Source organism: Microcebus murinus, chromosome 14 (genome assembly GCF_040939455.1).
Source record: "Microcebus murinus isolate Inina chromosome 14, M.murinus_Inina_mat1.0, whole genome shotgun sequence".
NCBI lineage: Eukaryota > Metazoa > Chordata > Mammalia > Primates > Cheirogaleidae > Microcebus > Microcebus murinus.
In genome coordinates this window covers 12,189,637-12,259,919 of record NC_134117.1, presented here as the reverse complement: position 1 = coordinate 12,259,919, position 70,283 = coordinate 12,189,637, and the positions used below count along the sequence as shown (strand labels likewise).

The following is a 70,283-nucleotide window of genomic DNA, read 5'->3' as shown; positions in this document are numbered from 1 at the left end:
ATACTCAGCATTTGCATATGTCAGGGTAGGGGCGGCTCCCAGGCAGATACTGCTGGGGAATCTGAGTCTACTAACCCAGAACAATCCCAGCCAGCTGGTCAACCGAGTTTCTGCGACGATGACTACAAGAGCTAGCATGTATTGAGCACTTCCTGTGTGCCAGGCGTGTGCTGTGTAGGTGACCTGCAAATATTTCATTACTTCGTACAGCGACTCTCTGAAGTCCACACTCTTTTCTTCCCTGTCTCACAGATGACAGGAGAGACGTTGGCACTCACCCGAGGACCCAGCCAGGTGACTGGAGCTCACCCTTGACCCCTGGGAAGCAGGAATTTGCTGCAGCACACCATGGATCCTGACAGCCCTCAGAGAACATCTGGACCAGCCCCTTCTATTGACAGATGGGGAAACTGAGGCCCAGAGAGGGGAAGGGACTGGCCCAAGTGCAGGAAGAATGCTCCTGGGCCTCAACATTCCCAGCTAGTGCTGGGGGGCCAAATCGCAGCCTTTTATTTCGCTTTCCCCAGATGCCAGCCTGCCTCAGCCCTGGCCAGCACTAACACTTCCGAATGAGATCCTGCACAAATGACACTTCTCTTGTTTTAGGAGTTTTGTCAACCAATATAGACTGTCCGGCTGGAATCACTGGCCTCTCATCGTGTGAACTCTGGCTTCTGCAGCTATTGGCTGCTGTCTTTGGTCAAGCCACTCACCTCTTGGCTGATTTCTCATCATTAAAAATGGAGATAACAATATTTATGAAAGACTATGTTACATTCTAGGCCGGTGTTGTCCAATATAACGGGAGCCACAGGTGCAAGCCACATATGTCATTTTAAATTTTCTAGTAGCGACATCCATAAAAGGTAAAGGGAACAGGTGGACTGAAGCATTTGGCATGCAGGCACCATCATTAATTTCCATAATTTGTTTCACTTAATGAAATATCCTCAAAATAGTATCATTTCAATATCTAGTCAATATACAATTGTCAGTGAGGTACTTTAAGTTTTATTTTCATAGAAGCCTTCAAACTCTGGCGTGTATTTCGCACTTATAGCACCTGTCCATTTGGACTGGGCACGTTTCAGATGCTCAGAAGCCACACATGGCGAGTGGCTTCTGTGGGGGACAGAAGTGTCCAGGCCTCGATGACATATTGGGCATATGGCTCCCTGCTCGTGGGTCTTTCTATCTGCACCGTGTGTGGGGCAGATGACAGTCAGCTAGAACCTGACCAGGCAGAGGTGGCCTTTGTCCTGGCAGCAGGACGAAGTAAGTCCCCGGCCCTCCCCTGCTCTCAGCAGGCCACCAAGCTGCCTTTGAAAACCTTCCCTCTCCAGATCGATTCCCTCCGGCGTCACGAACAGGACTTCCCCATTCTCTGCAAATATTCCTGTCCATTCTGTCCTTGGCGCAGTGGCAGGACAGACTGAGCTGTAGTGAGGGAGCGGAGTAGAGAGGAGGGCGGGGTGCCAGGAGAGCTCCCCTCCCTGAGGACGGGCTTGGCCCTGGGGCATCCCTGTCACCGTGGGACCTGGGCGCTATCTCTGTTCATCAGCTTAGAACCTCACCTCACCGCACCCAGCTCAACCCTGTGGGCTGAACTGAAACGCCCTCCTTATGGGAGAGCCCCGCGCCGTGGCCATCACTTACGTTTGCTGATGAGCAGCTGTACGGGCGCGAGTGTGCGTGGGCCGCGCTGAGAAACATACAAAGGCTCAAGTCCGACTTCACCCTCAGGGCTCGAGGACGGAAGATCGGAGCCAGTGTCTGCCTGGGGTCCCCAGGACAGCAGTGGTCACTGGGGCTTGTGGAGAGGGCTGAGGCCCGGGGGCAGGGGAGCTGGCAGCTACAGAGGACCAAGGAGGACAAGCAGGGACCCTGTGAGCCCAGGCTGGGACGGAGTGGGACGTGCAGGTGGGATGGCTCAGGCACAGGGGCCTGGGGTAGCAGAGGGCTGCCTGCTCACCCTTCCCTGGTGGACACAGGCTTCTCCCCTTCTCTCTGCAGGGCAGTGGTGAGGGCCAGAGCTCTGCGTTCCGACTGCCTGGCTTCCAGTTCCAGCCCTGCCACTCTCTGTGTGACTTTGGCCAGTTATCCACCCTCTCTCGGCATCCGTGTCCTCATCTATGAGTGGGGTGGAGACTCCTTCCTGGGGTTCTCTCAGTTATAACTGAGGCAATAAATGCGAGGCTGAGCATCGTGCCCGGCTACTGTTATTATATTTTACTGGGGAAAGAGCTGGTTCCCTGGTACTCTGGCTTGTCCAGAATAGAGGCATCTTGTTATTTTTCTCAGTTAATTAATTTTATGGATAAAAGTACAGCATTAATGGAATCTATGCTGAAAGAGAACAGTTTCTGAGATGTATGGTTAAGTGGAAAAAACAAAGCATGTGAGCCAGTGTGGAACATACATGCACGGCCTGTATTTGGGATGGCACAAGAAGTACAGGTGAGGGGTGACTGGAGAGGGGAACTGGGGACATCGGTGTGAGAGAGGTTGGCTTTTCATTATCTAGCCCCTTGTAACAGTCCCATTTTGCCAGGAACATACATTACTGCTTTTTGCTTTTTTAACATGCATCACTTTCTCAATTAAAAAATAATTAAAATATCCTCCCCTCACCAATTATAAATGGTCATTGTAGAAAATTTCCAAATTCTGAAAGAAGAGCATAAAAATGCTGTACCATTTCATTGCTGGGTGTTTGAGGACCCAGGGTCCCTGCCTAGGAAGATGGTTTGTTCCTTAATTCATTTTCCATGTATCCCCATTTAAGCATCTGCAGGGATTTAACTGGGGCGAGAGGAAAACAACAGGGGGGCTATTTGTGCATGCAACATACACCCGACAAACAAAGCGCTTCACACACGTGCACACAACATGCACCTGTCAGCAACCAAACCACTTCACACCCACATACAACAACCCACTTCACTCACCCATATCCCAACAACTAAGCACTTCACACACCCAACAACCAAAGCTCCTTGTACACATGCACCCCACAACCAAAGTACTTATACACATGCACACCCTAGCAATCAAAAGAGCTTCACACTCCTACCCATTAATCAAAGCACTTAAGATGCACACACCAGTAACCGAAAACCTTCACACACACACACACCAACAACCAAAGTGTTCACACACCCACTCACACATTCTCCAACAACCAAAGCACTTTACACACACCCCACAGAGCTTTACTCCCCCAATCAAAGTGCTTCATACACAGCCCCCTGAGAACCAAAATATTTTACCCATGCACCCCGATAACCGAAGCTCTCTGTACAGACTCCCCCCGCCAAAAACCCCTAAGCATCTCAATTTGTTTGATGCAGCAGCAGATACTTGAACGTCAAGACATGAGACTGCGACTTTCTTTTCAGATTAATGAGCAAAAGACTGGAGGAGGAGAGGGGGCGAGGATGGCGGGAGAGAGCAATTATACCCAAATCTTTTCTCTGTTGATTAGGGATTCCTTCTCCAGCCTGCTTTGGCTCCGGCTAAATCTTTTTCTAATGAGATGTGGCTTATCCAGATCAGGGCGCTGAGAAAAAAGTTGCAATTAACTTTAAGAAGAAAAGGAGTGAGTGAGAAAGGGAGGGAAGAGTGGAGGGGGAGGGGGCCTGCAGGGGGAGGGACAGGCCTTGGGGGCAGGTGCGGAAGAGACAGAGAAGATGGAGCAGCTCTCTGCAGGTGGAGGGGCGCAGGCCTGGGCTGCAGTCACTGCTCCTCCTCGGGTTTGGAGCTTAGAGAACGTCCCTGGGGCACCTCTGCCTGCCTGCATCAGGCTCAAGTCAAGGGCTGGAGAGTTGAGGGTCCCTTTGGGTCCGGGGCTTTGCCAGCTCTGCACACCCACCCTCTAGGTGCATGTCCCTCTTCTGCCTCCTCCACTCTCGGGGACACAGCCCCCAGCCACCTGTCTGGAGCCTCGGTGACCCCAGGTGTCAGCTCAGCACTCACTCTGCTCTTGGGAGCCACAGAGCCCCCGTGTGGCACAGGCCTCAGCACTGACCCTGGGTGGGGCCTCCCTGACCTGCCTCATCTTCCCTTCTGGGAGGGGGGCCTCGAGTTATTTTCATGTGAGCCACTTAGAAGGGAGTACAGGGACTAGGATTGATGGAGAGACTTCATAGTGTGGCAAAAATGCCTCAAGCTCCCAGAACTGCCACCGATCTGTCTTCACGTGCCTCTCTCTGGGCAGAATCAAGCTTGACCAAGCTACAGCCATGGGACAGTCAATCCCTCCCTCCCTCCCTCCGAGGCTCAGTTTCTCCATCTGTTAAGGGAACTAACCAGCGACCCGCAGATCTCCAGGTCTCTGCCGTCCTGACCCCCAGAGACCCCGGGAAAGGTCCCTCAACTCCGCACACCCGATGTCAGGAGTGGCACCTCCCGCCCGGCCGGACTCTGCTCTGTGAATCCGCGGGACACTTACACCTTCCTGCGGGGTCTCATCCACTCAGAGACGGGCTTTTGCCCTATTTGGCAAGAAATAGCCAGCGATGCCTGAGGGCAGCTTTCACAAATCTCGAGGTCTCTAACCCGGTGCTCCTGGTGGGGTCTCAGATAATAAGGCAACATCTGTGTGCCAGCTGAGCCGGGGACCCCGAGCCGGATCAGAGGGAGTCGGGCCGGGAGGGTGGATGCAGGGCAGATGTGGGCTGTGGTCTCCCTTCTCTGGTCCCATGCGGACACACACAGGCCGAAGGGGTCCTGGCAGATCGTCCAAAGCTGGGCTCCTTTTTCTCCTGTCCATTCCCTGGACCTCCCTGTGCAAATTTTTGGGGATATTTATCACATTGCTGGTGAATTGTGGGGAAAAAATGAATCTCGAGACTTCGAATTGTGCCCCATCTGACTAGCTTGCTTGGTTCCCAAAGAAGAAGAGCCCCGGTGTGTTGGTGGCCACCCACAGACACGTGGATCCTTCGCTGGGATATTTGGATGACCCCTTATCAAGTAAGCCATGGAGACGACCCCAGGCCGAAGGACAGATGTGCTGGGCTTGTCTTTCCTGTGTCTAAGTTCCAGAGAGGTCACTCGAGTCCCCGCCTTGGAGCCTGGTGCCCGGGTCCCCGGGCAGCCCTCCCTTCTGTCCCTGCCTTCCACCGTGTTAGCTGCTGGGGCCAATCTGCGCTTTCTCCTGTCTTTCTCTGGCTGTCGCCAATCTAATAAGCATATGTGCTAGAAATCCTAGCTGGAGTGCTAAGTTAGAAATTCATCTTAAACATATAGCAAGGTCAGATGAAGGGGAAAAAAAATAGAAAACAAAACACAAAACCCTGAAACAGAAATTGGACACAGAAGGGCAGATGCAGACAGAACAGGAAGTGCTGGCCCTAGGCTAAATGAAACAGCTGTCACCATTGTTCTGCACTGAAAACTGCCTTTGCAAACTCCATGCGGTCCGGGCTCAGAAAGCAGATGTTAATAATTACAGCACATGAAACGAAGGGCACAGGATTAGGCAAGTGACGAAAAAGAAATGGTACCAGTAGATTTATAACTCGCTCAGGCAAATCTGCTTGGGCTGGTGTGGGGGGTGGGCTGGGCGGCCTCGCTGCAGATGCTCCCGCCCAATCCCTTTCCTAGGTATGGCATTTCGGCTTCCGGGATTGTCTCAGAATATGGGGATTGTTTAGATTGTTTTATGGTGGGGGGCCGTGGAGGCCCATTCTAGCCGCCTTCCCAGGGACCCCACGCCTGCGGGGCCACAGCCAATTGCCTCTGACCTGCAGGAAAAAGACAACATCCCCAGTGCTCAGTCCAAATACAAAGAGATAAATAGTCAGAGGGTTCACTGTAAACAGGGACTCATGGACACAAAGCCAGGCAGCCATCCTTGGAGCTCTTGCTTTTACCAAAGGGTTCATGTCTAAAATCCAGGAGCTCAAGTTCTTTGCAGCTGAAATTGATTCACACTGTAAAGTCAGCCAGCGCTCGCACCTCGGCAAAGGGGCTCTGGGAGAATGTTGGGACAGTTGGAGAAAGTCAGCGGGCAAGTTTCCTGGGCTAATCGCATCAGTAGAAAAGGCAGAGTCTTCACATGCTTTCTGAACGTCCATCGGCGCTCTTCCACGTGAGCCAGAGTTGCAAAAGCAAAACAAAACAACACACTCAACGTCTAAAAAAAAAAAAAAAATCCTCCCATCCCATCACCCCTTGGAAAGGTTAGAAAGAAGGTAAAGCATGTGTTTGGCATCTTTCAGCCTGATATGGAAACCATATGCTTAAATACACTAGCAAACATACTTAATATAACACTCTCTTTTATTAAATGTGGTTTTATAAACGCTCTCCGCAGCCAGGGCACCTTCGCCGCGCTGGAGGCTGGGGCTTGGCAAAACAATCTTCCCGCTGTTACATCTATTGATACACATTTTTTGAAAATGAGTCTCGGACCCTTGGAAAATAGACTGGTTCTGATTATTACTGCGAGAGGGAAGGGGCACACGAGGGCATCTTTTTTCCTCTGATAAATTAAAAGAACTGTAACGGGTGCTTTCTGCAACCTGTAAAGGGGCAGAGCCATCTGTGATTCATTTAGCAGCTCCTTACAGAAGATTTATTTGATTAATTTGGTCAGAAGAGAGAGAATATGGATTTTCCCCTTCCCTGAAAGGCGCGCGCACACCCGCGCACGCACACACGCACCCACCCATGGGCAGACATCTCAGGAATGAAAAATGACTAATCGTGTTATTGGAACTGGCGAACTCGGGGCCTCGGCGGTGAGACAGCGAGCTCCCGCCCCGCCGGGGCTGGTTTCAGAACAGAGTTCAGATCCTCAGGCCCAGCGCCACCAGAGAGTGCGCCTGGAGAAGGTGCCCGGAGGGAGAGCAGGACCGTGAGCCGCTGGATCGCTGCGATTAGGCATCGATTACAGTGCCAGGCACTGTGCTGAGCTCTGTGTGTGCACGGCTCACTGCGTCGCCATGACAACCCGGGGTGGGGGGGGGGTACTGCTATCATCTCTGCTTCATAGACACGGAGACCACTCCACGCCCAGCAGGCCTCGGCTCAAAATTCTTTTTTTCAGATGCTATTTTGCTTTCTCAGTTTTCTATGCCTAAGCCAGGTGAACGGAGGCTGCATCTTGCATTTCATCCACGTAGGCTGTGCTTCCCCCTTTCCGTTCTGTTGTTGACCCTAGAAAAACTCCTTTGGGCTTATTTCTGGTCTCAAGGAGAGCTCTGGTCTCCTCTGGCCTTGGTTGTCTCGAACTTACATGGCCTGGCCCTCCAAGCGATTACCCGTAAGCCACTGCCAATTCCTGGTGGGTGGGAACAGCCTCTGAAATAGGTCCTCAGGGAAGGCAAAGAAAACAGCACGGGTGAGAGGAAATCAAAAAGTCATACAAGATCTGAGCCAAAGAGGATATCGGTGGCAGCAGCGGCAAAACATGCCAAGTAAATGTGCCACTGTTCTCTTTCCCGTGCTCATGGCAGACATTGCTAATTGATCCCAGCTCTCTCTCCTGCTCACCCTGAAAATCCTCACCACGAGGTCAGAATTAGCAAATGAGTGGAAAGCAGTTTGCAGTCCCTTCCTGTGGAATCTTTCATTTTGGGGAGGGAGAAACAGGGGCTCGGATAGGACAAGTCAGCTACAAGACCAGTCAGGAGGTCAGTGCCCAGCCACAGATCAATGGCTTTCCCTGCCTGATAGATTTTGCTCTCACACCTGTGGGGCCGCTTGAAGCCAGGGTGCAGTGGGTCACGAACCCCTGTATTTTGCTCTGTCTCTGCTCTCACCCACTCCCTGCGAGAGAATGTCACTGAAGCTTCTCTGCAGACAGGATAAAAGGCACCCATCCTCTGGAAGGCTGGAGACGACTGAAATCTTACTTTAAAATAATTAAGCCCCAAACCGGGATGGGGTGGGGCAGCCTGAGCCCTCAATCTGTTACAATCTGGGGCCTAAGATTCTAGAAAGAAGTGGAAGCTGTCACTCTGGAAATGCTGGGACTGGTGGACACTCCCCACTCTCTCGCTTGCCACAGGAAATGCCTAGATCAAAGGCGGCCAGGACTGAATAGGCTTAAGGTATCGAGGGCTGGTCTGGCTGCAGGGCTGTCACCCTGTTCACCCGGGGCCCCAGACTTTTCAGCTGGGCGGAATTTCTCTGTGGAAAGAATAACAGGATTTTGTGGAAGGAGGAAGGAGGCTCCAAGTTCAGAAGTTCCCTCCAGAGCCCCTGTCCTGCGGGTCCCTTGCTGGGACCTAATCTTCACTGTTTCTCAGGCTGCTGTGGCGCCAGGCTGATTTTGAGGCTCACTGCCTCGTTTTGCTGAATATCTGATTGGCGGGAAAAAAGCTTTTCCATAGAAAAATGAAACTGAGTACTCGGACTTTGGCTCAGAGAATCAGAGGGTGAGTCTGAAATGCAAAAGATTTTGAAGGGAGGCGGTCATGGTCCCTTTGGGTAGTAAGAGTGTTTTCACTATCCCATTTAGCAAGGTCGCCTGCTGGGTCACCGGGGGACCTACTTAAAGACCAGACAGGAATTGGGCGCCCCTGCATCTCAGCGGCTGGGTGCTCCTGGGAGCTTCTGCTATTTTGAGGAGCCCTAAACACACTTTGTTTAAACATGGCTGTTTAATCCTGTTTATACCACGAATCTCCACTACCTAAGAAGAAAAGGTTGCTGACCGAATCCCACTCTAGCCCAGCACAGCCTCTTGGAAAGATCGCAAATATTGAACTAGTGAGGTCCGAATAATGAGGATTTTATAGGGCCCATGTAACACCCCTTGAAGGGGTTTGTTGACCAATCATCATTTGTTGAATGAAAGTGCTTACACTGCAGAAGGGGTTTTCTGGAATGTGCCTGACTGAGGGGGTGACTGGACAGTGCAGAGAAGGAGCCAAGCTGGAGGGTGGTAATAAAGCCAGCAGGTCCTTTGTGTGCCATTCTGGACTCCGCTTAGGGATAAATAAGCGGGCTGGGATGGGTATGAGTTGTCCCTGAAGACACTTATACAAAGAGGATTGTGTGCCACTGGGAATTACAAACAAACTCAGTGGCCAAGCAGATATCACTAGCTGTGAGCTGTGTGACCTTGGGTTAGATAACATCTCTGTGCTTCAGTTTTCTTCTCTGTAAAATAGGGGTAACTATAGTGCCTACCTCATAAGGTTCTTGTTAGGATTAAATGAGATAAAGCACTTGGAACAGGGACTGGCACATGGTATCAAGAAAGCACTATATCCCAGGCCTGATGCAGTGGCTCATGCCTGTAATCTTAGCACTTCGGAAGGCCAAGGTGGGAGGATTGTTTGAGGCCAGGAGTTCGAGACTAGCCCAGGCAATATAGTGAGATCCTGTCTCTACAAAAAAAAAGAAGAAAAGAAAAAAGAAGTCATTATCTTCCAAAATGTCCATCAACTGACAAATGGATAAATAAAGTTTGGTCTATCCATACAATGGAATATTATTCACCAATAAAAAGGAGTAAAATCCTGATACACACTATAATTTGGGTGAACCTGGTACACAGGTTGAATGAAAGAAGCTAGGCACAAAAGGCCACATATATGGTTTCATTTACATGAAATGTCTAGAATAAGCAAATCTGTAGAGATGAAAAGTAGAGTAGTGGCTGCTTTGGGCTGTTGGGGGTGGTGGGAGATGGGGTTTCTTTTTGAGATGACAGAAATGTTCTAGAATGGACTGTGGTTATGGTTATACTCATCTGTGAATATACCCAAAACCACTGAATTATACATTTTAAATGTATGACTTATATGGTATATGAATTATATCTCAATAAACTGTAAAAAAAGAAAACATCTCATTTTTTTTTAAGTGAGTGTGGTTATGATAACGGCATGATGGAACCATTGACAACTGGAGAATGCTCACTCCACCTACAGACACTCAGATTAAAAAAAAAACCAAAACATGTCTGGATCCAAATTTGGCCTCAGTTTCTCCATCTGCTAGAAGAGATAGAAGCTTCACCTTCAAGGGCTGGGCGAGGTGGCTCATGACTGTAATTCCAGCCCTTTGGGAAGCTGAGGCAGGAGGATCGGTTGAGTCCAGGAGTTCAAGACCAGCCTGCGCAACATCATGAGACCCAATCTGTGCAAAAAAAAAAAAAAAAAAAAAAAAAAATAGCTGGATGCGGTGGTGGGCATTTGTAGTCTCAGCTACTTGGGAGGCTGAGGCAGGAAGTTGCTTGAGCCCAGGAATTGGAGGTTACAGTGAGCTATGATTGAGCCACTGTACTCCAGTCTGGGCAACAGAGAAAGACCCTGTCTTAAAAAAAAGAATTAATATTTAAGATAGATGATCAAGTATGAAGGGTACAGGGTAGGGTCAAGAGGCTGGCCACTCACCAACTGTGCAACTTAAGGAAAATAATTTCCTTGGACTACAGCGTTTTCATCTATGAGATGAGAAAATGGTAGGTGCGACCTCTGAATGTCCTTTAAGCAAAAACCTTCAGAGTGCACGATAATGGCCCAAATCTCATCGTTGGCAGGGTAAGCCAGACTGGACCATTCTAAGGCCATCTCCCACAGACTGGAACTTGTCCTTTCTATTCCAAGGGTCTTCAGTTCTAGAATCCCAAGCTCAAGCTCACAGCACAATGGCTGGAGAAGGACCTCACCGTCACCTCCATTCTTGTCCCCCTCAGACTGAAGCATCGACATAGCTCCTTCCTCTCTCTGGGGCTGGAGACACTTGGTCGAATAGCACTGCCCCCAAATTCACGTTCACTGGAGCCTGTGGATGGGCCCTTACTAGGAAATATGGTCTTTGGAGATGTAATCAAGTTAAGATGAGGTTGTACTGGATTAGGGTGGCCTCGAATCTAATGATTAGGGTTCTTCTAGGAAGAGGGAAATTTGGAAGCAGAGACACAGACAGGAGAATGCCATGGGAAAATGGAAGTGGAGACTGAGGTCAAGCTGCCACAAGACAAAGGACACCAAGGATTGCCAGCAACCACCAGTAGCTAGGAGAGAGGCATGGAGCAGATTCTCCTCTAGAAGGAACCTACCCTGATGACAGCTTGATCTTGGGCTTCTAGCCTGAGCTGAGGTCTATCACCTCCCATCTTTCCTCACATGCGTCCATCTCTTCCTCCACCTCTGGGCCTGGGAAAGGTCATTCGGTCAGTCAAGGACACTCCTAGGCCTGGCTCTCTGTGGCCATAGGAGTGTGGAGAGGGAGAAAGTGGCCTCTTGGACTTCCATAGTGGGAAGGGGGCCCTGCTTCCCCTTCATGGCAACTTGCAATGGGAGAAAGGCTGTGCCTTGTAAGGTCACCTGGGGTCATGAGGATAGGCGCTGGGACATTGTGCAGGCTGAACAGTGATAAATGTCCTCAACCAACCTTCATGCATGTATTGGCCATTTTCTTCTTTTGTGAGTTGATGGATCATGCCCTTGGCCCATTTGTCTCTCAGGTTGTCTGCCTTCTGTCTTTTGATTTGGAGATACCTTTCGTGATCATGCATGCTCCCTCCCCAGATTCCTCTGCCATTAGGGCAGCTGAATTTCTGAAGGCACAGTTAGATCACTCTTGCTGTCTCTTTCTGCCCAGACAAGCTCAGCCTTCCCAAATATGAGTGGTTTTCTTAGAGTTGCTGTACATCAGAAAAAGAGGCCTCTTCCATAAGACATGTTACTTCTGCTTGTTGGAAAATAGTTATAATATACTGATTTTATTAGAAGAGATCCTTTATTGCAATCTGGAGACATGTAATAAATATACAAATCGATGACGTCCAAGATGCAATTGGCACCCCTTTGGCTGGGGTGCCCTGGTGCAGTGCACAACCTGCTCAACTATACGGAGTTGCTCTGCTCCTAATTTCTGGACAGGCCCTCGGTGAAACATAGCCCTTGTCTGCAGCCTCTAGCTGAAGCCTTGTGTGCGTAACTAGGCTCCAGTCCCGGCCTCTTCACCCCACCTTGCAGGCTGACCTTGAACACGTCATGCCATCTTTCTTGGCCTCCGTGGTATCTGCTCTTTCTTCCTCCTGAAGAAGGAGGACAGTACCTCCCAAGACGATGCTGCCTGTGGGAAGCCTTCGGAGAGAGCAAAGGGACCGCGCGGAGGTGTTACTAACACTACGGAAACACATTGACGTGGACGTGATCTAACAGCATTCACCAGACTTTCTTTACAGGCTGGCGGTCCTGTGCTCGTTCAGCCAGCTGCCTGGAAGCGCGCTGTGACCGGGCTGTGGCTGGCGCTGGCACCTCTGGCGGGGGTGAGTGAGGAGGCACCAGTCCAGGGGTCCCGGGGCTCCAGGTTGGCTGATTGTTCTGTGGGTTCCTGAGCATGTTTGCAATTCCTAAGAGTCTAATGGAAGGGTGCAGTTACTCCCAAGGGCACGTGGGCTGGCCGACGTGCCGCCTTCCTTTGCAGGGATCTGGAATGGTGTCAGCTGGACGTGGTGCCGCTAATTCTCTCGTGGTGGTCAGAAGCTGCTCGAATGACAGGACTGCAGAATTAACCTTTGAAAATAGGAGAGCAATTAGAACATTATAAGTGCTTTTGCTTGGTAGACAAACAACTTTTAAAATGTCGAACCGTAGGGAAGAACAACGCTCCTCAAGGAGAGGCAAGCCCTTTGCTTTATTCAGTTTAATAAATTTATCTAATATATACCTTTGAACAGAACCTGTGTGCCAGGCCCTGTGCTTGGCACTGGGGACAGTGACATACAGGACAGAGACGGTCCCGGTTCCCGTGGAGCCGTCATGCTTACCGTGGGAGACAGCAAAATAGGGAAACAAGAGCCACCCTCTTAGGCACTTAATACATGATAGTTACCCATGGAAACAATGAAAATGTTCCACAGTGCAGACTGGCTTAATATATTTAGAGGCACTCACACGTTGGATAGACTATTACGAAACCGTTATAGCCACGATTATTGTAGAATGTCTAACAGCACAGAAAAGTGCTCACGGGTCATTCATTCATTCGATGCATGTCGGTTGAGCACCTCCTGTTACAGGCACCCTCCTGGGCTCTGAGACAGAGCAAGGAGCAGCAGAGGCGAGCTCAGGCAGACTCCCTCCTGTTCTGGACCTTACACCCTATCCAGGGGGACAGCTAATAAGAAAGTGAGGAAATACCCAAACAGGAAAAGGTCAGATGGAAAGGACAAACAGGGTGACATGGTAGAGACTGCCCAGGAGATGGCAGGGGGCTGCTATAGCAGGAGGTCAGGGAAGGCTTCCCGGAGGAGGTGACCCAAAGCTAAAGCCTGACCAAGAGAGGGTCAGCAGGCAAAGATGAGGAATCCCAGCGTTTGATCACCTTTCAAGGGGCAAGGTGAAGGATGAGGAAGTGTGATTTATGCCTACACTTGGCAGGTCAGAGCTCTGTGGGAACTTGGGATCCGGTAGCCTTTCTTTAGGGCCATAAATGGGTGAAATGAGGTGATGAGGTCTGTCTTGGGGTGCTCAGGAAGTCAGTGGCAAAGCCAGGCTAGCACTCTGGGTCTGGGCTCCCTGGACAGTGCCCTTCCCACGCTGTGTGCCATCCTGCCTGTGGGGGAATGTGCCCCGAGTGCTTTCGTGGACCTAGGGCCGCACAAAGGACGTGTCTCTTCATTAGGAGGGTCTCAAAGATTTCTGGAAATTCTACAACGTGCGTGGTGCTACCCCTGAGCCATGAAGAGTGTAAGTAAGCAAGCCACGTGCGTCCATACTCACGTGGGAAAGGAAGGCAGCAATGCCAGAGAGTGGGGATGTGGACACGGGGCCCAAAGATGCTGCCAAGAGGAAGGGGTTCCTGGGGGGAGAGGCCACAGCAGCGGGACTGGGAGACTAAACTCTCGTTTAGACACAGGCAACTTCTCAACTCCCCTTCTGTTGGCCCCTAGCCCCTGGCATGGGAACCCCAGGAGAGGAAGGGGTCCTGGCATGGCTGGGGTCCGGGGCCTCTGCCTTGCACCCTGGGTTGGAGTGTCCTAGACCTTCAAAGAGGCCCCAGCCCATCGACACAGCTGCAGGAATGATACGGGACCAGCCTTGTCCCTGCTCACTTCTGTTCCTTGTTGCTGTGCCACCCCCCGCTGGCTTTGATGTTAGTCCCACTCGGCTTGGCCCAGCTTTGAGGTCTCCTGCTGTGACGCCCCAGGATGGGTCTCCAGCGTGCAGGGCCTCGTGCGCTCTCTCTATCGGAACCTGGATCTGGCCTCCTGCGTGCTGGGCTGTCGCAGGGGGGATCCCTCTGCGGCACAGGGGGAGGTAGTGAAGGGAAAAGGTAACTTTGGGCCAGACTGGGGAGGTTTTGCAGGCCAGGGGCTAGGCAAAGGCACTTTGGTGCACATTGGGGAGCTCCCCTCTCCCTGGCCACCTGGGTGGCTTGTAAGCCCTAACGTGGGCAGGTGTAGGTAGGGGTCAGGAGTTCAGGCTCTGGGTGGGAACACTTGCTCACATCTCAGTTGAAACCATTTCCTTCCTGGGTAACCATTGTTAAGTTCCTTAGCTACTCTGCACCTCAGTTTGCTCATCTGTAAGATGGAGAGAATAAGAACAGCCACTTTATAGTTATGGGGCCTAAACGAAGAAGCACCTGGCTCATTGGAATCACTGGAAACTGGAGCTGTCATTGATGCGAAAGTCTCAGCTGGCTTTGGGAGGAATTAGCTCTTTGGACGCACAGCTGCAATGGTTCTTGGAGCCTCTTCCTGCCTCCTGCATGACAGGAGCCTGACTCCCCTCCCTTGCACTCATGTTCTCCTCCCCTGTTCTCTGGCCCCTGGCCCAGTCTGGCTGGAATGACCTTTGAGGGTCTACCATAGTGCCTTCTTTCATCTTCCTGACCTCCAGCCCCTTTCTGCTCACAGCTGCCTAATGGATCTTCCAGCCCTGCCCCAAATCCTCCACGATCCCAGTGACTGCAGAGGAAATAGCCACCTCCTCAGTCTTTATTTAAGACCCTCTGCAATCTAATCTTTGCCTTAACTTCTCAGCCTTGTGTGGACCTGGGAAGTCTGAGTCTGGAGTTTGAATCTGGGTTCCACTGCGTCTGAGCTGCGAAGCCTTGGGAAACGCACACAACCTCTGTGCACCTTGGTCATCTTATTTGTAACATGGAAATAATTACACCCGCCTCGTTGACTGCACGAGGGTGTTTGAGGGGCAGATGAGCGGGGATGTGTCTGCTGTTCGTAACCTGGAAAGCAACAGGCTATTCTTGGACCACACGGTGGTTTCCTTTCTCTGGGCCTTTGTTCAGGCCATTCCTCCACCTGCAGTGTCCTGCCTGTCACCCTTAGTGACCATTGTCCCAATGGGTGTGCCATTCAGAGCCCGGGCAAAGCCGTGTGGTCTGCGAAGCTGACCAGTCTGCCTGCAGTGACCTCTCCCGCCCACAGTTGCCGGCTCATGTTGCTCCTGCCCCTCGAGAACTCGCTTCCTGTGTCTGCCGTCTCCCTCTCCCGCCCCTGGGCGCTTCTGGAGGGCAGAGAGACACCTAAAACAGCTCGCTTTTCCCACAGCACCGCATACTCCACACGCAAGGGGTGCTCGATGAGTGCTTGGTGAGGGGATGGGGGGTATGTGGGTGAATGAACCAGTTTGGGGAGAAGGTGTATGAAAGTCAAAGGGATGGGCCGATCCCCTCTGGGGCCTGTTTTACGCTGAGATGATGATGATGTGCTTAATGGGCAGCCATTTCCCACAGTGGCCCAAATTTTCACAAATAGGATGGATCCCCCAGTGCCTGTGTAAGAAAGATTTGGGGACACAAATCGGCTTGAAAGTTGGGGAGGGAGCTTGTCTGGAAATTGCATTACCCAGACTAGCACACGCTTTAAAAACATCTCATATATACACAAACCCCTTCACTGTGGATGTGGCAGGGGTTGGCGGGGGACACATCACACAGTCGGGCCAGGGAGTGGGGATGAGTCAGCGCGACACCTCACTCCGACTGAGCAGAGTCTCGGAAGGTGCCTTCCCGGGGCAGGGTGCTGGGGTGGGGGAGGCCTGGGGCTCCCAGGGAGCTGAGGACACGACTCATGGTGACCTGAATTATGTTCCATACTCAGGAGCACCTGATTTATTATCAGGAACTGAAACACACAAAAGAACAAAGGGCCCTGGGGACATTTGTGACCCATCTGCTCCCTCTCCATATTGAGCCAAGGCGCTGCACTCTCAGCAGTTCCCAGAGTGTCTGAGCCCCTCCTCACCCCCCCCCCCGCCCCGCCCCGCCACTTATATTCTAGGGCCACACATTCCTCAGGCAATGCTGAATCCTAAGTATTTTAATGCCTGATAGCTATCTCCGTATGGATTTTTGTTTTATCATGAGGCCACTGGAAAGTTTTTTTGATATCTCTTTGAAACAGATGTCAGCAAAAGCTTCCAGCACAGATCAAGGGCAGGTTAAGGCCTTTGAGATGGGTCTGAATGTCCCTTTAACATCATTCAATCTAATACCCAAATACACCTCAAGTCATTACCCTGTTTTTATAAGAAGCTCTGAACCATATGTTGGGGAACTAATTAAGCATACAAATCAAGCCCTGGGATCAGGTGGCGCTCTGTTTAAATATCTTAACCTTTTATGATTATCTTAATTTAGAGAAAATTCAAAACACATTCAGAAGTCTTAGAAAATGAACTAACGTGGAATTTACTGGCCGGCTTCTTTTCTTGATGTTGGGATCGTTTCTTTACGAGCCCAGCCTGGATTCCTGGGGAAGTCCTCCGAGCTCACTCACGACTTCCCCGGAAATGTAAATGTTTGCCGGCCTGGGAGGCTAAGAAGGGGCCACACCTGACCTTCCCTTCCCCTAGCAGCTTCTCCCGGGCCCAGGTGTCTCCTGTGTGCCGGAAAGAAGCGGAGGAAAAGAGTGGACTCTGCTTGGAAGTTTTATCTTCCTTTTCAATAAAACAAAGTATGCCAAGAGTTGGTGGGAAATGTTCTTGCAGCCTATGTTGTTATGGGGCAGGGGCTGAGATGTAAATTGCACAGACCTGGCTCCTTAGTGGCTGCAGGTGGCTGAAGCCAGCCTCCTTTTGGATTCCAGGTTTATTCTGGGATTGGGGAGAGGGGGCTGGGGTAGTGGGTGGGATCTGTCTTTTCACCTACCTCAGGTAAGGGGGATGCTTGATCTGGAAGGTGCGTCTACACTGTATACACCTACCAAATCCAACTGACTTATGACAAGGTCTCACTGTCTTTTCACTGCTCATTCAATACATCTTTGTTGAGCACCTACTATAGCCAGGTCTGTTCTAGGCACAGTCTTGACAAGGACAGTAAACTGCTTCTGACACACGTGCTCAGTTTAGTGGACAAAGACTGGACTGGGTCTCAAAAAACACTCTTTCTTCAAACTCCTGACCTTCAGCGATCCTCCCGCTTCGGCCTCCCAGAGTGCTAGGATTACAGGTGTGAGCCACTGTGCCCAGCCAAAAAAAAAAAACAAAAAAAAAACACACTCTTTCTTAATGTTCTTAGGATCATTTAACCTTTAGAATAGGGTTTCCAGATACACTAAAGGATGCCCAGTTAAATTTACATTGCAGATAAACAACAAATCCTTGTTTACTATTAGTATGTTCCAAATATTGCATGGGACACATCCTAAATAATGATTCATGGTTTACCTGAAGTTCACTTTTAACTGGGTGTCCTGTATATTTGTTAAATCTTGCAGTTTGACTTTAGAAACAGATATAAATCTATATGGGTGCTGTCTCAATCTTGGATGTTAAATGCTGATTCGGGGTGAAGGCAACTAGAAAACACCCTTGCACCAGGCTTCTTTACCTATGTTATTTCAGGTAGGCCTCAGAACTAGGTTCTGTTATTGTCCCCATTTTGCTTATGGGTGAACTGAAGCTCAGAGAGGTTGAGTGACTTACCCAAGGTCACCAGTGGACCTCGAGCCCAGCTCTGCTGGACTTCGAAGTCTGGACTCTTTCCATGCCACCCCAGGGCCAATCTGATGCCTATCTTCCCAGAGTTCTTATTTTCCTGGCTTGCCCTGGCTTCTCTCAACTTCTTCCCCTTTTTTCCACAAACGTTCAAGGAGAGATTCACTCCCGTCAGATCAATGTCAATGCCCTAATGAAAACCACCACCCAGGCCCGGGAAGGAGGAGATCTGTGGAACCCTAATGAGAATGGTTCCGATTATGCAAAAAGCAACCTCATGGTTATTCTAATGTTACAAGTAAATATAAAACATTTAGAAATATTTGGCTTGGGCTTTTTTTCAAGTACAGATGTCTGACTCCCTGCCAGTTTGTTATTAAAAATGCTACGGTGGTTTGGGTACAAAGATTGTTGTAAAAATAAAAGCTGATGCACTCGGAGCACTCGTTTTGACTTTGCGGGGAAGTCGGCAACGGGAAGGCCGGAGCAGATGGCGGCTAGTGGCGGCTCTAAAACGGGTACCCCAACACTCATAGCCCAGTCACTGCCCTGCTTAAAACCCTGCAGGGGCTTCCCTTTGCCCCTCAAATTCCCACTTGGCTCCTGCCCCGTCTGTCCTCATCCCCCGTGGCTTTGTGGCTTCTTCCAGATCACCACGCGTTGGCACTTGCTGTGTGCTCTGCTTGCTGGGCTTCGCCCCAGCTCTGCATCTCACTGGCTCCTTCTCCTCCCTGGTCTTCAGACCCCCTCTGACCACCTTCTCTGTGTGGCCTTCCTGCCTCCAGTTGCCCTCTGTCGTGTCTCTCTGCTTATTTCCTTTATTTTCCTTATAACTCTCTGAAATTATCTTGCTCACCTTTTGTGTTTCCCACCAGAAAGTCAACTCCATGAAAGCGGGGACCCTGCCTGTCTTGTTTACACACGTCATCCCCAACACTTAGAGCAGTATTGGGCACCTAGTAGTTGCTCAATAAATACTTGTTGAGCAAAAGAGTGATGCTACTACCAACGCACCCAAAGTCCTTCATTGCTTAGTCCCCACTGGGGCACGGGCCAGAGGGAAAGTGGCAGCTTCTATAAATTTTAACCAACTCATGGAAAACAATAAAACTTGGGAGAATCCTAAACCTCTGCGAGTGATGGTTTTGAGCCCAGCAGGAATTTCCAAGAGCACGCTCCAAACTGTGGCAATGGAAAACGCTTAATTACTATAGCATTTGCTTATGTGTAGAAATATAAAACAGATAGAAAACTGAAGGAGTTTGAATGCAGCAACATAAATATTGTCCCCCTAATAATCTTCTTATTGCAGGCAAATAAATGTGTTGATGTGACCGGAACAATTTGGGAGGCATGGGAGGGGGAGCACTCCTTAGAGGCTTTTCTCCTTGGCTTGGCATTCAAGGCTCCATGCACACTTTCTTGGACCTCCCTACCCTGATTTCTTCTCCTGCCTCTCTTTATGCAGCCTGCCTTCCACTGGGCCTGAAGTGTCTGTCACGCCCCCTCCCCTGTGTGCTTTCCCATGTCCGCCCCTCCAGCCCGCTCTGTAGAATGCCCTGCCCCACCTGCATGCATCCAAAACCTAGTCCCAGGGGTCTGGTTCAAAGGTCATCTTCTCCTAAATCTCTATCATATCCAGCCCTACCTGGCAGCCACCTCTCCCTGCTCTGATCTGTCTGGGCACTTCTTTTCTTTTCTCCATCACCTTCTATTTGATATCAAACCTGACTTCAAGCTGCTTCAGGGCAGGAACTGTGCCTCATTTCTGTGTCCCCCACTGCCCCTGGCACAGTCATTTTTGTTGAGAATGAGTTAATGACGTTTCTTGGGACACACAGCCTCCAGTCATTAGCTCCAGGCAATAATGATGCAGTGTCAGGAAGCTATAGCCAATCGCCCAAGACATGAAGGACAAGCGATGTGGTTTGCAGAGTGGGCAATCCACGCCAGTGTTGACATGACCCCACATGTCCAGATGAAAGTCCAGCAGACCAAAGATCCAGAAAACAAAATGAACTTTCCCTCTTCCATTCAGATGTTTTCCTATTGGGTGGCCCAAAGCCTGAAACATCTGAATTCCTGGGTGCTCTACAAACCTCTCCTATTCCCAACTTTCCCAAAGGTTTTATTCCAAAACTCTGTCCAAACAAACAAAGAAATCCCTAAAGGAACTCAAGTGCTAACACTGAACATATGAGTCCAAGAACCAGAGATCCAAGTAGAAACAAATACCCTGTTTTTGCCAGGTAAATGTTGTCAGATACATGGACATGCAAATATATTTATCTCAAGTGGGTTATAAACAGAGCAAGCATCTCACAGAGGGTCCAAAGCCACTTGCAAAAGATGGTAATCGGTTCTGGAGAATCTCACACATATTGAGCCAAGGATCCTCCCTTTCTGCACGATCTAGGAGATTTGGAAGTGTTCTGCAAGCAATGTGGTTTTAAAAGGAAGCCCAGTGCAGGCTTTTGATCTATATAGGATAGTATGTATTCATGTGCAACACTGCTGGATCGACAGGCCACATTTAAACACTCCCCTCACGTACACAATCTGGATTTATTATTTTTGTTCGGGGGCACATACATCTTTTGAGTTTCTACATATATGGCACATGGAGAGGTGAGATAGGAACCCTTGGTGATCTTTCTAAGTGTGACGTTGGCTGCTTCAGGACTATTGTCATATTTTTGACGAGTGCTCGCTGTTAGAGCTAGTAAAAACGTCTCCCTGAACTCATTGTGGATTGCAACAGGAGGAAACACTCCATCACTGAAAAGTGACACTAATGCATTCTATTAGATTTGCTTATCATGTTAAAGAGCATATTAAAAGGAAATGTTTGGGAAAGGGATGCCATAACTTGGTATGATGGATTGAGAATTCCTAATTTGGAAAAAATGTGCTAAGACAACGTGATTGATGTGAGTGACCTACTTTATTTCATAAGAAAGTATGAGTCGCCTCGGGCCCATTGGTACACATATTTGGAAAAAGTTGTTTTTTTTCCACATTAAGTTTTTATTAACATTTTCAAAAGAGCGAAAATACCGTAGAAGGATATAAGTTGCAACTTGTCAATGCAGATGTGTTTGTAGTCCTGTGCTGCTTAGAAAAACCCATCCCCTTGCTGGAAGGGTTTCTGAATTAGGTGAGTTCCTTGCGAGGTGAACACCTCATGGAGAGAAACATGACACTCCTTTCCCTGATACAGAATGACAGAAAAGAGGCATTTTTATTTAAAGCACAAATGAATCTTCTGCTACTTGTAGGTAGTGATCTCTTAGAATGACTAACACTTCTTGGAGCCCCACTGCCACCTTTCCAAGCACAGGTGGCAAAGGATTGAGGCTGAGTTAACCATTTCAGTTCCGCCTTGGAAGATGAGCCCCAGACTGAGTTTCCTTGGGCTGGAAGGCAGGAACTCTTAGGTTTATCCCAGGCAACAGAAGGGACTGCTGGGAGTTGGTGGCTGGCAAAACACTCCGTTACCGTTAAAGCAATGTTGCCACTGAGTTTAAGAACTTACAAAATGCGTATGAGATAATGTTTACTGAAGAAAGTAGGATGTAAAGTAAAAATATATATTAATAAGTGGAGGTGGGAGAATAGGTTGGCACATGATTTCTGAAGGGCAATTTTGTTCATTTGTCACTAAAGCCTTAGGTTGTTGTATGCCTTTGGACCTAAAACTTCCAGTTCTAGAAATTTCTCCTAAAGAAATAATTATTCATATTCACAAAGATGTAGCTAATCAGATGTTCACCACTGAATTATTTCTGATATTAAGAGACTCAACCTAAATGAGCTTAGGAGATTGTGTAAATAAATTCATATATTTAATGTAGCCATTAAAATGATAACATATGAGAATGTGGAAAGGGTTTATAAGTAGGAAACATGGATTATAAAACATTATGCATACTATGTTGCTGTTTGCAAAGCTATACATATATATATGTCTACTTAATTCTTAGACATCAAAATAGGTATACTTTAGTATATGTATAATATATATGTTATATATATTAAGATACTATTATTAACTGTATACATATATATTTGAGGAACATTTATTAAAATGTTAAAAGTGATTATTTTTGAAGAGTAGGTTTTACAGGTACTTTCTGTCTTGTTCCTTGTGTATGTTTCCATTTTCTATACTAGCCATGCTTTACTTTGATAATAAGTAAAGCAGTTATTAAATGGAAAATCCAAGAGACTCAACTGATTACTTAATAGAAACAATAAGTGAGTTCACAAGGATTCCCAGACCCAAACTAAACAGTTTTCTCATAATAATAATAACAAGTAAAAAATATAAAATGAAAAATTATTCCATTCACTACAGCAAAACAAAACAAAACAAAGCATAAATCATCCACAAAACTAAAACACACTAAGTAATTCATGTAAGAAATATCTGAGACCTGTTTAGAAGCAAATAATGAAGTACATCAAAGAAAATCTAAATAGATTACTGTGTTTCTGGTTGGGATGACTAAATATTGTGAAGATTTCATTTCTTTCTCAAATTAGTTTGTAAATTTTACACAATTCCAATAAAATTTCTGACTAAATTAACTGGCAAGTTGATTCTACATATTATTAGGAGAATAGATACATGGGAACAGACAATTTTCCTAAAAGATTAAGGATGAGAGGAGGCTTGCCCTATTGGATTTTAAAAGATATTACAAAGTCAGAGTAATTAAGCAATATGACAATGTTGTAGGACTATGAAATATGCTAACAAATAAAATAGAATGCAGAACAGACTAAAGGGAAGGAAAGAGGTTAATGGACTAAAATATAGGAATCTGGTATGTGATAAAGATTGTATTTCTTGTTAGTGGAGCAAAGCTAGATTGTTCCATAAATGGTGTGGAATAATTGGTTATCCATTTGAAGGAAGAAAAAAGTGAGTTTTCACCCCATACTACATTCACAGAAAAAAAGATTACAAATGTGTTAAAGATGTACACATTTTTAAAAAAATTATAAAAGTTATAAAAGAGAGTAAAGAATATTAATTCCATAATCTTGAGAATGAGAAAGTCCTTTCTTAAAAAGAGATAAATCTCAGAATCCACAAAGGAAAAAACAAACAATTTTGCCTGCATAAATATTTAAGTCTTTAGGATGAGAAGCACACACTGTAAACAAATGACAAAGTAGGAAAAAGAATGCAACTTTTATGAAAGCAATAGATTTAAGAGCTTTACTATATAAAGTGCTATTTTAAGATAAGAGAAAGACTATCATTTCAATAGAAAAACTGGGAGCAAGCTTTTTATAGAGAAGACAATACAAATAACCACTAAACATATAAAAAGATGCTCAACCTTACTACTAATCAAACAACTTAAAATGAGAACAATAAAATATTATCGTCACTCACTATTCTCAAAGTTCTAAATGGGAATGATGACATTCAACACATTGAGGATATGGAAAAATACTTTGATCCAGTGATTTCATCTCAGGAAATTTACCCTGTGTAAAATCCAGGAAGTGGTCCAAAGAGGCTGGAATACTTGTGGTTGACTGAACAAATGAAGCAGACACATTGTCGGAAGGAAAGCCCAAGGTGTATCAACAAGAGAAGAGAGCAAGCAGGAGAACAATACATCTTTGTGACCCCCAATTTCTGTCTAAGAAGCATATATCACTATCTGTATATTTAAAAGAATTTTTATAGCGGACCGTCAATGGTGGGTAGGGCGTGGGGCACCTTCCTTTTGACTCTTTCCTTTTCTGTCATATTTAAGGGGATTTTTTTGATCATGTATCAGTTTTATAATAAAAACAATGCATATCTAACAAACCTGCCCAGAGAGGTGGGGGGACTTGCCTAAGGTTAACAGCACATGAAGGCCACAAGGAGCTGAGTGTCCTGATACTCAGGCTCTTGGTGCCCCAAAGAGTCTCTTCTTCCTACTGAGGAGCCTGCAGGACCACGGCACAGCCTCTCCCCGAAAAGGAGCCTACAAATGCCCTGAAAATGCCACTTGCAGCCACCTGTGGGGCTGCAGATCACCGCATGCCCTGGGCACTCATGCTTGGGAGCCGCCCACATACAAGGCACTGGTGTAGTGGGTTTCAGCGTGGCACCTGCACCCTCAGCAGTGACGGGCTGCTCAGCCCATGGCAGTGGCAGCTCAGCGGCTCACCTTGCACGGGACTCTGGGTGGATCCCTTCAGCCCCAAGTGCTGAGCGGGCAGGGATTCCTCCCCCCACCTCAACCCCCACACTGCTCCTGCACTCACTACGCTGGGAATCCTCACACCGCTGACCTGCCAAGGGGTCTTCTTGGGGCAAGGGGTGGAATGCAGGAAGATGCATTGCTTCAAAGTGTACAGCAGCATCAGCTTGTATCTTAAACTGCTTTATAATTCACTTTTCCACTCGTGATCTTGTGTGATCTTCAGAGTCATCCTCCAAGAAAAGAAGAAGAAGTATAATTGTTATTATTCCCATTTTATAGAAGAAGAAACTGAGGCTCGAGAGGTTGAGTCCTTTACCTGGTCGCACAGCAAGGAAGTGTGGAGAGAGAAGAGGAGATGGGCCAACTTGGCATGAATTCTCTGCTCCTGCCATGTGGCCTCTGCTCTTCTGGGTAAATACCCATCCACAGCCCATGGAAGCAAGTTCCCCTTGCTTGAGCTTGGCCTTGACTTTGGGCACTGTGGAGCTTCCTACCACAGTATAGTTTGACTTCTGACCCTCAGTTCCTGACTCAGTGTCTGGGGCATCTGGGCCTCCTCCAGCAGCTTCCTGCTACTTGGGGACCAAGACTGGTTGGGCTGATTATTCTCTGGGGCCTCCAGAGAAGAGCACAGATCTGAGGGTTCTCTAACCGAGGGCATTGTCCTGCCTAGGAAGTTTCTGCTCACTAATGCCCTGGTCTGTAAGCTCTATGGTTAATTGATTCGCACCTGTGCTCCTACCATCTAGCAAGGTGCCTGGCAGGCAGTAGGTGCTCAATCAAAGTTTGCCAAATGAGTGGACTGGCCAGAAGACCCCCAAGTCCCATCTCTAGTCCTCCTGGAACTTCTGTGACCTTAGGCCATCACTGGCCTCATGCTGAAGCTCTTTTATCCCTACCCTAACATGGGTGTAAGTTAGTATCTAGGCCACCCAGCATGGCTAAAGGCTCTACCAGCTTTATGTTCAGAGCTAAGGGGCTGGAAGAAGGCTGATTTTACTCAAAAGATCTACAGGCAGAGACTGCAGAGAAGCGGAGGAGGATCCCCCACACTTCTGTTTTGAGTCTAGTTCTGAGAAACTGGCAGAATTTCCAGAAGATTCACCAGCTTCGATATCCCCAATAATCTGACTCTACCACGAACAGCTCCTTAACACTGGGGACCTTGTCTCCTTGCTGCTCTGTCCCCAGCACATAGCAGGTGCATGTGAATGAATGCATGGAAGGTGGTCTCCTGTAACAACTTACCACAATAGTGATCAGAAGTTTAGGACTGGAAATGACATTCTAGGCTATACAGTCCAATTCCCTGCATTGGGGACCCAAGACTTGCCAAGGTCACAGAGAGAGACAACAGAAGAGATTTGGATGGGATACATTCAGCAGGTTTTCAGAGATCAGCCAGAGCTAAGGTCAGCGTGCTTGGCTTGGTTTGGAAGCCAGGAGGACCCCGTTGGGAGCCACTCCTCACACACCAGAACCCCACATTGGCTCCAGCCAAAGCTCAATTGCTGCCGGAAGAGGCCTGATGCTGTCATAAATGAAGTCATATCTATCACAAAGATCCTTGAGGCGACTTAACCGTGAAATAATTACATGTCCCTCAGAACTGGGAGATCAAGGATTTCTAGCCAACATCCCATGATGCTCTTAAAAAATGTTTCATTGTAAACTGCAGGTAGGGTGGGGAGAGGCAAGGTTTCCATGCCAGGTTACCATGGTTTAATTCTACCTTTTCTGTTTTGGCATCATCCCATCTATGCATATATATATCTTCACAGACATATTAAAACAACATTAAAGGAGATTAAAAGAGTAACAGTTGTCGTCCATAATCATATTGCAATAACTAAATTGTACCCACATGCTTGTTTAATTACAGAAGCAATACATGAATGCATTCTCATTGTCAGAAATTAAACAATCAAGTATACATGGCAGTTAGTAAAAGTGGTAAACGTGCCCAGCTCACACAATTCCCCACTGGTTTCCTCTCCTCTCCTGAAGCAACACGGTTGTCAGCTTGATATCTTTCCAGAACTTTTCTCTGGGTTTACATCTAAGTGAACACATGTAACCATATATTACTGTGTGAATACACATACACACACAAATAGAAACAAGCGGTGTTTATTTTAAACATTAATGGGATCATATTATGTATTGTTCTGGAACTTGCTTTTTTCTTCCTTTAATAGGTCTTGGAGATACTACCGAGAGAGAGCTACTTCCATCTTTGCAATAGCTAGAAGGTTTCTGTAGTATGGAAACATCATAATTTTCTTTTTACCAGTCCCCATTAAAGGACATTTAGGTTGTTTCCAATTTTTCAACATCCCATATAGTGGATATATATAGATTCGTTCAGCCTTAAGCTCGCTGCTTCTCTCACGTGGCTGATCAATCTTTCCCTTCATGCCAGCAGACTGCCCTGCTGGGGAATGTCAGCTCCAGGAGGGTAAAGATTTTGTCTGCTTTTTCCCCTGCTGTATCCTCAGTGCTCAGAACAGAGCCTGGCTTACCACGTGTGCACAAGAAATATTTTTGAATGAATAACTGACCAGAAAGGGGAGGGCATAACTGCAAACCATTTTAACAATTAATGCTTGTCTGATGCCTGCACTTTACAAAGGCATTTTGACTCCCTAATCTCATTCTATTTTCAGAACAACTGTGTGAGATCAGTACTTTGCATTGTTATTGACCCCTGATGAGTTGAGGCTTGAAGTCCTCGCTTGGAAATCAGACAGACAAAAACATTTGAATCTTTGCTGTGTCACATTCTGTGTATGTCTCTGGAGAATTTCCTTAACCTCTGTGAGCTCCAATGTTTTAATCTGCAAAAGAGGGATACAGATACCTCCCCCAGAAGGGTATAATGGAAATTCAGTGTGATAGTATAATTAACTACCTAACACACAGTAAGCACTTAATAAATAGTTGTTCACTTTTTGTCTCCTGTTCACTATATTCTTTCTAGTGGCCTGGGGTCAATCACCCATCCCCCTCCTCGCTAAGTCTGGTAAGTCTTACTGCTTACCAGTTACTGAAATATCTTACTGTTTTCCCTAAAGAATCTCCTGGGATATTAGTCTTCCTCCAACCACAGGAGTTTCTTGGGAAGAAATACTGGAAATATTTCCTTGTCTCATGTCATTTGAATATAATGTCAGCATTTTTTTCCTGAATATTTTATGTTTGGGCACTTATCATATTAAATAATAACTAGCTGTCTAGTTTCCCAACTAGTTCTTAAGGGTAAGCACCATGACTGAATCCATTTTCTAACCCTGTTAATTACAGGTCAATTGCAGATTTCCTTATAAATGGGAAATGCTCAATATTGGTAGAATGAAAAAGTGATCTGAAAGTACTATAAATACCTGATTTTAAGTGGTCCCATACTTCCCTACTTCTGAGGGCACAGGGGCTCCTAAGCCACTGTGTTCTCACGATAGACAGCACCTAAGCCACCTGAGCCAGCTTCACCGTCCGGTGGCTGGTGTGGGGAACTTGGCCTTTCCTTTCTTCTCCAGTGTTGGAGTTTTTGCTTTTTCCTCCCCTCACTACTCAGTCAATCCACCTCTGGCAATCCTCCTAAGTTTACATACCTTTTAAATGTTCTTTTCTATCCCCTTTGGGATTGCAAGTTTTGCCCACTTCTATTCGATTTAAATAATTTGAAAGTCAAGAGCAAGCAACCCACCTCAATAGAGACTGAGGAGTTAAACTGGGATGCTGTCACAGAAAATGAATGACATATATTTGGAAGTAGAAGCACCTTCAGGGTCATTGTCTTTCAAAGTGCCCATGACCCCTTAGCCTCCCTCTGAAGGTCTTCATCTAATTCCTCACCCCATCACCCTCCCTGCTCAGACATTTGTTTTCCCTTGCCAACCAACATTCTCTTCTATTTGTCTGTTATGTTTACTATAACGACCTCTATCGCAATACCTATAAGATTTTACTGCACTTATATATTTACAAGGTGGTCTTCCTCCACTAAACCATGATTTTCTTGAGGGATTTTGAATCTCAAATGCCAACACAGTGCCTGGCAGGTAGGTATATATTTGGAAAAAAAATGGATATTGTTTTCCTCTCTCATTTTTTTCGTGGCACACAACCACTGTCACTCAATACACTAAAGTTCACATGAAACTGAAAATTCTATATTTTTGTGAGTAAGCATTTAATAGATTTTTTTTTTGGTGGAATTTTGAGCACCATTGATAACATTGTTTTTATGAGGGACAATGTTCTGAGCCCCACACAGAGACTGAGAAAGAAACCTTTGGAATTCGTTTGAAATTTAAAGCCTTCTGTCCTCTTTCCTGACTCAAGTATGGAATCCTGGTAGGCTGGGGGGTGGAGCCCTGCGCCCATCAGCAAACACAGTGCCTGGCTAGGACAGGACAGGGTAATAGCATCAAAGGTAGAAGAGGGACTCTGGCGACTCTGGTGTGATGGGCCCCAGCAGGATCTTAAGATTGCATTGCCCTTTTAAGGAGCCAGCCTTCTTGGATTTAACAAAGGGGAGCCCTGGGGAGAGGCTGGAATGAAGGTGCCCCCCACCCCCACCCCCTCAGTAGAGCTCCCAGTGTCCTGTGGCTGGTCTTAGCTCAGCATCTCACGATTTTTAGCTCAGTCTTTTGCTTCTTCTTCACTTCTCCTGTTTGGTCTTCTGCTACAACATTTGTCCAAGATTTTTTCCCTGTATTTCTTTTTCTTTACTAAGGTATAATGATTAATAGTAAAATACTTAAAAGTCTTAAGTTTGACGAGTTTTAGCAAGTGTATACATCTGTGTTACCATCACCCAAAGTGAGTTCTAGAACATTTCTAGCACCCCAGAAAGTTCCCTGTGCTTTTCCCCAGTTAACCCCTGCCAGAGGTGAACACCATTCTGAATTCCATATCCAGAGATTAGCTTTGCCTCTTACTTTATACAAACTGAATCACATAGCCCACTTCCCTCTTTTATTCACTACAACAACAATAACAAAAATGTGTAGACATAATCTAAATTATTTTCTTTTCCAAGATGTCAAAAGTCAACATCCCAAAATGTGTGGCAGTGGTGGCCTCTGGGTAGGGGGAATTTGCATGATGGTTACTGACTTCTTTACACCGTCTGGTATGACATAAAAATATACATACATATACTTTTATAATAGGGAAGGAAAAAAAGCTTCTTTATGGGGTAGAGGGGCACGGCTCTTGTGGAGAAGTGAATAAATGAGATTCAGAATAAGCCTGGCAACGGGGCTCTGGTTGTCTGAAGGCTGAGAATATCCATCCCTGGCAGACTCTTGCTAGTGTCTGGGGACCTGGTATATTACCTTGGAGGTCAGAGACCCCTCAAGCCACTCCCTGTCTGGATTCTTGGTTATCTCTTTGAATGTAGAACACTTTGACCAACGGATCAGTTCTAACTTAAACTCTTCCTGGTGGATCTTAGCAAAGAGAAAACATTATCTTAAGTAAGGATTAAGAATACCATGAAAGTCATGAAAAAAAAATACACACACATAATTGGAAACCATTGATCACACATTTGAGTTTTAGCGATACAAGTAGGGCAAAGGGTCATAGAGCGGAATATACAATTACAGATAAAACCTATACACCATGGTCTCTGAATATCATCTGACCACGGATAAGGGCAACTCCTTGTTCTGTTTCCTTGATGGTTCTGCAATACAGATGGGTGCACACGTGGAGAAGAAATGAGTGTAAGTAAGGCATACATGCAGAGAAAGTTTAGATCTTGAAATAATATTTGTAGGAACACTTAAAACATGAAAACCTAGCAATTTCACAACAGAATGCAAGGCCTAACTTCGTTGGTTAAATGGTCCCATATGTGGTAATCTACAAAGCTGGGATGCTTGGAATGGGCCAGCCTGGGTGGTGCCAGGGTTCTGCGCAGACTGGCTGGGCAGCAAGCGAGTTGTGCAACCTCACAAAGCCCATTTCTGCTTCTCTAAATTGGGGTGATAGTGACAGTGTCCACCTCACAGGGCTGGTGAGAGAGGTGACTGCAGTGAGGTGTGATCAGGCTCTTTATAAACCACATATGATATTCAGGCATCAACTGTCTATTATCTCTCCCTTCTGAACCTGGAATGAATGCTCTGGAGGAGGTGTAGGTCAAGGCTCTGTAGCGCATGGTCGATGGTGGTTGATTTTATGGAGGACTAAATAGCCAAGTGTTATCTCTTTCCTCGCCCTGTGGACCTTGACTTCCTCACTGGGGAAATTTTGGTAGGAAATAAGAGTGAGTAGCGAGGAAAAGATGTTGGAGTCTGACAGCCCCAGGTTGGAATCCAGACTCCCTCATTTATTAGCTGTGCATGTGACCTTGGGTGAGCCTCAGTTTTCTCATGTGGAAAATGGGAATAGACGTTAATGGATTCAACAGATTGCTGCAAGGACTGGATGAGACAAAGCCTTGTAATAGGAGCTTAGCACAGTACATGGGGTAGGTGCCATCTGTGATAGAAATAAATTATCTCTCACTTGAGGTGCGCTGGCAGTAGGTGAGAAAGGAAATAGACCCTATCTTGCTTTCAGCACACGTGAGCACGGCCCTGTAAACCAGGATCATGGGGGCTCAGAGCAAGGGGCAGAAATATGGAATGCTGATGCTTGCACCATTAGAATACAGTTTTCCATCACACAGGGCATGGGCAAGATGGATCACCTGGATGAAGAAAATGCTGCAGATGGGCCAGATGTGCCCGAGCCCATCTGGAGAAATCCACATCCACATGGTTGGCACCCTGATGCACTCCTCATCTGTGCAGCCAGGCCCTGGGACTGCAGCCATCAGGGAGGGGGATTAGGCTGTTTTATTTTTAGCAACAAGAGACATTCTCTTCCCTCCTACCTGGGCTCCCACTCTACCCACCCCAGCTCATCCCAGCAGGTACTTGGTAACCCCTTCCTGGACAGAGCAGGGAGGTACTGCCTGTACTTCTCTACATCCCAAACAACCTTCCCCCAAGGCTGGGGACTGGACCAGATCCCAGGCAGGATCCAGGCCTCTCTGAACTCCCGGGTTTTGCTGGAAGTGGGATGCCCAAGTGCCTGCTCTGGGTTTTAACCATGTTTCACTGTTGTGTTCAACAAGATGTTTACTGGGTAACCTCTTGGGGGGGGTTGCTTTTGAGAAATAAACAGCCCACAGCATGGCACCCTGACAGTATCTGTCCCCTCTTTGCCCTTTGCTAGATCTACCCCCACCCCTCCCAATTTCCCTTTCCAACTCCCAGGCCTCTGAATTAGCAGCCTCCAGTTTATTTGGCTGTAAAGTTAGGATGTTTATCATTTCTTACATTTTACTTGGCTATACCTGACTTTGACTTCTTTTAAAAATTTCTTTCCTACTTAAACTGAATCCCTTGAGTGGTGCTTGCTTTTTGTAGAGGCGATAGGACGCCCCGAACATCTGATATCCTGACTTTATTTTTCTCCAGCACACCTGGCCCCTGCCCTCCTATGGGAACTCCCGACTGCCTGCTTATTTTAGCCCTTAATCGATATTAAAAGCGGGCTGCACTTGGGACCATCTGATCTGAAAGCGGTCCAAGCCCGAGAAAGCTTTTCTTAGCTTGAGGCTGGGGCGGTGGCCAGCAGGGCGGGCACCTGCAGGAGCCCGCACGCTCCTCCGCTGGCCCCGCTCGCTCCTCCGTCCGCTTTGCCCGTGTGGGGCACCGAGGCTGCAGCCCCGAACACGAACACGGGGTGCAAGGCCTCCGCTGCTCTCGCAGAAGCCTCGGCTGAGCCTACGTTGCACTCCTCAAATTCATTTTTAATTCATGACATCAGTTTAGGGACCATCGGTGCCTCTAAACGGCCTCTCTCAAAACCAAAACCATTTCCACAACACAAGCGAAAAGAGGCAGCGTCCAGAGCATCGGCTCCTCTGTCCCTAGGGAATGGATATTTGGAAAGCCACTTTCCAGAGAGGACCTGCTGTCCCCTGCCCCGGCTTTTCCTGGAGCCGAAATTGGACACCAGAGTATTTGTTATAAAGACATAGCTGGTCTCAAAGTGGATTCCATTAGGACTCTACAAAGTTACATTAAAATGATCAAATATGTACTTCCAAAAAGGCTCTCCCGAATACCTTTACACACACAAATAAACATAACTTATGTATATCCAGACTTGTATACAAGATGCATTATATAATGTAGAATATAACATTATATGTTAAATAAGTAATACAATAATGTAATATAGGAACTAGATGTCAAATACATATTAAGCGGCATATAATATGATGAAACCGTATAATACATATTGCATGTCAACCAGTTTTCAATACAAAGGGACCATACATGTTATAGATCATACATAGGACACAGGATGTCCTCTGAAGTAACTTCGGTGCTGTGCTGGAGCTCCTTGTCGCGAGCACTAGCTCAGTACAGCGTGAGAGAGGAAGGAGGGACGCGCACCATGGTCTCCCACGCTGCCACCCCAGCCCTCGCCCTATCCCAGCTCCCAGCACACCCACGTGTCTTGGGGTGGATGAAAAGATCCCAAATGACCAGCTCCTTATTGAGGGTAACGGAGTTAACGGATTATCTCTTATAGAGGTCAGACTGCAAACTGGGGGGAGGGCACAAATTTTATAAATGACACCCCAGGGCACACTCACTTGGTTCACTGCAAGCCCTGTGCGTTTTGGCATTTGGTCCCCCGAGGATAAACCTAAAGTATTCTGTCTCCAACATGAAAAACAACTTAAAGTGTCATTTTCCAGTGTAGGCATTTAGAGGCAATTTGGAAATTGAAACGAATCTTTATATGCAAGACTGGAACGTTGCAGAGGCCCTTTAAAACTGCGGTTACCAAGGCAGTTAGAGGACCCAATGATGGGCTGCAAGGAGACGATTCAAAGCCCAGCCATAAATGCACAGTTAGAAATTTGATATTACCCACGCACTCTCAAGTAATACAGTTTAATGATAATTGCTGCGTGTGTTTCCCTTCTCAGACTAGGGAAATAGGAGAAATACTTTGACAGAAAAGTTACCCTAAAGAGTTACACCGTTTAAAGGGGGAAAATATCTCAGTGGCCAATTTTGACTGACTAGCAACCTAAAAGTGTGTTGCACGAATTAGGTTTTCTCTAGAGTTACTTAGAAGAGGAGCCTCAAAATCAATTGTCTGGAAGATGGCAGTGTGTTAAATCAGGGCTGTTTTCGATGGGAACGCCCAGCGCCCCTCCTTAGAGCAGCCTTGGACCCGGAGACCCTCCCGCGACCCCCAGTTCCCGGCCCGAGGTTTGGGTGCACGCAGTGGCCAGCAGCCCACTTCGGGGACCGTGGGCGGCTCCGGGCGCGCTGCAGCGCGAGCAGCTTTTATTTGCAGTCTCTTTAACTCTCCGCTTCTGGTTCTCTTCCCTGTGAGCGCCCTGCAGCGGAGTGTTAGACAAGCTCTGTCGTCTGTGGGCTCTCACCTCAGAGTCAATATTATCTCAGATGGGCACAATAGACTGGAATGAAAAGCTAATATTGAACCAATGCGGTCCCTGCCCGCGCCGCCGCGATGCCACCCTTTGTTGCGCAGCCCCCAGCAAGCTACTAGCGGCGGGCTAAGCGGAGGGCGGCCGTGGTCTGGCCTCTGCCGGTCCCGGCTGGGGACCGAGGGGACACTTCGGGCCCAGCGTGGAGCCCTCGGAGGCCCAAGCGGGCTTCGGCTGCAGCAGACCCCCAGAGGCTCCCTCGGGCCCCACTCGCGGCCTCTCCTTCAGCAGCCAGGGGCTGGCGGCTCCGCGTAGCCACGGGGAAAGCGGGGCACAGGCGCGTCCCCAAGTCCAGACGCCAGGGAGAGGCACGCAGGGGAGCGGGGCCTGGTGTGGACAATTTCCAGGCTCCAGGGGCCCCAGAATGTGAGGGTTTCAGGAGCGGGGTGGGGGTAGATGCGGGGGCCAGAACCAGAGGACTCCTTCTGCCTCCCGCGGGGAGCTGGGACCTAGCAAGATTCCCAAGAGGACACCTGTAATTAATGGGCTCCAGGGCTGGCCTGGGTGTGGCTGCTCTGGGAGGAGTGGGGTCTTAGCGGGGCAAGCGGGGAGACAGGGAGCTGCGGTGATCAGACCCTCTGTGGGCATCTTCGAATGCTCCCAGGCCCTGTCCCCTCCTCTGTCTGCCCGCTCGCTCCGCGCAGGCGGCAGAGCTAGGGAGGGAGAAGTCACCGGTCGAGGAGCCTTGGGGTCGCCTCGCTGCCAGCGATGGGAGCTCGGGCCTCGCCCTGGTTTTCCCGCCGACCGGTGCAGGCGCTGCTCTGTGGCCACCAGCAGAGGTTTCGGGCCGCATTGAGTCGTCCACACCAGCAAGCCGGGACACCGAGTCTGGGTCGCCGCCCCGCAGCGCTGCGTTTCCAGCCCTGGGCGCTGCAAGGACTCCGACCACCCTCCAGTCCTAAACCCCGGGCTTGAGTCCGCAGGAGACAAACCGGGAAGAAAGAGGGCGTGGGGCGGGGCTGAGGCCAGGGCAAGTGGCCTGGAGGACAATGGTGGGCGAGTGCTTACGAGGCGAGCGTCTGAGTTACACTAAGTGGGGTGGCCTGGATCAGCCTCGCTGCGGAAGACATTTCGGGTGCCCCAGTCCACCTGCGGGGGCCTCTTCCCTGTCGTTCCTCATGGCTAGAGTGCAGGCTCCCGACAACTCCGGGTGGCGAGGAGAGGCATGCAGTCCAGGTCTCCTGGAGAGAGCACAGCTCCGGTGGCCATGAGGTGTGTAACCCCTCTGAGTCTCAGTTTTCTCATCTGAAAGATGGGTATCATAACTCCTTCCCAAACCTACCACACCAGATCGTGAGGTTCACTGAGATCATGGCTGTGAACTTCTTTTTTTAAACTATGAAACTCGACACAAGTGGGAGGAATTGTTAGTGTTCTCCTTCTTCCATGAATCCTCCCCAAGTTTCAAGGAGTTCAAAGGAAAAAAAGCCTCAAGTTTCCTTTTTTCCTCAGACAGCACGATGATAACACCCTCTCTAAGCCCCAGCCCAGCCCCAGAGTCCAGAAAACGGGGGAGGTACTGACAGAAGAGTTGATGATCCCCTGCAGAAGGGCTCTGCGGAGGCCAGCGTGTCAGGGGCAGCTCGAAGGTGGACTGACGCGGAGAAGCCCGCAGGGCTCCTTCTATTGCGGGCGGGGACCAGACTCCAAGATAGGAGGCCATCGGTGGTGCAGCCTCAGCCACGAAGACGCCAGGGAGCCCAGCGGCGCCGTCCAGAGGTGCGCCCCGCTTCCCACTCTGGTCCCGTGCCAGGGCTCCTGGAGCCGCGGGGGATCTTGTGGCCCGATGGAGACGCAGCTGTGGGGGCGAATGGATTCGGGACACCCCGCCCACACATCGTCCCGGGAGAGAGCGGGGGAGACAGATCTGTCTCCATCCCTAGGCGGGGCAGTCGCCTGGGCAAGAGTGCCCCTGTTCCCCGCATCCCTGTGTGTTGTGTCTGTCTGTCCCTTGCCTGTCCTTGCTTGGTCTTGAGCTTTCATTTGAAGGCAGCTGAGGGAGAAAGAAACGGGGAGTCCCTTCGATCCTGTGTCCCCGCTTTCAGTATTGAATGGGGACAGCGTATGTGTTGAGGGATCAATGCGAGTGTCAACGTGGCGGAGATAAAACCTGACGGCGGGTCCCACGTGTGGCTCCGGGCGCCGGCGGAGTTTCTAAGCCTGAAACGTCGCGTCTTACAACAGTTGGATCTCGGGGGCGCCGACGTCCGGAGGAGGGGGCTCCTGCGCAGCAGAGGCCGGGCCAGGGTGGAGACCCTCCCGCTAGGACTCCGCGCTCGGAGCAGTTACGCCGAGGGCGCCGCTCTGGGTCGCCTTCCTATCACTGGGTTTGCAGTGGAGCCCAAGCCGATCCCGCGGCGTCACCTTACCAGACGAGCCAGGCTGCCCCGGGACTGACGGGGCCCGCGCGCTCCAGGAGAAGGCGCGAGTCACCAGAGCCGCACGGCGGCGGCCCAGCGGTGCGCCGTTCCGAGAGTGTGGCTGGTAATCAATTGTCACCTCCGCACGAACCAAGGACCCCCTGGCTCGGGGCGTCCTCGGCGCGCCGCAAGGGGGCGCGAATCTCGGAGAGCCGCACCCTGCGACTCCACCCCAGGCGGGGCCGCGCAGCCGTCCAGGCCGGTTCCCCGGGCCACGGCGGTCGGGCCGGGGGATCCGGGACCTCAGGCATGGAGTCGTGGGCGCATTTGCGCAGTGGCTGGCCATCTCCCCGGCACAGGTGATCACGGCGGCCGCCTAGTCCTTAGAGCACAGTCTGTCCCGCCCCTGTCCCCCCTCCCCGCCCCCTCGGAAGGGAGCCCGCGCGACTCCTAGTGAAGCTGGAATTGGAGCGTGGATGGTGAACTCTGACGCTGCAGCTCACGGAGGGAGCAGCATTTCCAAGTCGCCCGCTCCCCTCTGTAGCCAGTGAGCATCTTTAGATCTCCTTCCCTGGTCCGGTTTGCGGTCTCGGCGAGACCCAGGCAGCGGGGCGCAGCCCCAGCACTCCGCGCACCGGCTGCGGGACCCGGCGGGAACCGCGCCCGCGCCCGGCCCTCGCCACTAGGCGCCGCTGCGCGCACGCCGATCGGGGCCCGGGCCGGCGCCGCACGGGCCTGGCGAGAGGCCTCTGCAGAGGACGCCAGAAAGAGATTTCTCGTAGTAATTTTATAAAAATGTTTTTAAGATATTAATTCTACTTTTCGTTTTCCTGCCGACGCTCCACGCGTTCGGAGAGGCCTGGGAATTACTGTGGGTTGGAGCAGTTCTTAACTGGCCCGAGGCCGCCCCAGCTCAGGTCGCCTTTCCCGTACCTCGGGGCGGGGAAAGGGCGCGCCCTGCGCTGGCATTAGCGCTTCCCGCTCCGCGCCGCGGGCGCACGGTGAGGGCTCACGGGACTGGCTCACTGCGAGGGTCCAAACTGCGGCGACCTGGACGTGTCCAAGTGCAGCGGGTGATCAGGACCCCACAAGGCCATGGCCTAACAATAACAAAATTTGATGAACGTTAAGCATTAGCTCACTCACTCCTCTCAACAACCATTAAGATAGCGGTATTTCCTTTTCAATGATGAGATAACCAAGGCTCAGGAAGGTGAAAGTCACACAGGTAATGACCCCAGGCAGCTCCTGAGTATCTTCTGAGTTGCAAGAGACCGTGCACCCACCCCAGACACCTCACAGGCCTAGCACAGAGCCATAAGAGGGTTAAGACGCTGCCATTTGCGCCTTTGACGCACAGGGTGCTTGCAGAAAACTCGGAGCAGATGGTTATCGGAGATCCCCAGGAATTCCCGCCCTTTGATGCCTCCTACAAGCCAGGAATCCAGGCCTCTCTCAGCCCAACATCTCCCTAGGGAAGTTTGAGGCCTTTGGGGGAGCAGGAGGAGCATGGCAGGAATGTGAGACCAGCATTGGCTCATGTTTGTACAACTTTAATGTTCAGTCTCTGAAGCTCAGCAACAAGCCCTGGATGGGGTAAGTAGTAACAACAGCAACATCAGGGACAGGAGCATTTATTGTAGTTCAGTATGTGCCAGATATACAGTCTAAGCACATTGCTTATTTCACTGAAAAATCTCAAGGGCCAAGGTACTACTATTTAGTCCCATTTCAAAGAAGAGAAAATAGAGGCATAGAGAGGTTAGGTAACTTGCCCAAGGTCATGCAGTTAAGCTGTAAATGCATGCCTCTTTTTGGTATTTGGGAGTGGGGGGCAAGTTTATTAAGGTATCATTACATACAGTAAAATTCACCCTTTGTAGTGTACAGTTCTATGAGTTTTGAAAAAACATATACAGTCATGTAAGTACTACCACAGTCAGGAAGTAGAACTGTTCTATTGCTCACCCCAAACAAGCCATACTGATTCCCTCCACTGCTTCCCAGGCAGCATTGGCTGCATTTTTACATACAACAAAATGAGGGCTGGAGAGGTTTCATCGTTGCCCAAAGTAAGTGACAGATCTGGGATTAGGACCGTCAGATGTGTCTGCTAGTCCAGCTGCCTGCAGTGTATAGACGCCTGAGCCTACACAGCCCAATAGGCAGCTGTGCCTTGGGGAACACATGGAGTGGAGGGAGGAAGCCCTTTCCCTAAACTGGAGTCTCAGAAATCCTCCCACCTCTGAATGCACGCACCAGTACTTAACCAAACACCCACTCCTTGGGCGGCTAAGGAACAAAGGTGGGGGATAGGGGGCTGTGACCTGCAAGGCCCAAAGCCACGAGTAGAGTGAGCGGCAGCTGTGGAGTCTAAGTTCAGGGTCTGAGTCCAGACCAGAGTGCCCAGTGCCCTGGTGCGCCTCCACTGGCCACTATAGTTAATGAGTTACTATCCTAGTTAATTCCCCCACAGTTGAGCCAGACAGCGCAAACCTTCCTGGGCTCCTTAGGTCTGAGCCCATGAATTAGCATAGATTACCCAGCTTCCTGGGCTTCTGCACTGCCCCGGACTCACCGAAACCATTGCTCCTTCAAGGGGGCCGGAGTGCCACTTGGGGCCCCTGGAGCTTGGGGTAGAGGAACTAGCATGCCCTTCTCCCTTCAGGAAGGTGGGTACCAGACCCCGCTGCTTCCTCACCCTCCTCACCTACCAGATGGCCAGCCAGAGCCCCAGGGACAAAGCAGGTCATAGGTGGGGCAGTTTGTAAAAGTTGGTGGCTTGCAGAGGATGCCTCCACCCATTAGACCTCGGAGCAGTCTGGTCCTCTGCTTCAGACAAATGTTCCCCACCTCAGGCAGGAAGCAGAAGAATCCTGTCTCCAGACTGTCACTCTGTCACTTGCTCCTTTAGGACATTCTGCCAACACCAACTGGTGGAAGGGGGGAAGGGTTAAGGGAGTATGGACTATACCTCAACGCTCACAGCTGAAAGTTTTAAGAGAGGAGGAGCATCCAACACCCTTCTATGTCACACACCATGGGTGGGGGGGCTCACCCTGTCTCCCAGACATAGACTGAATTCCCCTTGCCCCCAAGGTCAACGACTTTTATCTCCCAGCCAACATCAGTAATGCTAACTGTGCAGTAAATAGCCATTATCTGCCTCAGGGGTCCTCAAACTATGGCCCTCCTGGTGTTTTTGCCACTGCTGCCTGTCCTACTTAGCAGCCGACTGGTCCCGTCCGGGGCCCACAGTGCGCATGTGTGGAATGTGCGCCGCGCTCTCCAACGGCCCTCCAACGCTCTGAGGGACAGTGAACTGGCCCCCTGTTTAAAAAGTTTGAGGACCCCTTCGAGTCTGCCCTGAAGCGAGGATAGAGCTTTTAGTAGTCTCACTTTGCAACCCCAACATCTCAGACCCAGTTGGAGGGCCTGGCCCTCCAGTCCTCTTTCAGAGGCTCATGGGAAGGTGCCCTCTTCTGCTTGCCAGGACCTGGGGTCCATGGCCTGCCTAAATCGGGTATTTGTTTCCTGCTTCAGAAATTGGAGGGCTGACCCCTAGTTCCACTCTGGGCTTGCTGGCTGGGCTAAGCCAAAAGACCTCCACCCTTCAGGCTCCATGTCAGCCTAGTAGAGATGGGGCCTCTGTCCCCACAGCCTAGTTGAGGGAAGGATTTCCAAGCTGGAGAAAATATTTTTGGGGACAGTGGTTCAGAGCCAAAGGAGGTGCATCTTTAAGTGCACCCCCACCCCAAGAAGCTGAATCTAATGCCCAGAATCTTTGGGCCTGGAAAAAGGAAGGGGGCAAAGCAAGGCCACTTGGAACCAACACAGTGTCAATACCAGGCCAGGCCCCCAGCCCAAAGCTGGTGTCACAGAGGTCCAAAGCCTAAAGGACAGGAAGGTTTCTCCCACCGTGAAGACAATGCTGCACCTGTCTGGCGTGTGAATCTGTGCGTGTGTATGCCCTGGGGAGGATGGGGGCAGAGAAGATGATCTCTGTCATCTCCCCACTAATCTGTGTGGCACGCTGACAACCCCAGAAAACGCTGCTCCCAACTCCTCTCTTGCCTTGAAGGGTTTCAGGGAGGAGGTATTTGGACACCCTCCCCCGCCAACATTATATCTGGAATAAAGTAGAGAAATGGACACAGAAATACACAACAGATGAAACCAAGGGAGGAAGAGGGTAGCTCAGGGAGCGTGGAGCACGTCCTAAGACCGTGAACCCTGCCGTTGGGTCTGGTGGCCGTGCAGCCTTGCTCACTGTGGACTTCACTCTTCTCCTCCCCTCCCGATCCACTTCTCCTGGCAACCTGGTCACCAAACGCAGGCATTTCTTCCTCCTTAAGAGAAATAACATGGGCCTGGGAGTAATAGATTTAAAGGACGCTAGATTTTTTATCATTAATTGTAAACGTGCAAAATACCTGCTGGTACTTCACTTTAGAAGATTGTAATTGGCAAAAAGAAAAAAAAAAGAGAGAGGCGGCTGATGAATAGATAATAGATCTTTAACCACCAATAAACAGAGAGCAGCGCCAGCAGCCTGGGGGATGTGATCATAATTATGCCGCCGCGTGAGCCAATGGGGACGAGGGAACTCGGCCCTAAAAATCATCCCAAAACCGAAGGCGAGCTCGAAAATGCGGACAAGGCCCAGGACCGGAGACTCAATCCGCAGTCCCTGGTCGCGAGCCCTGGGCTTGCTCAGCAACTTGTCCCTAGGACAACAGATGGCAGAATAATAATAGAAATAATAATAATAGCAACAACAATAATAATGACAACACTATCCAAAATAACTGCAACGGAACCATAATAGTAGAGTAGCACCACATTGGGCTCTCCCCTGACCTTGGACTCCCAGTCCCAGATATTCCAGAAGGAACTGTTTTGGGGAAGGAGGTGAGCACCCTCCCAGACGGAAAAAGCGAAAGCCCGCGGGGCGAGAGCGGGCGCGAGTTGGAGTCCCGCCGCTCCGGCAGGGTTGGCGACTCCTTTTCAACTTGCAAACGAACGAGCGGGGTCACGGATCGGGAACGCACAGACCCTGGGACCTCGAGGCTACGCGCGGTTGGAGGGGTGGGAGGACCCCCGCCCGCACCCCAGGCTCCCTCTTCGCCCGCGAGTTTTGGCGAGTGTGGGGACGGGTACAACCGGACGGCACCTCTAGCCCACGCCGGAGCCGGCCCGCCCGCTTACCCTCGAGGTGCTTCCCGGGGCGATCCCGGTTCCCCCGACGCGGGCTGCAGCAGCGGTGAGCGCTGGGCGCGAGCAATCTGTCTGTCCGTCCGTCCTATCCGCTTGGGCGCCGCAGGCTCTGGATCCAGGGGGCCGCAGCGGAGGCGGCGCCGACCGCGGACTCTGCAGGGACCCGGGTGCCCCGGAGGGAGTGGTAGTGGTGTTGGAGGAGGAGGCAGTGGCTGAGGAGGAGGAGGTGGGGAAAGAGGAGGAGGAAGAAGAGGAGGAGGAGAAGAAGGAAGAGGAGGAGGAGGAGAAGAGAGCGGAGGAAGAGGAGGAGGCGAAGGAGGAGGAGGAGAAGCGGCAGCGGGCGCCGCGGGAGCGAGTGAGCCGGGCCGCGGGGCGCGGGCGCGGAGAGGCCGGGCGGCCTGGCGGGCGGCGGGAGGCACAGCCGAGGCAGCGGCGCCGACTCCGTTCCACCTCGGCCCGGATCCAGGCCTCCGGGTTCCCAGGCGCTCGCGTCCCTCTGACGCACTTTAAAGAGTCTCCCCCCTTCCACCTCAGGGCGAGTAATAGCGACCAATCATCAAGCCATTTACCAGGCTTCGGAGGAAGCTGTTTATGTGATCCCCGCACTAATTAGGCTCATGAACTAACAAATCGTTTGCACAACTTGTGAAGAAGCGAACACTTCCATGGATTGTCCTTGGACTTAGGGCGCCCTGCCCGCCTTTTGCAGAGGAGAAAAAACTTTTTTTTGCCTCCCCCGAGAAACTTTCCCCCCCTCTCCTCCCTGCCTCTAACTCCGATCCCCCCACGCCATCTCTCAAAAAAAAATATTACCCCAATCCACGCCTGCAAATTCTTCTGGAAGGATTTTTCCCCTCTCTCCAGGTTGGGTGCGTTTGGTGCAAGATTCTCGGGATCCTTGGCTTTGCCTCTCCCTCTCCCTCCCCCCTCCTTTCCCTTTTCCTTTCCTTTCCTTTCTTTCTTCCTTTCCTCCCCCCCACCCCATCCCCCGCCCCCGCCCCCACCCCCACCCCAAACAAACGAGTCCCCAATTCTCTACCGTCCTCGCCGCGGGCAGCGGGCGGCGGAGGCAGCGCGCCGCGGTCGCCGGGAGCCGGGAGCCCAGGGCGCCCGCTCCTCGGCGCAGCATGTTTCAGCCGGCGCCCAAGCGCTGCTTCACCATCGAGTCGCTGGTGGCCAAGGACAGTCCCCTGCCCGCCTCTCGCTCGGAGGACCCCATCCGTCCCGCGGCGCTCAGCTACGCCAACTCCAGCCCCATAAATCCGTTCCTCAACGGCTTCCACTCGGCTGCCGCCGCCGCCGCGGGTCGGGGCGTCTACTCCAACCCGGACTTGGTGTTCGCCGAGGCGGTCTCGCACCCGCCCAACCCCGCCGTGCCAGTGCACCCGGTGCCGCCGCCGCACGCCCTGGCCGCCCACCCCCTGCCCTCCTCGCACTCGCCACACCCCCTCTTCGCCTCGCAGCAGCGGGACCCGTCCACCTTCTACCCCTGGCTCATCCACCGCTACCGATATCTGGGTCATCGCTTCCAAGGTACGTGCCACGTCGCGGGACTGCAGCGCGCCGCTCCCGCCGAATCCTTCACTGCCCCCGGCCTGCTCCAGGTGGGCGCTTGGCAAGGCCTGCACCGAGGTTGCTCCGGCTCGCGGGCCCGCGGGCCCGATTCGGGAACTGGGCGGCGCGGGGCCGGGCGCGGCGTTGAGCCCCAGTCTCCGAAGCTGCGGCGGGTTTGGAGTGCTGGCCTGCGGGCCGCCTGGCCCTTTGGGAAGGGGTGTGGACGGAGAAGTTGTCTCCGAGTGCGTTGGGGTCGGGGCAGGCTGTGACAGCCTGCTCTGCGTGCCAGCCCGCCAGGGAGCCCGGAGCCCACAGAGTCCCCAGGCTCCAGGTCCCCTGGAGATGCCCCCAAGCCTTTCTAGCTCCGAGGGGCGCGGACTGTGCCGGGCCGCCAGCGTTGCCTTCGCCTGCGTTCCACCCCGTTCGCCACCCACTTCACGCCCCTGCAACCCAGACCTGCGACTTCTTGGTCTTCCACCCTCTTCCGGAGCCGAGGGCACCCTCGTGCTCCGGGAGCAAAGTATGGGGGTTTATTTTTTCCTGCTCTTCTGAGACCGGGGAGGAGCGGGAACCCGCGCGGTGGAAAGCTCGGGCGCGGCGCTCTCGCCGAGAATGCTTAACTGGGGCGCCGAGCGGCCACGGCGGGGAGGCAGATTCCGTCTGCTTTTTGTTTTTCTTTCTCTTAAGAGAAACGAAACGGGTCTTGAGACCGACTGGGAGGGGAAGATGTTTGGGTGTTTTCATTTCTTGCGATATTTTTGATTTGTTTGTTTTTCTCTGGGTGGAGAGTGGGAGGAAAGTTAAAACTTCAGAAAAAGGGATAGTTTGCCGGTGAGAGTCGGTAGAAGATCTATCTCCGGCGGCGGCCGATCAATACTCAGCGGCTTGTCGGTTCATTAACCCTTTCCGTCCCTGCCAGAGCCTCGAATCAGGTAGATGTCACCCCCCTTCCCACAATTAAAAAAACCAAACCAAACAAAAACCTTTCACCCTTACTCCTGGACTGGGTTTGCCTACATTCCTGCCTGGACTGTCGGTTTGTTTTTCTTTGTTTGGGTTTTCGGTGAATCGATTTCCTACTCTAACGCGGGAATCCGAAACTCTCTGGCTTCACTCGAAAACTTTAGGGCCCCCCTTCCTCATTGCCAGCCACGCTCTTGGTCCCCCACCAGATCCGGAGCGCCCGGAATGTTGCGGGGCCGCAGACTGTCCCTGTCGCTCGAGAGCCCCCGTTTCGATCCCTTCGCTCGCGTCTCTCCTCTAGTTCTCTGGAGCGGGGCAGCAGCGGGAGAAGCCGGGCACACACCACGGCGAGATTTCTGTCGCTGTCGGGCTGCAACGACTCGCCCGGCCTCTGTACTTTCCCGGAGGGGTAACAAGACAATTTTTAAACAAAACTCTGGATAGCAGGCCGCCGCCTCTCCACCCTGGGTCAAAGTTCCCGGAGAGGTTAGAAAGAAGAGAAAGCAATTTCTTTGGGTCGTGGGCGCCAATCCCCGAGCAGGGCCCTGCGGCTCCCTCCCCTGCCCCCGGCGCCGGGCGCGGAGGTGGCGAGGCCCGCGGCGCCAGCTCGGCTGCGGAGCCCGCCGAGGTCATGAGCCTGAGGACTGGCCCAGCTGGGGCAGCTGCTGGTTGGGTGACACACAGGTGGAGCCCTGGAGGTCCAGGCCGGGCAGCTGGGCCGGCGTCCCCTTCGTGCGCCTCCGGAGGATCACCGGCCCCCGCAGGTCGGGCGGCGCGGGCTACACGGAGTTCCTGAGCGCTGTGCCCGGCCAGCCCGGCTCGGGAGAAGCCAGCGGCTCGGGCTAGAGCGGCCCCCCTAATGGAACTTCTGCTGTGCCCCCTGCAGGGAACGACACAAGCCCTGAGAGTTTCCTTTTGCACAACGCGCTGGCCAGAAAGCCGAAGCGGATCCGAACCGCCTTCTCCCCGTCCCAGCTTCTAAGGCTGGAACACGCCTTCGAGAAGAATCACTACGTGGTGGGCGCGGAAAGGAAGCAGCTGGCACACAGCCTCAGCCTCACGGAAACTCAGGTGAGTGTGGCCCAGGCACCAGAGACCCTTCCAGGCGCGTGCCCCCACTCCCAATCTGGCACCCAGCACTGGTAAGTGCGGGGCTCTGAGAGGGCCTTTGGTTAAGGTCCTGGTAGCTGGTTCCACGCTGGGGCTCAGGATTTACGTTTCAAGGTGCTTGGCTTTGTTGGACTCCAGCAAGGGGCTGTAAGAGCCGAGCCACTTCAAGTTCTGGGGATATTGCTGAGTTGTTTCCTCCGTCCAGCCCGACATGCCTTGTAGCTCCTGGCTAAGACATCTGCGCACTTTTGGCGAGACTTTTGGTGAGAGTGCGGGGACCCTGCTGGGGCCCAAGAAGAAGGATATCACAGTGAGGTGTCCAGGTGTTTGGGGCTGGAGGCTGGAGAGGGCAGGGCGTGGGTTAAGGGAGAGTTCTGAGCCGCTGCGGGCCCCAGGCTCGCACCGTGGGCTCCAGTTACTTCCCTTAAGGGGATGGGAGAGTCAGAAGGTGGAGGCCAGGCGCGATGGGTGCAACCTAAATTAGAGAAATAAAACTGGAAGGCTGCAGAGAGGGTCTGGCTCAGGGGACCGGCCTTCTGCGCAGCAGGGTCCCAAAGCAGGCCTGGCTTGAGCTTGTCCCAGGGTGGGGAGGCGGCGCAGGGCTACAGTAGGCGCTACTGTACGCGGAGCCGCAGGACAGGGTCAAAGTTCCCAGTAAACAGTAACGTTTTCGGGGCAGATTAAGTTGTAACACTTTTTCTGGGCAGTGCAAGAAGGTCGAGGCTTTTGTTTTAAAATGTCCCCCCACCCCCAAAACTGAGGAGGGCCTGGCGGGTTTGTGCCGGGCGGCACAAGGCGCGGCCGGGCTGATTTCTCCCGGACAGCCAGGCTGCGGTGGTCTTTGTCCGCCTCGATGCCCACGCTGCCTGGAGTCTTTGTGTGCGTGTCAAGCCCCGAGCGCACTGACGCGCGCCTTGGGCGAGCGCCGGGGAGAAATGAACCATCCTCCCCCTCAATTAGCAAACTCAAAGCAAATTAAATTCAGCCTTGTTCCCGCTCGCTTTTTCATGGGGCACTTTGGGGGACTGGGGCATTCGGGGAGAGCAAGTAGGAACTGGCTGGCTTCTCAAAGGAGGTAGCCGAGAGGACCTCAGGGGCTCAGGGATTGCGACTGGGCCGGGCTATTGCTGTCTATATAGGATGGGTGTGCGTATGGGAGGTGCAGTCACCACTATCTCCCTCATCCGTACCCCAGTGCCGAAAAGCTTGGATAATGTTACTGTCTGGTCTGAGAATGGGGACCCACTACCCAGCTTTCCCAAGGGGCCATGGCATGGCAGCCGGCTCCAACCTCATTGCGCCACAGACCTCTAGCAGCTGCTCTGGTGAGGCCAGGCCGTCAGCCCCACCCTGGTGGGAAGTGATGTGCCCAGTTTTGAGGTTGACTCTGGCCAGTTCTGGGGCCAGTTTGGAGGAGGGAAGAGAGAGATGGCTCACTTTGGTCTCCCTTCCTCATTCTGTTTCTCTCTTACTTCCCATCTATCCCACGATCTTTCAGAAGCTTTCACTTTTGAACCCCTTTTCGTAGCTAGAAAGGCACATTTGGGCTGGTCCAGAGGCCTATACATACTCCACTGTCCTTCCTGGCTTCCTCCTGCCCCACCTCCCTCCTGCTCACCTGTAAGAGTCCCCACCAAGGAGGACGCAGCTCAGACAAACCCTGATCGTCTACCGAGGACCCCGGCCTTGCATAGGAGGCGCTATATTTAGGAAACGCCGCCTAGACCGACAGAAAATAGAAAGCATATTGGGCCCTGAGAGAAGCTGTAGCAGCAGGCGACGGGGTCTTTCTTGAACACGCTTGCTGTAGGGAGTTAGGGATATATCTCCTTTTATTTTTCATTGCTTATTTTTTTTAGAAGGGTTTCCTGTACTTTGCAGGACCTTTGCTGTCAGTAAGGTATGGGTGGGTGCCCCGTGTAGGGCTGGGTGAGAAGAGGCTCAGTGCACTCTGGCCCATGGGACCCTGGGAATGGCTCCCCGGAGGGCTCAGAAGGGCAGGTAGCCAGGTCTCCTACGCGCCCAGCACTAGGGGCCTTGCTCCGGAGGGGAGGCCCAGGGGAGGCCGGACCTTAGGATATGCATCAGGGGGGCCGAGCCTTTGCAGAGTCTGGGATGGGTGTCAGGGCTCCGAGAAGGGATGGAGCGCTTGGCAGGAGGGCGCTGTGAAAGAACTAACGCGCCCCGTCGGCCTCTCCCCCGCAGGTAAAAGTATGGTTTCAGAACCGAAGAACAAAGTTCAAAAGGCAGAAGCTGGAGGAAGAAGGCTCAGATTCGCAACAAAAGAAAAAAGGGACGCACCATATTAACCGGTGGAGAATCGCCACCAAGCAGGCGAGTCCGGAGGAAATAGACGTGACCTCAGACGATTAAAAACACAAACCTAACCCCACAGACACGGACAACGCGAAGCAAAACAGAGACAGGGAGAGGAGGAGATGAAGAAGAAAGAAACCCCTACGAAACAAAAACAAACCGCAAACACATTCACCGAGAAAGGGAGAGGGAATTGAGGGAGCGGCGCAGCGAAGACTTTGGGCAGCGGGGGCACAGAGTCCCGATCGGAGGCTGCACGGGGATGGCAGAGGACGGAGGCTCCTTCATCAACATGCAACCCTCGTCAAAAGAGGCAGCTGAGTGAGTGAGTGAGTGAGAGAGACAGAGAGAAGGGGGAGAGAAAGAGAGAGAGAGAGAGATCTATCCGAATGTGGCAAACCTGAACGTGCGCTCTGACAAGGGGAGCTGTCAGTCAAACACCAAACTAGCGAGACAAGATGATTGGCAGGTATTCCGTTTATCACAGTCCACTTAAAAAATGATGATAATAATGATGAAAAAAAAAACCAAACAAACAACCCAACCAGACACAGGACTTTTAATTTTGCACTTCGCAGTGTTTCCCGCCCCCCCCACAATCTTTAAAAGTGATTAGTAATTACAAATGAAAATTCCATATCTAGCCCCATCCCACACCTGTTTCAAAATCTTGAATTGCATGTAGCAGTTTTTGGGCAAATGGTGTCTAAAGACCGAAAATGAATTGTAATTTTCTTTTCCTTTTAAAGACAGGTTCTGTGTGCTTTTCATTTTGATTTATTTTCCGAGAAATGTGCAGTCTGTAAACACTTTTTGATACCTTCTGATGTCAAAGTGATTGTGAAAGCTAAATGAAGTAGGCTCAGCGATAGTGGTCCTCTTACAGAGAAACGGGGAGCAGGACGGGGGGCTGGGGGTGGTGGGGGAGGGTGCCCACAAGAAGAGTCAGGACTTGTACTGGAAAAAAATGCTAAATTAATTATATTTCTTGGACATTCCCTTTCCTAACATCCTGAGGCTTAAAACCACGAAGTAAACTTCTCCTTTTAGTGGTTGGAGAAATTGGCTGAGTTCAACCATTCACTGTAATGGCCATTCCAAACTTTAAATCTATCTATTGCAAAAACTGAAGGACTGTAGTGAGCGGGGATGATGTTAAGTGTGGCCAAGCACACAGCGGCAAGTTTTCAAGCACTGAGTTTCTATTCCAAGATCATAGACTTACTAAAGAGAGTGACAAATGCTTCCTTAATGTCTTCTATACCAGAATGTAAATATTTTTGTGTTTTGTGTTAATTTGTTAGAATTCTAACACACTATATACTTCCAAGAAGTATGTCAATGTCAATATTTTGTCAATAAAGATTTATCAATATGCCCTCAGAGTAGTCGTCTTGGAAAATTGAAGTGGATCTTTAAAAGTGTACCTCAATAATTTGAGTGTGGTCCTTCCCCAACGAGGCTCAAGAAACCCAGGCTCCCCACCCACAAAAGGACCAGACTGATGGATTCTTAGGGATTTTAAAGAAGGATGGGAGTTGGAGAAGGGAGAAGATTAGGAAAACTTAAGTCCTTCAGAAAAGGGATGTGAGAAAAGTTTTTCCAACAAGACCTTTGCCCGTTGCATGCCCTACTGAGGGAATTTAATTTGAACTTCAGGTTAAAAATGCTTACTTCTCTTAACCTGTTTTTTTTTTTTATTAATCCAGATATATAGTTATGCATTGAAGAATATTCCCCCAGGATTAGGGAAAACACTTAGCAGAATCAGAATCACGGGACTTCTAAACTTTGTTTCTGACTTCAACCTCCAAAGTACAAGTCTCTCTCTTCCTTCCTTCCTTTCTTTCCTCTCTCCCTGGCCCCTCACTGCTGAAGGTGATGGGACGAGCCCAAGGGCCTCAGCAGCCTTATAAGGCAAGCATTCTGAAAAAACCTTCAGCTCTTAATTTTAACATTAAAGAAAAAGTTGTAATCAGTCTTGGAGGAAACTTAGCTTTTTTCCCTCCCTCCTTCCCCCTTCTGGGGGTACGAGGTTGTTTTTGCATGCTTCATTTGCTTCTTATCCTGATAGGCTGCATTAATCAGTTTTATTTCCATTGATAGAGAAACCTCGTCTGTTCTGTTCGAGCTACAAAGCGTCCTGCGAGCTTTTGTGAAAGTGCAAATCAGTTTAAGCAATTATCATACCAGGAATATGAAGGGGAAAGAGGAGGCCTTGCCCAGTGGTCTCCTTTAATCTCTTAATCCACAGATCCAGGGGGGCTGCCTGGACATAATTTAGGACAATCTCCCCACCCTTTACACTGTGATAAGGCCAAGTTACAATGCAGGGCAAAAATACAAGCTTTGTTAACATCCTGCCTTGAAAAGTTAAGATTAGACATTCCGTGCACGTGTGGGGACTATAGGGCACTATGGAAATTTTTTCTTTCTTTTTTCCCTCCCCTTCTCCAAAGTAGAATTCATTCTTGGTCTCTCTCTCTTTTCCCTCCTCTATTTCTGCCTGTCTCCCCCCTTTTTTCCATCTCTGTCCCTCTGTGGAACCGGAGCTGCTCATAGTGCATTTTCACACAGACCCCTCTTGGAAAGTGTGCGTTGTGGGGGAGTTCAGGGAGATGCCCCGGCTGGAGTGGTGGCTTTGGGAGACCTGGGCTTGCCTCTCCCTGGGACAGGTGCAACCTGGGTATCCTGGAAACCCAAGTGGGGCTTTGGGCTACTTGGGCAGAGCGACCCTCAGTGATCACTAGCTCTCCCGAGCGCTTTGCAGACAGCGCTGTGGCACTGCATCCCTTTCTCTTAAAGAAGTACAAGTTACCTTTTCCTTCCACCCACCTTCCCAAACTCCCAGTGCCTCAAACACCGAATATAGTCCCGTTAAAATTCAGACTTGCCTCTTCAGAAAACATTTTCCCTTCTTGATAAAAGGCTCATTTCTGCGGGAACCATATACTTCATTTTTTTTTTTTAAGTACAAGAAAAGGGGGTTGGTGGTGAAGATTTTTTTTGTAAACGTCCTATGTAGTGTAACAGCAATAAAATCATCAGAGAATACTATTAGCTTTGAAAAAAAAAACTAAAAGCTTTATTACAAACCAAGCTTTGAAAATAGGGGGGATTAGGCGGCTGAAAGGGTCCCACAATGGTAAGAAGAAAAGGTTTCATGCTAATGAGGTTAATGCCCTTTGTATCTCAGGCCTCCACATCTTCATTACGCGCTATCTCCGGCTGCACGGAGCGGCTCAGAGAGCCGCAATCCACTCCAACGCCCCCCTTCCCGGCCCAAAGAAGGATTTGATAGCAGCTCTGTTCAAACTAGATAATTATATCTTTTCAAGTCGGAATTAAGATAAAGAAAGTGAAGCAGAGGCGGCTCGCCTTGATCCACTGCAAACAAATTTGGCGCACTTTCGAGTCCTTCCCCCGCCTCAAAAAGGCAGGACAGTCAGCTTATTAGCCGCTCGTTTGCTTTATTAATTCATCTATTTAAAGTGGCAGGATTAGAGCGTCTAATGTGGACGCGGGCTGCCGTGGCGCTGAGGAATATAAATATTTGCGAGATGCCATCCCACGATGACTATCTGGGCGTGGGGCTCAGGGCAGGGTGCGGGGGGCGCGTGTGCCCCGCCGCTGCGGCCCCTTCGCAGTGCGCGTGCTGGGCTGGAGCCCTCTGGGCAGGGGTGTGGGGGAGCCGTGTGCCCCAGGTCTGTGTGCCCCCTCGTGCCATAGAGGCAGGGGTCTATGGGCCTCGCGGGTCGGGTTCTGTGTTCCTCCCAGCATGCAGCGAACGGTATGCATGTTGCCCCGTGTCCTGCTTGTGACTCTGAAGGGGGATGTAGGTTACAAGTTTGATCAACGACCTGTTCCCTCGTTGGTTATTCGTGGGCCTTCCCTGTGCGCCCCCCGTGCCAAGTGGACGTTCGGGAGAGGCACCGCTTCTCAGTTTGCGTTGACCGGAGGGAGGGTCAAACGGAATATACAACTCATGAGTGCCGCGGCTACCTTCTCCTGCGAGGTACACATGGGCTCCGGGTGCGTTTCCTGCTCCGGATCCTGTTCCTCCGCGAAGGAGCCAGGAACTCCTGGGGTGGGAGAAGCCTTGGACCTCCGGACAGTTGCTTCTTCGTGGCTCTAGTTCTGGGCCCCGGTGCTCTCAGCTCCCTCTGGCTCTGCTCCTGGCAGCCGAGCCGAGCCGGAGCGGGCGCGTTGGCCGCCGCCCGGAACCTGCCGGGCCACTTTTGTGCGAGGGGCGGATTGTGCCAGCCGGAGAGCCGCGCCAAGCCGGCCGGGCAGAAAGGGGGCTCGGGCCTGCGCGCGGCTTTGGAAACCTCGGCTCCTCCCCGTCCCCGCCTCAAGTCGCAGGAAACAAAGTCCCGGACGCGCAGGCCGGTTGGGGAGGGACTCTGGCGGCTCAGAGGCCTGGCCCGGGCCCCGCTCCGTGGCGGGGGGTTTAAGGGCTGGGCTACCCACACGTGGGCAGCTGCAAGTCGGTGTTAGGGTGACTTAGGGTGGGGATCTGTGATTGTGTGTTTGCATAGGGCGAGTGTACTAGTCTGTGATACAGTTCGTCTGTGGATTGGGCAGATATAATTATGTGTCTCAGCCAGGACTTTGGTCACTTTGTATCGCTGCTAATTGAATGAGTTAGAGGCTGGAGAGGCCAGTGCTACTTGTGTGATTGTCAAGATGTCGGGCTGTCCTTGTGCATCTAGATTGTTTTGAGTTAGGGCAAGCGCGTGCACTTGTGGGGCTGTAGAGTGCCTATAAGGTGTGGAAATGCAGTTTATTGAATTTGTGTGCCAGGGTCTGGTCACACAATGAATGTCTGAGTTTTTCTGGAGTTGTGCATCTCAGAGGATGGGGCTGGCCTCAGTGCATGTGACTGGCGGGGACATTTCTCCATGTTTGGGTGGGGGTCCCTGTGATGGACGTCCATGCCCAGCACTAGGGCAGCACGTGTATGTCTGGGCACCTAGGCGTTGTGTATTTAATGAGGAGGCTTGGGTTGGGGTGCTGTCCCCGAAGCGCACCATCGGCTCCGGAGTTTGGCAAACAACAGTTTTTTTTTTTTTTTAACTATGCATTTTTCTAGACCTGCCTTTATGATTCTAGCAACCAGTGCTTGATTTACTTACGGATGCCGCGTCCGAGCAGCCGCGGGCGGGACGGCAGAGGATACATACTGGCCTGCCGCGTCGGGTACAGCGCCCGAAAGCAGAGCTGCGGGGCCGCTCGGCGCGCCTATCTTGCAGCTCCGGACCCGCGCCTGCGGCTTGGCCACCTAATTTTCTTCCCCTAACCATCCCGTAGCAAGGGAAAAGTGGGAGTTTTGAGAACCCTCTGACCCCAGGCGTGACACCAACCCAGGAGGCGACCTCTCCCGGCGTGACCTGGTGCGCCAGGAAACTCCAGGCGGTGCCACTCAGTAAAGCGAAAGGTCCATTCATCAGCGGCGCTCCAGGGACTAATTGGCCTTTTGTTCATTAGTGCCTGTTGCCCGGCGGGGGGTGGGGTGGGGTGGGGGCTTGGGAAGGCCTAGACTAGAGGCTGCAAGTCAGGGTGCCCTGCACGGATTGAGAGCCAGCGCTCGGGCTGGGGTCTGGACGGAGTAAAGGCGCGTCGCACTCCTAGGAGGGGGCGCCAGAGCGCGCCAAAGATCACGCCCACGTGCTAAGTTGCACGCATAGAGGCTGGTCTCCAAGCCTTGGGGCCTGGTCCTCCCGGCTGCTGGAGAACCAGCCCCCTCCTCCACCTGCAGACCCAGCCCTCCTCTTCTCTCCTCACCCTCCGGATCTCAGACTAGCCTTCCTGCCTCTCCTAGGTCCCTGCCCAGGCATTGGCCTCGGGGCTGGGTTGGGCTCGCGTCCCGCCGTTTCCCACCGGTCTTCGTTCTTAGTGCTTCGAGTTCGTTCGCGGTGGCCCCGCCGCTTACTTACCCCAGAGAGACTCTGGGTTTCCTTCCTAGGCACCAACCCCTCGCTGTCATGGAGCCAGCACCCCCTTCGCTGGAGTGGGGGGGGGACTGAGAGAATTTTTTTGGCATGGTAGGGAGAGGGAAATTGCCCATCCTTTCCGGAATTACAGGGAGAGGCAGCCCAGGTCTCCACCACTCAAAATTCCACCTCCCTCTCCAAGTCAAACCCCACCTTTCTGGTCCCTATCTCCCACCCAGTGTCCAATCTGCAAGCCTCACCATCCCCCTCCGTACCCCACACTTACTGCCCCTGTGCACACCCTCCGTAGGACCCCGAGAGAAAGAGCAGGGCTAAGGTCTCCTTTTTCAGCACAAAGGCCAAGAAGCACCTGAGGGGCCCTCCAGGTGCCTGGGGCCTGGGATGGGGGTGGGGTTGCGTTTGGAAAACGGATGCAACAGACGGTCGGTCGGCTTTGCTGGCAGTGGCCGGGCTGCCCGCAACCTCCCGGATCTCCCGCTTCAGCTTGGCCCCAGGCTGCCCCTGCTACCATCCAGCATCAGGCCCTATATATAGCGCGGGTCTCTATAGCCCTGGCTGGACCCTGACGTCAGAAAGAACTTGATCTTGCCTGCTTCGCTCCTGCTTCTGAAACTGATCCTTGAAATGAGAGAACAGACTCTACACAATTCCCATGGCCTTGACATAAGGTACAGCGATAAATATACACCACTAATGAGCAATTACCATATAATCACCTTCCAATTAGCTCGCATAATGATGAATTAAACATTCTAGCAGGCGGGATTAGGTTTCTTACTTTGTATATTATTTACGAAGGCTATAGCTTCTGCAAGGAACCAAATATCAAATTAGATAGGGAATTTTCACTTGAGGGTAATTATGCATTCAGGCCAGCGGCTGTGTTCTGGTCACTTGTCAATTGAGGCCTCCTGCAAGGTACTGACCAGTTCATTTGGGCGTTTATTTTTCCTTTTCCTTTTTCTCTCTTTAGGTTGCAAGTGCCTTTCCTCTTCCCTCTTACCACCCTGGCCCTCTCGGGGGAGTGGGGGTGTTGGGGGACTTGTGGGGAGGGTTTGCACTCTCCTTCGGAGGATGCCCTACAGGCATCGCAGCCCTCCCAGCCTCTGTCCCTCGGGCCCTGCCCTCCCTGTCCCCTCCCCTGGTCCGTTTCTCTCCATCCCAGGAAGGACACCCCAGCAGTTGGCTCTGCCCTGCCCGCCGCTGGTCCACTCCCACCGGGGCACTGCTGCCTGGCCTCCCCAGGCCCTCTTGGGACCCCACTGCGGTCTATTCCGACTTTTACCCCCACTCTCACCCCAGGAACAGGGAGAGAAAGGGGGAGCGGAATACGGAAGCCCACAACAAAACTCCACCCGCCTGCAGCCACCTCTCTTGTTCAGAAATGAATTTTGGCAAGAGATTAGTTCCTAATCTGATCTAACGCTGCTGACATTTGGGAAGAAGATGAAAATGGCAGCTCAATTTCATTCTGAAACGGGGTCACTTCTCGGGGCTCTGCTCCCCAGAGAATGTGGGTGCCCCTCCCCCCAAGCAGAGGAGCTGTGTGGAGCTGGAGGGGCAGGCATGGCCCAGACCACCCACCCCCAGGTCAGCGGGTGCCCTGCGGCAGCTTGACACCCAACCTGCCCTCCACCCTGTTTGAATGGTGGGGGTGGAAGGAGGCTGTCAGGGCTGGGGCCACTTCCTGGGACCTCCCCTGCCTGCCTTCAGGGTGCTATGCTTGGGCAGAGGTGAGGGGGGTCCTGGGCCCCCATCAAGGACTCTAGGCTAGAGAGCCTTTTTCTTGTAGAAAGTTTCAGGAGTCACTAGACAGTGAGGTGATCAAAGCGAGGTGTCCCTAAGGCCTGCTGGCTGCTTTCCCCTGTGCTCCCTGGGCAAGTAAGAGCACACCTCACCCGGAGGCTGGGAGGTTGGCCTCTGCTGAGGGTCTGGCTTATTTAGAAACCACGGATCTGCAGATAGCCTCTCTGGCACTTGGCCCCGTGAAGCTGCCAAGTCCTGGTAGGTAGGAGCCAGGACTTCCCTTCCTCCCCAGATACCTGCACACCCCCTGCGCACTAAAGAGGTGGTGGGCCAGTGCCCAGCCTCTGCCCTCAGCTGGGACTGCTCTGGCAGTGGCCTCATCCTGGGTCAGGTAAGAGAAGACAGGTGGAGTCAGGTGTTAGGGAACATGCTTGGTCACTGGATCCTGTTCTTGAGGGATCAGGCACTTCTGAGGCCCTGCCTGTGGGTACAGGGCCTGGGATGGGGGATGAAGGCACCATCATCATCAACCCAAGCTAAGGCTGAGCAGAAGCATCTGTGCCTGGGCCCCTGGGAGTGAGCGTGCTAACAAAGAGAGTTCCGTGCTTGCGTTTGGCCTTGGACCTTGCATGCTGGTGGCTGCATGTGCACGAGCAGCTGTACCTGAAAGTGCTCATATAGCCTGTACCTTTGAGCAAGTAGATCACATACATGTATGTGGAAGTGTGGACACAGCCATGGGTGGTGGGGCCACAGGAGCCCACACTGTGTCTTTGTGCAGCTTAGTAAAAGGTGTCCCTTCTTCTGGGTGGGTGGTTGCCCTGTTCACCTGAAATGTGAGCTGGATTTCAGCGAAGCACCCCTGCCCCACCCTCGTGGCCAGACTTCTTGTGCAGGCACAATCTGTAGTCCATAAGGTGGAACTGTGGTGGGGATGTCTGCGGGGTGTGATGTCATCGAAGGTGTCTTTATCACTGAGGATCAGCTACATTCTGAGTAGTCCCTCCTTCACTGGTGTGCAACCCCTTCTGCAGTGTGGGGGATCTGAATAGCATCAGCCACCAGCCACTGCCACCTGCCACCTTCAGAGTTCCCGAGCGTTGTGCAAAGGTGAGCGCCGGTCTGTTTGCACTTGTGAGTGGGTTGGAGTGATGTTTTGGCAGTGTGAGCATGTGTGAACATTTGTGTGTTTGTGTGTGTGGGGTGGGCATGGGTGTGACCCCGGGGGAGGGCACGACTGAGCCCGTTTGTGGGAGCCACAGTAAAAGGTGTGGCAGGGATGCGGTTGGCTTTTCTGTCCTGGCTCCCCAAGCCTAACATGGGCACACCCCACCCCAGCCAAGGTGGTCTGCCTCCTGCAGGGCTCACCGCCATCCCTGCTCTGTTCTCCTTGCCCCACACTCTAAATGACTGCAGTTACATCCTGTGAAAACCAGAAGTGGTATCCACTACTGTAGATCACTTCAAGTGGAGGGCCGCTGCTTTGGTGAGCAGACGATGCCATGTTGATGCAGGCATGTTGATTTCCGTTCTAGCTGTCTAGGGGCAGCACAGAGGGGCTTATGCAGCTTCAGGGACCCTGGGGTGCATGTGTCATGCTGAGGTTTATGAAAAACCAGAGCACTTTAAAGACCCCTCTTCTCTGTCCACAGCCCTGGAACCCCACAACCTGTCCTCCAAATCTTGTTTTCATAGCTGAAAAGGAGGCTTCATGTAGGATATGCCACAGGCCAGACCCACTTGCCAGCCTCAGGCATGTTGAGGATGAGAGCATGTATGGAATTGTGTGCACATTCATGCAGTGTGTGCGTGGACTGATGGCATGGGTCCACAGCTGTCTGTGTAGACCTTGGGAAAAGCAGTGTAGAGGGGTCACTTGGTTCCTGGCCCCAGGAAAGGAACAGGTGGGCCAGGAGTCTCTGAGAGTCTAGCATCCAGGCTGATGTTGATCTCAGACACTCTCTCCCTGCCCTTGGCCCTGGATCAGACGGTAGGCCAACCTGTGGGCAGGGATGAGCAGCCATTGCTGCTGCTAGAGGCACCTGCTCTGTGTCAGCGTTTCACAAACATTATAGCAGTCTGTCCCCGTCCCACCCCAATGGGTCAGGTCCTTGTTACCTGCCCTCCCTGTCTTCTCTGTCTAGTGCAGACCAGTGAGCGATGGAAGGGACTTTGCGGGGGGGGGGGGGGGGAGAGGGCCTTGTGCGTGCCCCTTCCTGGCTCCTTGACTTGCTTTCTTCTACCAGTGAGAGGGGCCAAGCCAGTGGGTGCGGAGTGTCGCTGTAAAGAGATAGGACCCAATGCAGCTGCACCCAGAGCCTGTGCCCTTCCTCCTGCTTGTCTGATTTTGATTGTCACCCATGTTTCCATGTCTGTGCCTTGCTTGCTTGGGGCCAGGGAGGCAGCTGTGCCAAGGCAGGGTGGACAGTCTTTCCCCTGTGCCCCACAACTTCTCAGGCGTCTCTTCCTTCTTTCCTTATTTCTCTCCTTCCATAATATTTATTTATTTAATTTAGAAGGATTTATTCTATAGATATATGCATTCATATGTGAAGTGACACATGTATGAAATTAATTATTAAGTGTTGTTAGCTATAGGGAAATATTTGGAGCAATCCAAAAGTCTATTGGTAAAGTAATTTACCCTAGGATGAGGTGTTATGCAGTAGTTAAAAAGAATGAGGCATAATTCATGTTCTAAAATGGGAGGTTTTCTAAGATATGTAAATGTTAATTGATAAAAGCAAAACTAGTGTGCATGGAATATCATTAGTGTAAGAGAAATGCATATAAGGTGTGTGTATTTGTTGAAACTTGCTTATAATCTTCCTAAGAGGATGCAAAAGAAACTGGTAAAAATGGATTTCATCTTTTTTTTTTTTTAATTCTAAGATGATTTCTAGTTCCTCCAGCACCTGGAAGCTCCTCGGCAGTTGCAACTCTGTACCTTTGGATGCTTAATGTCCCCTTTGCAATGGGGCTCCCAGAATGGAGCACCAGAATCCAAGGGGTCCCCTCCAGTTCCAAGTAGAACAGAACTCTGCAGTCCCTTGCTCTAGCCACTGTACTTCTGTTAATGAAGTCCAAGATGGCATTGGCTTTTTTGGCAACCAAGGGTCGGACAAAGTTATAGAAGCTGGCTAGCCCAGCTTCTCCTTTATGGAGGGATCCTACAGAAGGCCCCATTGGTGGTCCTGCAGCCTGCACTTGGGTTTTTCCAATGCTGGGAAGCTTACTGTCTCCCAAAGTTGCCTTGTGTCTTCTGAAACAGTTTTGAGTTTTAGGGTTTTACTTGAGCTCTGAAGAACAAGTCTTCTCTCTCTGGAGTCTAACCAGTTGTTTAAAGTACTGCCCCCTCGGCTGCTCCCTCCCCCATGATTATGGGAAAAATGCAAATATATAAGGAAGAATGAACAGTGTAATGCATTCATCTCTCATCTTCAGTAATTATGTTATGGGTTGAAGTGTGTCCTTCCGTCCAAATTCATATGTTGAAATACTAACCCCTAGGGCCTCAGAATGTGACCTTATTTGGAGATAGGTCTTTATAGAGGTGATCATATTAAAAGGAGATAGTTAGAGTGGGCCTTAGTTCATTATGATTGGTGACCTTGCAAAAAGAGGAAGTTTGGACAGACAGGCACAGAGGGAAGATGACGTGAAGGCCCAGGGAGAAGACAGCCATCTATAAACCCAGGCCTGGAATAGTGCTTCCACTCAGAAGGACCAACACTGATGACGCCTTCATCTAGGATTTCCAGCCTCCAGAACTGTGGGACAGTGCATTTCTGTTGTTTATACCATGCGGTGGTGTTAGAGCAGCCTAGCAAGCTCATACAGATGAGCTTGCTTAAGTCAAGGTCAATCTGGTTCCATCTGCTCTTCCTAGGATCTTCCCATTCCAGGCTATTGTGAAGGAAATTCCAGACAATATATCTTTCCCCCAATAACAATTTTAGGCTGTATCTCTAGCAGGATTCTTTTAAAAGTTCAACCACAATACCACGATTCTTTAATAATTCTGTCCACGAGGTGATGGACCATGAGGTGAGTAGACACATGTGTGGTGACTCATGCCTGGGCAGCCTGGGCAGCCTGGGCTCTAGGCTCTGCTCAGAATCCAGACTCCACTGTCCATGAATACAAGATCCTTGTCAGATCCAGGTAGACTGGACGTTCCAGCTGTAGACCTGGGAAGGAGGCTCTTCCACTGGGTGGAGCTTGGTGAAGCCGCCCACTTCTCACCTTCCCACCTCGCCCAGCTCCCTGGACCAGGTACAGGGCAGGAACACTGGTAGGGGCTGTGAGTCTCATTTAACCTGATGTTCTCAGAAGTGTCCAGAAACATTCCTGAAATCAGCAAATGCTTAGTAGACCTAAAAATACATATGAAATCCTTTTAGGGGCTGGAAGGGGTGAGGGCATGGGAGAAACCAAGCAGACCCAGATGGAAGATCTGTTACACCTGTTTGGAAACCTCTAAAATAGTAGAAAGAACTGAATCAAAATGAATGAATAACCCGAATGAATAAAAACCATTTTAAGTGCTTTGTGTATTGAGTGACTCCCGTGTGCCATGTACTTTTTAAGCGTTGTAGTGATTTCTTACATCAGTCCTATGAATTAAATGCCATAAAATTATCCCCATTTTGCAGATAAGGAAATAGGCCAGTTAAGTTTCTTGCCCAAGGTCTCTGTGCTGGCAAGTGGCTGAGGCAGTACTTGATTGGAGGTGAGTTGACTTCAAGGCTCGCTCTGCCTCGTTCTCTTAAAGGAGGACACACTCTAGTGGCTCCCGTGGCCATGATCTGAGCTGAGTGCTTGCTTCATGTGCACGGTTTCACTAAATCCTCATGCCAGCTCCATACACTCATTTTACAGATGAGGTTACTGAGGCTCCCGAGGTGACGTGATGGCCTAGGTGCCCCAGGATGGAAGTAGAAGAATTAGGACTGGAACCCATGTTTGTCTGACTCTGGTATCAGGATTTTTAACCCTGAATCATTCATTTCTAACATTTCACACCTCACCTAAATCTACTTGCTGTGACTTGGAGACTTTCTGGTGACATCAGGAGACAGTGACACAATTATGGGCCTGCACATACCTCTCCCCACACCCCCTGCAGGGCCTGAATATCCCAAGGAGGCAGCCTGGGTGCAGGGTGAGCCCATCGACAAACGCTGGGCCCCCTCCCCCATGAAGAAGGAAGACATTTGGACACTGGTCCCATTCTTGGGACAGTGAGGACTTCCTTTCCAAGAAGGTACGTGTGTGTGTGTGTGTGTGTTTGGGGGAAATGTGGGTACCTCCTCCTTTTTGGGAACCAGAAATCTTGATGTTGCTAGTCTGGCCATTGTGGATGTCAGCAGGGTGCCGGGGGTCTTAGGAGGGGTGCTTTGCTTTCTTACCTGGGGCCTTGGGTGTCTGTGGTCATGCTCCTGTACCCCTTGGGTGCCAGCAGCTTTGGCCATAACCTCCCTACTGTGCCCAGCACGATTGCTCGTGGGAGCCAGGATGCAGTGGGGGCTGCTGGCCCAGGGCAACCAGGCTAGTGAGGCAGAGCCTGGGTGGAGCTGCTCACACCCTACAGCCACCTCCTCGGGGAGGGACCCAGCAGGAGGATGAGCCCAGCAGTGTCCCCTTCGTCACCTTCTCAGCACCTTGGAGTGGACCTTTCTAAGGCTCCCTGTGCTCAGCTTGCTTGCAGGAAGCAGCTGGGCCAGGGCCGCCTTCCTCTGTTCCAGGCTGCTGGGGTCCGTGGCCCTGGAAACCACAGCTATGGGGCTGTCGCCTCTCTGAGCGGAGCCAAGTAAGGCTCCCAGTTTCCTCTGGCGGTGGCGGCATTGTTAAGTAGTGTACAAGTAATTACACCCACGGCAGCTCAGTTGCACCCTAAGCAAATTAGGTGCTGATCTGAAGGTGTAATTAAGCAATAGTGAGTGCAATTTAGCAATTGCAATTGCCTTTCCTCGCTGGTGCAGCAATCACAGGCCGAAAAGCCGATTCAAAGACCTGTTAGAGGCCCATTCTGTTTCCACGACCTTGCCTCTGCTAAGCCTAGGCAAAGAGCCCTCGAAGCCAACTTCTGTTGGATTTCAAAATACTGGGGGAGAACCTCTGGATGTGTCAGGGTGCTAAACATAATTAACATTCTTTAGGAACAAACTACACAACAAGCCCGCTATTGTTTTTTTAATTATATGTCTACTGATATAAAACAATCCCTTGGTGTTGGTGATGTGTTGATTAATTATCCCAAACAGTTCCTTTTGAAAGTTAGGAAATGTGTCTCTTGACCTTGTTTTCCATTTCAAGGGAGCCAACCTATGGAGCTTCCTCAAGAAATGTTGTTACCTGCGCTGGGAAGGGGAGGAGAAATGGACGTCTCTGGGCAGTGGTGGGGCCCGGCTGGCTTTTGGGGATTTTGCAGGCCTCGGGGCGAGGGTGCTACGTGACCTTCTAGGCAGACCCGGGGCCAGGTCTGCAGCCTCCACGCGTGCCCCAGACAGGCAGCCCAGTGGGAGGGCTGAGTGCTGGCCGTGCCCGGCGGGTGACAGGGCAGTGTGGCATTTGCCTGGAGTCTCCGGACCCTCTGGTCAGGATGTCCTAGTGACTCACTGAGCAGTCTCTCCCACCTCCCTCCTCCGTGTTTCCGAGTGCTCCCACAAGCCCCCAGGAAGCATGCCAAGGTCACGGGGCCTCGCCTGAGAGAGTCCACAAGGCTGCGGCAGGGAAGGGCCCAGAGCTCTGTCAGGTGTGTGGGGGCCACACTGTGCGTGCTGAGGGTGGAGGAAGAGTCCCTGCAAGGAGCCATGGAGGAGGGGGCACGTGTGTGTGTGTGTGTGCCCATGTGTGTAGACGGACATATGAGTATGTGTGTGGGTATTGTGTGTGCATGTGTATGTGAGTGTGTACGTGTGTGGGTATGTGAGTGTGTATGTATATGGGTGTGTGTGGGTATGTGAGTCTGTATGTGTGTGTGTGTGTGGGTATGTGAGTGTGTGTGTGTGGGGGTGAGTGTGTATGTGTGTGAGTGTGTGTGTGGGTGTGTGCGTATGTGTGTGGGTGTGTGTGGGTGTGTGGGTATGTGAGTGTGTATGTGTGTGAGTGTGTGTGTGGGTGTGTGTGGGTGTGTGGGTATGTGAGTGTGTATGTGTGTGTGTGGGTGTGTGAGTGTGTATGTGTGTGGGTGTGTGTGTACATGTGTGGGTATGTGCGGGTGAGTGTGTACGTGAGGATGTGTGTGTACGTGTGTGGGTGTGTGTGGGTATGTGAGTGTGTACGTGTGTGGGTGTGTGGGGGTATGTGAGTGTGTATGTGTGTGTGTATGAGTGTGTATGGGTGTGTGTGTACTTGTGTGGGTGTGTGCGGGTATGTGTGTACGTGAGGATGTGTGTGTACGTGTGTATGTGAGTGTGTACCTGTGTGGGTGTGTGGGGGTATGTGAGTGTGTATATGTGTGAGTGTGTGTGGGTATGTGAATGTGTAAGTGTGTGGGTGTGTGTGGGTGTGAGAGTGTATGTGTGTGTGGGTGTGTGAGTGTGGGTGTGTGTGGGTGTGTGTGTACATGTGTGGGTGTGTGTGGGTGAGTGTGTACGTGAGGATGTGTGTGTGTACGTGTGTGGGGGTATGTGAGTGTGTAAGTGTGTGGGTGTGTGTGGGTATGTGAGTGTGTGGGTGTGTGGGGGTATGTGAGTGTGTAAGTGTGTGGGTGTGTGGGGGTATGTGAGTGTGTAAGTGTGTGGGTGTGTGTGGGTGTGAGAGTGTATGTGTGTGTGGGTGTGTGAGTGTGGGTGTGTGTGTACATGTGTGGGTGTGTGTGGGTGAGTGTGTACGTGAGGATGTGAGTGTGTACGTGTGTGGGTGTGTGTGGGTATGTGAGTGTGTACGTGTGTGGGTGTGTGGGGGTATGTGAGTGTGTACGTGTGTGGGTGTGTGGGGGTATGTGAGTGTGTACGTGTGTGGGTGTGTGGGGGTATGTGAGTGTGTATGTGTGTGAGTGTGTGTGGGTATGTGAATGTGTAAGTGTATGTGTGTGTGTGGGTGTGTGTGTACATGTGTGGGTGTGTGTGGGTGTGTGAGTGTGGATGTGTGGCTGTGTGCGGGTGTGTGTGAGTGTGTATGTGTGTGTGTGTGTGTGTGTGCATATGGTGTGTGTGTGCTGGGGAGGTGAGTGGGGTGAGCTTTCCTGCTGGGGTTTCCTCTTACGTGCCTGGTCTCCGCGGTTGCTCTGGCCGGAAGTGCCTGCTCTGAGCCCACCTAGGCCGGCTCCAGGCCCTCGGCCTCCAGGCCGAGCTCGGGGCCTCCAGGCCGAGCTCGGGGCCTCCAGGCCGAGCTCGGGGCCTCCAGGCCGAGCTCGGGGCCTCCAGGCCGAGCTCGGGGCCTCTCCCGCACAGCCGGTCCTGCTGCTGCAGTGCTTCCCTCCCTCCCAGCGGGCAGACCCAGGCTGCTCCTGCCCTCTCCTTGGCTTTTTGGTGCCTGACTCGGACCAGAGGTGCTGAGTCTCTCCTCTCCCGCAACGGTCTGCTGTCCTCTCCTCCCGTCCCCTCGCTGGGGCCTGCCTTTCTGCATCTTTCCGCCCGACACTCCCGCCTGTCCCTGTGTCTCTCTGAATATCTGCCTTTCCTGCCTTATTACAAAAAATCTCAGAGGTGGCCCACGAGGAATGCAATCATAAACTTTATTAATGATACATGTGGGGTGTAAACACATACAATGTAAAAATAAAACAGTAAAAAGTCAATACGGGACAACATAAGTTAACACAGCCAAGACTGGGGACGCTAGATGGTGAATGTGCTGTGAGATCCTGTTACCGTCTGTGTCTCAGCCACTGTTGTGGCCAACAGTTATCGAATGTGCTCTGTGCAAGGCTCTGAACTCTGTGCATTACCTCATTTAATCCTCTTGCTAAGAGACACAGGGACTCTCCCTAACCCCATTTTATAAATAGGGGCATTGGGCTCAGAGTGGTTCAGAGTCTTGCCCAAGGTCACACAGCGGAAAGTGACAGAGGGGGGATTTGGGCAGAGGTGCTGTGCGGCCTCTGGACAAGCAGCTCACGGGGACAGCGGTGGTCAGGGGAGGCTTTGGAGAGTGAGCTGCTGCCATGAGTGGGGTGGAGGGAGGGTGGAGGGAGGACGGAGGGAGGATGGCCAGCCACCTGGCCACCCCAGGGATGCTGGAGGCAGTGAGGAGCCCTGGGAGACAGAAGAGCAGGCAGCTCTTGGAGGTGAGGTCCCCACCCTGAGGGCAGCCCGACAGCAGGCAGCAGAGCCCCTGGCGCCCCTCCCCACGGGCGGCCTGTCGGGGGAGGGAACACAGGCTTGTCTTAGGCACGCCTGGCCGCCTCACTGGCCGCGTTGGATTTCAGGAGCGCCGGAGAACATGCTGGGGGCAGTCCCCTGGGGAGGGGCCTGTGAACACGGTTCTCTGCGCATATCCGGTCCCCTTAACTGGCCACCAACCAAAAAACTACTTACTTTCCCGAAAGCAAGTGAGCGAACAGTGCACCTGTGTGGTGCCGGGCTGGGCTGAGACGGCGGAAAGATGGGGCGGGCAGGTAGGGGCGTGGGGAGCACAGGAGAGCCATTCAGAGGGAAAGGAGAGAGGGTGTCTGGTCTCCAGGGGGGAGTTGAAAGGCAGGTTTACAAGGCAGCAACATGATCACTCGCGCCCCTTGTCCAGGGCATCAGTCTTAGAAAATCTCTTAGTGAGGTGAGTTTAAAAATCTTCACTGGAATTAATGACTTGGGCAAGAGAAGTGGCTGGGAGATCCACCTGCCCGTGGCTTGGAGAGGGAGGGCTGCTGGTGATGAAACTATGGCTCCTCTTAATGGACCCCCACTCACATGCAAGGAACCCAGATTATGTAGCGCGAGGAAGCCAGCTTCCTACGCTGGCATGGAGTGAGTGCACATCTGCGAAAAGTGCCACCACCCTCACCAACTGTGCGGCCTGGGGCAAAATTTTCAGCTTCAGTTTCTTCATCCATAAACGAGGGCAATAATGAAACTTATGGCAGGGGGGTGTTGTAGACATTAAATGAGCCTAGCATGCAGTATGCACTACATAAATGTAGTGCCACTGTAATTATTTCTGCAGATTGGGGAGCAAATGACTGGCATTGAACTTGCAAGAGTTCGACTGTCACTTGACCATGCCCTGCTATCAGAAAGGGTCAAGTTGAGCAGTAGGTGAGTCCTGGGCTGGAACCTGGATTCTAGTTCCAGCTCTTTCTCTGATGGCTGTGTGACTGTGGGCAAGTCCTTTTCCCTCTCTGGCCTTCAATTCCCTCACCTGGGCAGCGAAGAGGTTGGACCAATGGACGTTCTCAGCTTGATAGGTCTGTGATGGTCCTTGAATACCTTGTGTAGTGGCCCCTCCCAGGCTCCCAAGGTAGGCTTGGCAGGATGGATTCATAGCTATAAGGAAAGAGTCCAGTGGGAAAGGTGATTGAAAAATCTTCTCTGCCCTTAGCGTAACTCGGCCAGACCCCTGGTGCATCAGAGGGCGGATATTTTTATTTGCTAAATCTGGCAGTGCTAATCCAGGGTCCAGGTGTTCTGCTACCACCAACCATACTGCACTCTGGCAGGGACGGGGTGGGGTGGCTTATGCACAGACTACGGAGGCAGCTCTGTGCATGTGTGTGCGTGCTCGTGTGTATATGCGTGTGCTGTGTGTGCATTATGAGTGTGCTTCCATGCCCACTGGGAGTGTGCACTGGCATAAGCCTCTGTGGGGCGTGGGAATGAGCCATCTCCTCCCAGCTCTGAACAAAGCCTGCAGGATGGGGCCAGCCTGCAGCCTGCACCCTCCATTAGCCTGTTGCTTGGGAGCAGCGGCCTGGGAGCTGCTGCAGTTCCGGGATGGAACTGACTTAGGGAAACACAGAACAGATGGTGGGGCTGGGCGCGGTGGCTCACGCCTATAATCCTAGCACTCTGGGAGGCTGAGGTGGGCGGATCCCTCAAGGTCAGGAGTTCGAAACCAGCCTGAGCGAGACCCCGCTTCTACTAAAAATAGAAAGAAACTAATTGACCAACTGGAAATATATATACAAAAAAAAATTAGCCGGGCATTGTGGCGCATGCCTGTAATCCCAGCTACTTGGGAGGCTGAGGCAGTAAGATTGCCTGGGCCCAGGAGATTGAGGTTGCTGTGAGCTAGGCTGACGCCACGGCACTCACTCTAGCCTGGGCAACAAAGTGAGACTCTGTCGCTGCCCCTCCCCCCCCAAAAAAGAACAGATGGTGGGAAGGATCCGACTCAGACCCCGCCCCTAACTCCCACAGGTGCCCAAGTTAAGATTAGCCTCTTTCTGAGTCTATGCTCAGCAGCCCTCTGGGTGGTCAGGGATCCTCCCCACTTTGCAGATGGGTAAATCGAGGCTCAGGGAGAGTCTGCCTGGGCTTCTAAGATGTTTGCTGTGGTACTAGAAAGAGGCCACTAGCCCCCAGCTAAGCCCCAGCTGGACTGGCTTCTCCTGGCAGGTGGGGCTTGAACTTGCCCAGGAAGGGTGGGAGCTGCAGGTAGCGGGCACCATGGCATAGGAGACTGAGTGAGCTGTGTGGCAGAGCTGATGCTTGGGGGCGGGTGGTGGTGAGATAATGCAGGTGAGATAATGCACCTCGCCCAGTGGCCACACAGCATATGGGGGGAGATGATCGTTATTGCAGTATTGATGTTATCAAAGTGATGCTCTGGCTACATTCTTTCCAGGCACTGTGCTAGGGGCCAAAGGAGTCTCCAGGAACTGTTGACAGTCTGGGTGAGGATCTACGTGGCCACACAAAACATACTGGGCAAGCAAGGCGAGTTGGTGGTAAAGCCATGTGGCTTGGCCTTAAAGTGCAGGAAGACTTTGAAGGCAGCAGCTGTGGTGGTCAGGGAAGGCTTCCTGGAGGAAGTGAGGTTCAGGCTCTGGTCCTGGCCTATTCTCAGCCCAGTCCTGCTTAGTGCCCTGGGCTTTCAGACATGCCACACAGGGGTGTGCACTCAGTAAGTGGCCTGAGTAGCGTTTCCAAGGGCTGGGCAGAGGATCCCAGGAGGGAGAAGAAGAGGGATGTATCATGATCTGGCCAGAGTTTTGAAGGGCTGAGACCCAAAAGAGAAGAGACAGATAAGACCCAGGTGTTGGAGTGGCCCTGGCTGGGAGGCTGCTCTGCTGAGAATATGACAGCCCCTCCCTGCCCACAGTGACCCTAGGTGCCACCATGGCCTTTGTCCTACTGCACAGGGACGGAAAGACGCCTCTTCTCAGCTCAAAGCTTGCATCTGGTTTTTATTTTCATGTGTAGCATTGACAAATGTTACTACAAAAACAGAAAAAGGCAGGAGAACCATGCCTCCTCCCGCACGGGGGGTTTCAGTGCATCGCGCCTGCGCTGCCCGACTGATGGAGGTGCGCACTCCCAGCTCGTTAGCTCGGGACTCACTGACAGAGAGAAGCTTGTGCTGGGAGGTGGCAAAGGGCCGTTAGCTTTGGCGCCAGTGAGAAATTTGGCTTCCAGGGAGAAGCTGTCCACAGGGCTCACTCCTCATGCCAAAGCTGCCCCTTGCACCCAGCTCAGGCTTGGAGAAGAGGCCAGCTGGGGCCCCCCTTCCCCATCCGTCTTCCAGGTCAAGACACTTGATTGTAAGAGTTGGAAGACCAAGTCCGACTCCCACAGTTTGCAGGTTGGGAAACCAAGGCCCAGAGAGCGGAGGGACTTGCCCAAAGTCACCCAGCATGCCAGCAAAGGAGGGTTGTAGATAAATGTGGGTGCTACAGGCTTTGAAGCCTGCTTCTGCTCCTTGCTGGCTGCGTGAGCTTGGACGGCAAATGCCCTCGTCTCGGATTACTGCAAGGAGAGTAATAACAAAAACGTTTGTACTCCTTAATATATTGTAATAAAAATTGGTAATATATCTAAAGTACCTAGCGCAGTGCCTGGCGAAGACTGAGGGCTTAACTATTGTCAGAAAACCCAGACCTCCTGATGTGCAGTGTGGCCCAGCAGTTCATGGTGAGACTTTTCCTCTGCCTTCCTGAGCTGCCCAGTGAAAGTCAAACAGCGAAAGCAGCATGGGGACCACCAGGGGCGGCTTTGCTCCGGCTTTGCCCTCTGGCCTGGAGCTAAACAGCGAGGCCCGCAGGGAGGTAGAGCTTCAGTAGGGAGATGTCCCCATGGGCAGCAACATGTATCACTCTCTGTCATCGCCCAGCACCCAGCAGAGTTGGACTCTGGAATACCCTTTCTGAATGAAAGAAAGAATGAATGAATGATGCAATGTTTGCCCATTGTTGATTTCTCCAGCCCTGGGCCTGCCCTGGCATACTCTCCCGTAACGCAGGAAGAGCATGGGTTTTGGAGCCAGCTGGCCTGGCTTTTCATCTGCAAAAGAGGTAATATCTATCTCGTGGGACTCAAGAAGAGGACGTGTGCAAAGCATGTGGTGCACAACAGTTGATCCCAAAATAGAAGATGCTGCTAAGCCTCATTCTACCTCCACCTGCACAGACAAGCTCCTGCTTTGAGGTCACCTTTCCTTTTGTCACATTCCTCAGGACCCTTTTGGACAGGCAGGAGAAGGATTACTATGCCCAGTGTGCAGGTCCACAAAGCTGAGGCCGGAAGGGGGTCAGTGACTTGCCCAAGAAGCCATCAACAAGGCCCCGACCTCAGGCCGAACCTCCTGGCTCTCAAGCCAGTACTCGTGCTGCTATGGGGCTCCTGGTCCTGCAGGCTGACAAAAACACAGACGAAATGAAACAAGTCAGCACTTTCCCAGCCCTTCTCCTCACCTGCCCTGGGGGATCCGCTGAGCTTTCCTATTCCAAGACATAAACAGTCCCCTTGGGTTGAGGCCGTGTTGGGTTTCCACCCCGTGGATCTGGGTCACGCTCTAAGCAGGGATCCGGGACAAAGGGAAGGGGTCCTCAGCTATGGGATGGGTAACGTGGGCAGGGGGCTGCGGCTCCGGGCTGGGGGTTCTTCCCAGGCTGGCTCCCGGGGCAGATGAGCCTGTGTGTAGTTTCCTCCTGAGCGCCTCTGCCGACCTCCACGCAAACAGCCCTCCCCACCTGGCTCGGAGTCCCGGTGATTAGGATTTAATGAGCTGGCTGCAGAGAGCTCAGCGGGCTAGGGTCAGTCTTCCAGGCCTGTGGAATGCACCTCCGCAGTGGCTGGGGCTCTGAGTTTTGTGTTTTGGGCCAACCTGATCCTTGTATATCTATTTGGAACCAGCAAGTCCCCCCAGAGCATTTTATCAGGTTATTTTGAGTTAGGAGTTTAATAGACATAGAAGCCTTTAAGGAGCAAGAGTAAATGAAGTTGGCAAGGGGGAGCGTGCAGGGGAGAAGGGAGGAAATCCCAAGCTCGGCTTTGGAACAGGGCTTGATGATGCTGGTGACAGCAGGCTGCATCTTCCAGGACAGGAATTCCCCTGTGGTTTACAAAACACTTCCCCTCGCACAATTCTGTTTAAATCACACAACAAGCCAGAGAGGTGGAGGTGGTTTGTTTGCTTTATTATCTTGATTGTGCAGCTAGGGAAACTGAGGCTCAGAGAGGTGCTGAGACTTGCTCAAGACCACGCAGCGGAGAACAGAACTTCTTCCAGCTGAGGGAAAGTTCTGGAGAGGAACTCAGCTGTGAGGGATCTGGGACGAGCAGCAACAGGGTTCTACAGACTGTTGGTGTGTTCCCACCTGGCATTTTCTTGTCACTGGTTCACCCAAGCTTTGGGTCTACACGGTGTAGAAAGGAAGGACACATGCCTGCTTTCAACTGCATGTGAGTCAGTGTGGATTTCCCGAGGACTTCCTATATGCTGCGCCCTTTTAGTTATTGTGGAAGCCTGAGACATGAAAAGAAGATGTCAGCTCTTGATGGCCACAGAGTATTTTAGCCTCATTCCACAGATGGCTTCCCTGGCTTTCCTGTAAGCTAGTAAGTTGTCAAAATGGCATTTATAACTTGAACATTCTGACTCCAAAGCCTGAGCACTGAAGAGCCATTCTCTATTGTCTATGTAGGAACTGAGAGATGATGGATGTTTTGTTTTTTTTGTTGTTGTTTGTGTTTTTGGTTTTTTTTTTTTTTTTTTGCAGTGTATGGTGAGGAGTATTAAGGAAGACTGCCTGGAGGTGGTGGCACTGGGTCTGATATCAGAGCATACCAGGGGAGTGGGGTTTGTATCAATGCTGCATAGAGAGAAGGCAGTTGCTCATAGTATAATTGATTTTATGAGATGTTCTCTCCTGTGAGAAGTCTGCCTAGATTAATCAGAAGTTGACTGGTTTAATGGGACCCCCACTCCTGAGTGGAGGACATTTTCTGTCTTCTCTTTTCAATTTTTGCAGTGGCATCTGCATCCCGACAATTCCATCCTCTCTTCTGTACCCCGACTTGTAGTGTTTGCCAATTTCTGTGGTG

General features: G+C 51.3%; 2 protein-coding genes across 3 annotated transcripts; one reads left to right on the top strand and one right to left on the bottom strand.

The window, feature by feature from the left end:
- Positions 1-10,110: 10,110 nt before the first annotated feature.
- LOC105876913 (uncharacterized) lies at positions 10,111-42,008 on the bottom strand. Its single transcript, XM_076009648.1, has 3 exons — positions 41,990-42,008; positions 41,207-41,820; positions 10,111-12,488 (listed from the first exon to the last, which is right to left on the bottom strand). The coding sequence occupies exons 1-3, from the start codon at positions 42,006-42,008 to the stop codon at positions 12,351-12,353; spliced, it is 771 nt and encodes a 256-aa protein (XP_075865763.1). The 3' UTR covers positions 10,111-12,350.
- EMX2 (empty spiracles homeobox 2) lies at positions 41,758-49,022 on the top strand. Of its 2 annotated transcripts, XM_012774999.2 has the most exons (3): positions 41,758-42,748; positions 44,619-44,803; positions 47,048-49,018. In XM_012774999.2, the coding sequence occupies exons 1-3, from the start codon at positions 42,343-42,345 to the stop codon at positions 47,213-47,215; spliced, it is 759 nt and encodes a 252-aa protein (XP_012630453.1). In that variant the 5' UTR covers positions 41,758-42,342; the 3' UTR covers positions 47,216-49,018. The 2 variants fall into 2 exon arrangements, with proteins under 2 accessions (XP_012630453.1, XP_012630463.1); XM_012775009.2 differs by lacking the exon at positions 44,619-44,803 and having other exon boundaries at positions 47,048-49,022.
- Positions 49,023-70,283: the final 21,261 nt, after the last annotated feature.

Coding starts and splice junctions, on each gene's coding strand:
- LOC105876913 (XM_076009648.1), bottom strand. Junction 12,489..41,206: donor CCCCGGGAAGCACCTCGAGG/GTAAGCGGGCGG, acceptor CTATTTTCAAAG/GTTAATTCTGCAGTCCTGTC.
- EMX2 (XM_012774999.2), top strand. CDS start 42,343: ATGTTTCAGCCGGCGCCCAAGCGCTGCTTCACCATCGAGTCGCTGGTG. Junction 42,749..44,618: donor TCTGGGTCATCGCTTCCAAG/GTACGTGCCACG, acceptor TGCCCCCTGCAG/GGAACGACACAAGCCCTGAG. Junction 44,804..47,047: donor TCAGCCTCACGGAAACTCAG/GTGAGTGTGGCC, acceptor TCTCCCCCGCAG/GTAAAAGTATGGTTTCAGAA.